Source organism: Arachis hypogaea, chromosome 4 (genome assembly GCF_003086295.3).
Source record: "Arachis hypogaea cultivar Tifrunner chromosome 4, arahy.Tifrunner.gnm2.J5K5, whole genome shotgun sequence".
NCBI classification, from domain to species: domain Eukaryota; kingdom Viridiplantae; phylum Streptophyta; class Magnoliopsida; order Fabales; family Fabaceae; genus Arachis; species Arachis hypogaea.
In genome coordinates this window covers 71,046,862-71,118,950 of record NC_092039.1, presented here as the reverse complement: position 1 = coordinate 71,118,950, position 72,089 = coordinate 71,046,862, and the positions used below count along the sequence as shown (strand labels likewise).

The 72,089-nt window shown below is 38.2% G+C and overlaps 1 protein-coding gene across 4 annotated transcripts; it reads right to left on the bottom strand.

Moving 5' to 3' along the window:
- Positions 1 to 28,336: 28,336 nt before the first annotated feature.
- On the bottom strand, positions 28,337 to 34,671 carry LOC112796823 (B3 domain-containing transcription factor ABI3). Of its 4 annotated transcripts, none has more exons than XM_025839458.3 (6): positions 31,640 to 34,640; positions 31,134 to 31,226; positions 30,389 to 30,489; positions 30,198 to 30,250; positions 29,137 to 29,213; positions 28,337 to 28,922 (listed from the first exon to the last, which is right to left on the bottom strand). In XM_025839458.3, the coding sequence occupies exons 1-6, from the start codon at positions 33,563 to 33,565 to the stop codon at positions 28,749 to 28,751; spliced, it is 2,424 nt and encodes an 807-aa protein (XP_025695243.1). In that variant the 5' UTR covers positions 33,566 to 34,640; the 3' UTR covers positions 28,337 to 28,748. The 4 variants fall into 4 exon arrangements, 2 of the variants coding, with proteins under 2 accessions (XP_025695243.1, XP_025695244.1); XM_025839459.3 differs by having other exon boundaries at positions 30,198 to 30,244; positions 31,640 to 34,633; XR_011881141.1 differs by having other exon boundaries at positions 28,899 to 28,922; positions 30,198 to 30,244; positions 31,134 to 31,248; positions 31,640 to 34,657.
- Between the last annotated feature and the right edge of the window lie 37,418 nt (positions 34,672 to 72,089).

The window sequence follows — 72,089 nt, the reverse complement described above, 5'->3', positions numbered from 1 at the left end:
CCAAACTTAGAATCTTGGTGTGTCACTTTTATTTTTTGATTTGATGCAATCATCCAAAAAGATTGAAAACAATTTGTTGCAAGGCAACACCAAACTTAAAATGTAACCATATGCCAATTTATTGAATTTAAATAAAACAAAGAACGAAAACAAAGCAGAGAAGAGAAATTATACCTATGGTTGACATGATGTTCACTTTCTTCCTCTTCTTCCAGTTTGTTAATAGGAATGACCTTAAGGAGAAAGGAGATTCAGCTAGTGTCCCCTGTCTTGGCCTCTCCTCAGCAAGCTTTCTTTTGTTAATGGCTTGATTGAGCTTGCTTGCTGGATCAGGGGGAGGATTGCTTGTGGTTGACCCATTTTTCTTCATGAATATTGTCCTTGATAGCTTGGTCACAATCCTCTTCTTGGTGCTTTTGTTAATTGCCTTCACTTCCTTGAATCCAAGTCTTGGTGGTTGTGTGATTGTTGGAGTCTTCTTTTCATCAAAAGCCTTTTGAATTTGTGGTTCTATGAGCCCTTCCTTTTTGCACTTCTCTGTTTCAGTTGAGTGTGATTTCTCTTGAGTGTCTTCCTCACGTTCTTGCTCTTCCACTTCTTCTTTTACACTCAACATTTGCTTTAATAGCTCAATCATAGAAGAGGTTTGTTGTTCTTCCCAAGATTTTTTCATCTCCTCTTCATATTTTTCGATCACAGATTCAAGGGAAGTTTGTGAGGGTTGTGAATGTTCATGTTCCTTTATCACCTCAAGTTCAATTTCATTCTCAACCACCTCATTCTTTATTGAAATTTCACTTGACACATGGACCTTTTGTTCTTCTTTTTCCACTTCCTCACCCACAAATTGGTCTTCATCCTCACTGCTTGGCAACCCGAAGTGTTTCCTTATTTGCTCTAAGTGCCCATATATTTTCTCAAAAAGGCTCTCTTGTTCCTCCCAATATTGTTCTTGTGTTTCCAAGAGTTCTCTAGACTTTTGAAGGAGGTCCTCAGCTACTAGCTTAAGAGATGAAGGTTGAGAGAAGTTTTGTTGATATGGATGTGTTGTGGTGAGGTTGTTTTGAGTGGTATAGAATGAATCTTGTGAATTGTGGAATAAGTTTTGTGGTTGGTGGAATGAATTTTGTGGATAATGAATTGAATTGTATGAATTTTGGAAGGAATTTTGTGTTGAGGCAAACTCAAGTGGTGAAGAATTTTGATATGAAAAATTTGGAGGTGAGGTTGGATAATTAAGAGGTGATGGCTCTTGATAAGTGGAATATGGGCTCTCAAATGCTTTCTGATTTTGCTCCTCCCAGGCACAACTTGAAGAATTGTTGAAATCATCATAGTATGGGCAATCTTGTAGTCCTTGGGAGGAATCTTGCATGAATTTATTGCAAGCATAATCAAGAGATGATGTCTCTTGATGAATAGCATTTGGAGAATTAAAATTTCCTTCCCAGCCATAGTTTTTGTCAATGTCATAACAGCATGGTTCACTTTGTGGCTCTGGGAGAAAATTCATTTCACTTGATTGTTCACACTCTTGTTGATATGCCCAAGCACCATGAGGGTAATGACATAAATCATTTTGTGGTTCTGAACAATATCTCATGTGATTAGTTTGATCAATTTGTGGCTCTGGAGCAAATCTCCATGGATTGGAGTGCTCAGAATTTGCAATTTCTTGGCGATACTCCCAGCCACAATTAGAATAATGACTTGAATCATTTTGTGGTGGTGAGAAATATCCCATATGATTCTCTTGCTCATCTTGTGGTTCTGAAGCATATCTCCATGAATTGGAGTGCTCAGGATCTGTAATTTCTTGGTGATATTCCCAACCACCATTAGAATAGTCAATTGGTGATGGTGGGTGATATCCCAGAAAATTTGTTTGATCACAAGATGAGTTGAACTCCATTTGAATTTTGTAAAACACCACACCAAATAAAATTAAAATTCATGTCAGAGAGAAGAATTTCTTAGTGAGGCAATAACTCAAACACCTTAGCGTCAAAAAGAAAATCAAAAAAAAAAATAAAAGAACTGTACAAAGCAAAAACAAAGAAAATGCTTAATCTAAACTACCATTCACTTAATCATTGTCAATCTTTTCCAATCCCCGGCAACGGCGCCAAAAACTTGATACGTAAAAATTAAGTATTCACGTAATTACCGGCAAGTATACCGGGTCGCATCAAGTAATAAAACTCACAAAGAGTGAGGTCGATCCCACGGAGATTGGTAGATTAAGCAACTTTAGTTAATGGTAAATTTAGTCAAGCAAACATAGTTTTGATTTCATGAGCATTTTGATTTTTGAACATAATTGCAGGAATTTAAATGGCAAAGAATGTAAAGAACTAGAAGAGAGAAATAAAATGAAAGTAAATAACGGAAACTTAAAGTGCAAGAAACTTAAATGGCATCAAAGATAAATTGCAAGGAATTAAAGATTGCAGAAATTTAAAGAACATAAGAGTAAATAGCAAGAACTAAAGGAACAGAAGAGTAAATTGACAGAATGTAGAAGGGAATTTGGGTTATGGGTAGTCAAATAACTAGAAGTAAAAGAAATAAGAATTAATGGTGGAGAGGATCATTAGGGATCAGAGATGCAAGTTTTCATGAATTGATGTTAGTCAAATCCTTCTCAATCATGGGTATAGATCCATGGCAAGTGGGTAATTGAATCCCAATCTCTTGGTGATTCAATTTCTCTCAACATAACCAATTGCCACTCTCGTGATCTAATTGTTCATGAGAAGAGTTGAGGCTCAATTCTAATCCAGCCACACAACTCCTATAATCTCAACCAAGGAAAGTTACATCTCACATACCAACCAAGGTGTATTGATTAAGAAAATCATGAAAGGATGAACTCTAAACTGAATTATGTGGCTCATTCTTCAAATTCACCACACAATTCTCATAGATTAACCCCTCTCTCGATGGTGGTTGAATCTTTGAAGAACAAGAGTTTCCTCTTTAGATTAACCACTAGAATTGAGGAGGAAAAGATGAGTTCATCAATGCATTCAAACAAGCAGAGCTCTTCCCCCTAATGAAAGTGGGATTTAGTGAGTCATAGCTCCAATTTCAACAACAATTGCCATAAACAAAAATTAAACTAAGTGTAAAGAAAAGAAGAAGGAGACTTCAAAACAGAAATTGAGAATTCAAGAATTCATAAATGAAAACTACAAATTAAACTACATTACTACTAAGAAAGAAGAGAAGGGGAAGTGAAGAAGAATGTATGAAGGGGAGGGGTCCGAAGACCCACTCTCAATGGAGTGTGCCAATTCACAGAATTTCAAATTGGTCTCCTCCGTATCCCTTCAATCCAACCCCCAATTCTATGAAACTATGGCCTTTATATAGGCTTTTCTAAATTACAAATTGAATTAAAATCAAATTACAATTAAATGAAAATCAACTATTCTAGATGATTCTTGTGGCCTTGATTGGTTGAGATTTGTGGGCTTTGCTTGCTTGAGGTTGGATTAGCTTCATGAAGGAATTCTTGTCAAGCAGGGCTCATTTTCACTGCTTTGGCCCAATGACTTGGCGTTGTTGCCAATAACTCCAAGCATAATGCACGTTGGCAACGTGCAAGTGGCTTTCCTGGAAGTGAGCTTTGAGACTTGGGCGTTGTTGGCCCAAGTTGTTGCTAACAACTTGCTCTTCTTCTTCTTGACTCTTCTCTCATGCCTAATGTTGCCCAGAATTTGAGCTTCAATCCTTTGCCTAAATATAAACTATGATATATCATTGGAAAGCTCTTGATGTCTACTTTCCAATGCCACTGGAATCACTTCATTTGGACTTTCCTAGCTCAAGTTATGCTCCATTGAAGAGGGCAAGGTCAGGCTGCCCTGGTTGGGCGTTTTTGTCAAACACGCCACCAATAACGTGCTCAACAACGCCCCTAGCCCAAATTTCTTGGCCTGGGCGTTGTTGCTGGAGTTGCCAAGGAACACGCCAGTTCATTTTGGCCCTGGCAACGTGTTCGACCCTCCTCTCTTGGCTCATTCATGCTGCCTTGAATTTCAACCTCATTTCCTTGTTTTTGGGCCTAAAGATGACTCTGATTCGAGCTTCTATTTCATGCTCCACTATAGACTATTATATATGGTTGGAAAGCTCTGAATGTCAGCTTTCCAACGCAACTGGAAGCACTCAATTTGGATCTCTATAACTCAAGTTATGCTCGTTTGAAGGAGACAGGGTCAGGCTGCCAAAATCGCACACGTTTTTGGTGAAAACGCCCTTGTTTCCAGCGTTGCCAACGTGCTCAGATTCTAAAGCTCTAAATGAAGCCATCTTTTGAAGCTTCAAATGAATGCCAATCCCATACTATGATATATGGTTGGAAAGCTCTGGATGTCTACTTTTCAATGCCGTTGAGAGTGCATCATTTGAAGGTCTACAACTCAAGATATACTCCATGGAAGAGAGCAAGGTCAAGCTGCCAGGGTTGCTGCGTTGTTGATGAACACTCCTTCTTTTCAGCACGTTGGCAACGTGCCAGCCCCTGCCCCCTTGCTCCATGCTTGCTTCCTAGCGTTGCCACTACACACGCAAATGAATCCCAAGTTAGCAATGTGCTCGAGCCTTCCTTAAGGCTCCATGTTTGTTGCTTGGCGTTGTCATTGAACACGCCTATTTTCCTGGCGTTGGCAACGCCAGCTTCCTCTCCTCCTGGCGTTGCCTCTAAACACTCCAATGAAGTAGCACGTTGGCAACGTGCTCAAGCTCCTCCCTGGCCCAAGTTCTTCTAGCTCAGCGTTGCCTTGAACAACGCCTATACTTCCCACGTTGGCAACGCCCTCGAAGCTCCTCAGGGCTGCTTGGCGTTGCCTTCAAACACTCACCCTTTCTCCAAGTTGGCAACGCCCAAATGTGCTTCTCCAGGGCTGCCTTACATTGTTGGGCGTTGTTGATGAACACTCTAGTTGAAGTGCAAGTTGGCAACGTGCAACTCCTCTTTGTTCACTCTCCAGGGCTGCTTGCTTCACCTATCATCAACCAAACACATGCATCAAAGCCTTGCTAAATCACAAGATTTTGCATCATTCATAACATCCAACAATTCTTGCATAAATCTCATGAAAATGCACATATTTAACAATGTTTGATTGAATCAAGGCATGCATATAATTCTCATCCAAATACTTGCTTATTGCCTAAGAAAATGCATGAAACCAACCTAAAGCATACAAAAAATGGCTAGTAAAACTAGCCAGGATGCCCTGGCATCAGGTACGCGGATGCACCGATGGTGGCACATGATCCACTTAATGCAACTCGTGGCCAACGATTTTAGAAGCCTTGTGGGCCCAATCCAACTCATTTCTAATGCTATTTAAGCCAAAGATTGAAGGAGAATCAACATACTTGTCACCATTAGTCATAGTTTAGTTTTATAAGTAGTTAGAAGTAGTTTTAGAGAGAGAAGCTCTCACTTCTCTCTAGAATTAGGATTAGGATTAGGTTTAGTTCTTAGATCTAGATTTAGAATCATCTTCTTCTACTTCTATCTTCTCAATTCCTTGTAGTTACATTCATTCTTCTTCCATTCTTTTGTTGTAATCTCGTTTATGTTGTTCTTATATTTTGTTGTAGATCTACTTTTGTTTCTTCTACTCTCTTTCAATTCAATCAAGGTAATTGATGCATGAAAACTTGTCTCTCAACAAATTTCCCTTCGGCAAGTATACCGAATTGTCATCAAGTAAAACTCACAATAGAGTGAGGTCGAGTCCCACAAGGATTGATTGGTCAAGCAACTTTAGTTAGAAGAATATGCTAGTTGAGCTAAACAAAATTTAGATTGAGAACTTGCAGAAATTTAAATGACTAGAAAGTAAATAATAGAAATTAAAGTGCAGAATCTTAAATGGGGATTTGGGGTAATGAGCATGAAAATAAATGACAGAAAGTAAAGAGAATGGGTAAGATCAGAAATGGGGTAACCATTGGGTTCAGGAGATGTTGCATTCTCCGGATCAAGTTCATTCTCATCTTTTCCTCAATCAATGCATTCATTGATCTCCTTGGCAATCTTAAGTGATTGGATCCCAATTCCTTGGCAATCCAATCTCTCTAAGCTTGAACAATTGCCCAATTCCTTGATTTAATTCCTCTTGATCTTCTAGTGAGTTCTTCAAGTCTTGGATGTGGGCTCTGGATCTTGAGTTGAAGCAGTTCTCATCTTTAGTGGGCCCAGCTTGCAGAGAAATATGAATTAGGCTTGGGTATTTAGTGAGATTAACGTTGAGTGCCATTGTGGGTTCGAGAACGTTAGTGGCATTCACTTTTTCTACTAACGTTCCACCCTTATGTACCCACGTTAACTCCAACGTTAGTGGTCTTAGCGTGACCACTAACATTGCCTTCTCAATTTTTGGCCAACATTATTGGGAATCACTTTTTCCATTAACGTTGCTTGGTGCCTTTTGTTCCTATGTTAGAGTTCACGTTAGTGTAGCTAACGTGACTCTTAACGTGGGTGTGTCTCACCTTCGAGAGCGTTAGTGACACTCACCTTTGTCACTAACGCTCCAAATGCCCAAATTCTCTACGTTAGAACTCACGTTAACTAAGTTAACGTGGCTCTTAACGTAGTAATGATGCCATCTTCCAACGTTAGTGACAAAAGTGAGCGTCACTAACGTTGGCTCTTTGATCTCAACTCCACGTTAACTTTCACGTTAATGGTCTTAACGTGAAAGTTAACGTAGGCAGTGCTAGTTGGTCCAACGTTAGTGACAAAAGTGAGTGTCACTAACGTTGGCTTTTGTTTTCCTCTTCCACGTTAGAGTTCACATTAACTAAGTTAATGTGACTCTTAACATGGATCATTGCCAAGTTCTCCAATGTTAGTGGTGTTCACTTTTACCACTAACGTTGGAGGAAAATGTTATTGGTGTTCACGTTTTCTCTTAACGTTGGAGTTCCCTTTTGCTTCTACGTTAACTACCACATTAACTTAGTTAACGTGGCAAGTAACGTGAGCTATGGATGGCTTCGCAGGCGTTATTGGTGATCACTTTTCTCATTAACGTTGTAAGCTTTTTACCATTCCACGTTAGTGTTCACGTTAAATAGGTTAACGTGAATACTAACGTGGTTCTTCCTTGCTTCCTTTGCCCTGAAATCAAGCAATTAAAGTGCATCAAAGCTCTAGCCAAAGTCATGAGATTATGGATCATCAATTTATCATGAAATTCTAGCAAAATTCTCATGAAATCATGCAAAGTTCACACTAGTTGCTTGAATCAAGGTGTGAGTGTATTTTCATCCGAAACTTGTCTTATTCACTAAGAAAATGCATGAAACTACCCTAAAACAGTAAAGAAAAGGTCAGTGAAACTGGCCTAGATGCCCTGGCATCACAACACCAAACTTAAAGCTTGCTTGTCCCTAAGCAATTACTGACGCATAAGAAGAATGAAATGAAAGAGCAAGAAGATAAAATAGAAGTAGAATTCCTTATTTATGGGGTTTCATGCATAGCAACTTAGGTTCCTCCCCTTTAGGTTTCAAGCCTTTATCAACTCCTTGGTCACTTTCTTGATTGCATCCTTTGAGACTTCTTTCTTATTGATCCTTCCTTCTTTTTTTCAAAGTTTATTTCTCTTTTTGCTAAGTGCTTTGTAAGAGGGCGACTCTTTATGATAAGCTTTCAGCCAACACTCCCAAACCAGTTGGTTTAAGGTGCTAGGTGTTAAGACACCCCTAAGGACTTACTTCCTCAAGTCTCTTTCCCTCATACATACACACCACAGGCACATGGTTTGTTATTTTTCCTTTCTTGAGACCTTGGTGTCCAGCACCTCTTTGGGTTACTAAGTGTTTTATAGCAAAGGTTACTCTTGATAGTAGACTTTCAGCTGATAATCCCGGATTAGTTAATCCAAGTTACCAAGTGATAAGTCACCCCTAAGAGCTTATTCATCCAAGTATATCCCTTGTACATAAACACCACAGACACATGCCTCAATTTTGAAACCCTTGGTGCCTAGCATTGTTTCTTATTGTTTTTCTTTCTTTTTCACTTTTATTGCTCTTCCTCTTTTCTTATTGTGATCTTATTGTTTAGTTAGTCTCAAAGGGTGTGTCTCAAACATAGGACTCAGGATAGATAGTTGCTTTCTTTCCTTATTTGGTGAACCAACTTAGCTTACTAATCATCCTACCACAAACATTCAGAATGCACTTCATAAAATAACTCCACTCTTGTTCTTTTCATAACATTTTCTTTTTGATTAACTTAAAGAGACAAGCATACAAGTAAGAAAGATGAAAGTTAACACTCAAGACATTAAGCTAGCACATTTAACCTAAGCAACGAAATTCAAATGCAGAATTGAAAATCCTAAACTACTCATGGAAGCATGTTCTATTTCATACATGATTTTCCTTATTTAAAGCTTTGAAAAAGGTAAACTAAGAAGGAACTTCACCACCTTTCACTTGTTGGCATGCTCATGTTCTTCTGCTTCCTTGTCCTCTTTAAGTTTACTTTGTCCGCTTGTGCTTCCTCTCATCCGATTCATTCTGGCTATCTTCCAATCCTCCAGTGCCTTCCTTACTAATTCATGACTTTGTTCTACCCTTTCGCGCTCCACTTGTGCTAACTCATCCTTTACATCTTCATATTTTGTTATCCCAGGATGCAAAACAGGTAGTTGTCTGACTAAGTACCCAAGCCTGGCTTGGGTATTCACATGATACCCAGTCTCACTCATGTAGACACCTTCCAAAAATGCTCTGTATTCATCGAAAAGATCTGCTTGTTCTCTCTGTTTCCGATGCATCTCATGGATGTGTGCACCTTGATGTGCTTGGATGTTGGTTAGCCTTTGAATGGCTTCTTGTTGTTGATCTTGCTTCTGATTCAGGTTATGGAATAATTCACTCTATTGTCTCCCTTGTTCTATTTGCTGGTCCATCAATTATTTTTGCCATTCCTCTTGCTGATTCATCCATCTAGAGAGTGATCCTTCTTGGCGGTCTATTAATTGCATTTGAAACTCCCTTTGTGCCCCCTTGATTTTTCATGCATTGCCTAGATAAGGTATCAATAGCCTCTTGCAATTGGTGCATGCTTAAGGTGGCTGGGGTTTGCTCCTGTGGATGTTGTTCTTCTTCAGCTTGATGGGATGGCCTTTTTCGTTCCCTTCGTGGAGGTAGTAGAGCTGCAGCAGCATGCATCCGATGATAAGTGATTGGAATACCCACCTTTATCCACTCGAGGTTTTTATCCTCAAATATCACCCTAGCCAGTTTGCACAGATGAAAAATAGTGCTGGGGTAACCCAACTTTCCTCCAGAATCGCTCTTCTCAGCAAGCTTCCGAATGCCTTGGGTTATGAGTTCATGAGCCTTGATCTCTCCTCCCTTCATTAGACATTGCACCATTGTTGCTCTCTTGAGGTTTACCTCTGAGTTGTTTCCGGCTGGGAGGATGGATCTCCTTACAATTTCGAACCAACCTTTAGCCTCAGGGAGGAGATCTCCTCTTTTTATAAATTTGAGCTTCCTCTTGGGGCCTCTTTCCCAATCTGCTCCTTGCACACATATTTCCTGTATAATATGGTCATAATTGGGGTTTTTGTCCATTCTCGAGTGATAGCTCTCCTCTTCAAAGGGTATGCTTCTCAATTTTAGCACTCTCATGATAGTCATGGGACTAAAATCCACCATGACCCCTCTCACAAAACTTGTGTATGAGTCATCCGCCTTGTCTTGTCTAACTGCATTTGCATAAAACTCTCTTACTAGAGTTGCATTCACTCTTATGATCGGATCGGTGAGGAGCTCCCATCGGCGTTGTTCCACCTTCTTTGTGATTTCTGGATACTCGGCTTTTATGACTTGAAAGCCTAGTTCATAAATGATTTCTTTCTCAGTCATCCACCCATACTGGAGTACATGATGAAAGGTTCTAAATCGCCCTTCATAAAAAGGAGGATGATCTATGGGTTCCTTTCCCTTTTGTCTCTTGGAGCTTGATGATGCCATGCAAGATTGTTGATGTGTTGGCTATTCTCAAGATGGCTAGGAGGGTGTATGTAAAGCCTTTGGTGGAGGATGATGTGTATATGCCCGAAAGAAGGGAGTGGGAAGGGTGAGAATTTGAAGTGTGTACGGAGAGGTTGTGTGAAGGGGTTTATATAGAAAGATGGCAATTTATTGAAGGGTGTGGATTGATGGTGTTGTTTGATAGTGGATGGTTGGGGTTTTAGGATTGAATGAGCACAAGGATCACCTCCTTTATAGGGGTCTTGGTTCGGTCTTCAAAATTTTCCACTCCCAATATTGCATGGCAATACTTCCAAGGACATTCCCCATGAAGACAAGTGTGAAATTCCCTTGGTGTAGTGGCCGAATCTCCCTTCCTCAATTGTCCTATCAAGTACCATCAATGTCCTTTTTTATTCCCTATACACGAAGAAAAAGTGCAATCCGTTATTTGAAATTTTTGGTGGGAAAAAGTGTGAACTAAAAAAATTTCTTTTTCTTTTGTTTTTACATGACTAAATGGTTTCCATGAATGCAGATCAATCAACCATTAAGCTTCCCATGCATGCACGTTGGTACACCAAACTTGTTTGTGATCACATGGTGCAACAAGTTTGGGGAATAAATTCTCCTCACAAGGTGTGTCCAAACCTCACTTGGTGTGCTTTGAACACCAAACTTATCATGTACTATACGTTGCATGCAGAGGGGCTTTCTATTAGTTGTCAAAATTGATTTAAAATTCCATGGAAATTGCCTTATTACTATTATTAGAGATTTAAGAGCGAGGGTATAGAACATGGGTTGCCTCCCATGAAGCGCTTCTTTAGCATCATTAGCTTGACGTTTGGTGCTTGTCAAGGTGGCTGATAGCGCTTGAAGTCTTCTCCTCTTGCAGTGAACCTATGTCCATTGGCTTTGTTGATAAGTTCCATATGCTCTAAGGACAAGATTTTGTTGATAGTGTACACAGGAGGCAGCTGAGATGGAATAGTAGGGAGGTGAGGTGGTATAGATGGAAAGTATGTAGAAATCACTTCATCACCTGGCGAGAAATTTTCTGTAGGAATTTTCTTATTTCTCCATCCCCTTGGAACTTTCTTCTTTGTATCTCTTGATGCTCGCTTGCTTTCTATAGATTCTTTCTCTAAGGAATCCTTGTTGTTGACTTTGCATGACTCTGGTGGTTCTGGTTCCCTTTGGATCACCCTTGAATGTGGTTCTTCCTGAATATGTGGCTTTCCAACCCATGGAATTTTCAGTTGTGTTGTTTGTGCTTCACTGCTTGTTTCTTGCATCAGTGCTTCATTCTGCTCTTCTCTTGATTCTTTGTTTTCTTGACTTGCTTCTTGTGAGAGGTTGAAAACATTGAAAGTGAGCTGCTCATCATGTATTCTCAGTACTAGCTCTCCTTGCTCTACATCTATGAGTGCTCTGGCTGTGGCTAGGAATGGTCTTCCCAGAATGATGGGGTAAATAGGATTCTCATCCATTTCCAGAACAACAAAATCTGTGGGAAGATAGTAGCTCCCAACCTTCACCAACACATTTTCAACCACTCCTATTGCTTATTTTTGAGTTTTGTCAGCCAATCTGATAATTACATCAGTAGGAGTTAGTTCATTGATTTGGAGCTTCTTCATGAGGGAAAGAGGCATTAAGTTGATGCTTGCTCCCAAGTCACAAAGCCCTTTTGTCAATCATTGTTTCTCCTATGGCACAAGGAATGTAGAAACTCCCTGGATCCTCCTTCTTTGTGGGTGGCCCTGGTTGACTGAGAGCACTGCAATCCCTGTTCATCTTTATTGTTTGTCCACCCTTCAATGGACTTTTTCTGGCTAGTAGCTCCTTTATATACTTGATGAAGAAAGGCATTTGCAGGAGGGCATTAATGAATGGTATATTTACATCAAGTGATGCAAACATATCAAGGAACCTTGAATACATTCTCCCTGCTACACCACCTTTAAGCCTGTGGGGAAAAGGTGCATATGAGTTCAATACCTCCTTCTTATTTAGCTCTTTATTGGATGTAGGTTGAGTTGTATAGCTTCCTTCCTCCTGGCTTTCCTTTTGATTATTTTGGAGGTGTTCTACTCCATTCATACTCCCCTCATCACTTGTGGTTATCATTTTGCATTCTTCCCATCTCACTTTCTTTGTTTCTCCTCTTGGATTCTTCTCTGTATCACTGGGGAATCCATCAGTGGGTTTGGGAATTTGTTGAGATAGATACCCTACTTGGGACTCCAATCTCTTGATGTTTTCTCCTTGGTTCTTGATATTGGCTCGCACTTCTTCCTTAAACACTTTGTTGTCTTGGACTTCTTTGCATAAGTTTTCAAGTAGAGCCTCAATCTTTGAGAGCCTATCATCTGTTAATGATGGTGGGTTAAGATTAGGTAGTTGAGAAGATTGGTTAGATGGATGTTGGTAAGATCTCTGTGAGGTGTGTTGATGAGTTGCATTGTTGTTGGAGTTGAGGTTGTGGCATCTCTGATCTTGCCCTTGGTCTTGTTGGTTTCCCCATCTAAAGTTAGGGTGATTTCTCCATCCAGAGTTGTAAGTTTTGGAGTATGGATCATGGACTTGTCTAGGTGAGTTTCCAACATAGTTGGCTTGCTCCCAGTCACCTTCTTCTCCTATGTTTACTCCTTCTTGAGCTGATGATGAGGTGATGGCTGCTGCAACTTGGTTTTCCTCCACTTTCTTGGTGAGATCTGCCAGCTGTTTGGTGATCATCTTATTTTGAGCTAACAATGCATCCATGTGGTTCAGCTCCATTACTCCTCTGGTGTTACTTCTTTCGGAGGCATAAAAGTAGTCATTTTCAGAAACTGTTTCAATGACATCTATGCCTTCTTCAATAGTTTTCTTCTTGTTTAGAGAGCCTCCTGATGAATGATCCACAACCTTCTTTGACTCATAGGAAAGACCTTCATAGAAGATATGAAGTTGAACCCATTCATTGAACATCTCTGGTGGGCATCTTCTTGTTAGGTCTTTGAACCTCTCCCACGCTTCATAAAGAGTCTCACCATCTTGTTGCCTGAAAGTTTGCACCTCAGCTCTCAGCCTGTTGATCCTTTGAAGAGGGTAAAATCTTGCCAAAAATTTGTTCACCACATCTTCCCAATTTGTTAAGCCCTCCTTTGGGAAGGATTCAAGCCATTTGGATGCCTTGTCCCTGAGTGAAAAAGGGAACAAGAGCAACCTATAGACATCTGAATGGACTCCATTTGACTTCATAGTGTCACAAATTCTCAGGAAGGTGGTTAGATGTTGATTGGGGTCTTCTTGAGCACTTCCTCCAAATGAACAATTATTCTGAACAAGAATGATGAGCTGGGGTTTTATTTCAAAATTGTTGGCATGTATGGTGGGCTTCTTAATCCTACTTCCACAGTTTCTTGGATTAAGATTGATATAGGAGCCTAGAACTCTCCCTTCTTGCCCAGCACGGTTTGCATGGCCTTCTCTAGCATGGTTGTGAGCTTCTTCTTCATGATTGTTCTCCAAATTCTCTTCCATGTTGGGTTCAAAGTACTCTTCCTCTTCTTCCTCACCACCAATAATTCTTTTCCCTCTTGCTTCCCTTTTTTGTCTCCAAAGGGTCCTTTCAGGTTCTGAATCGAAGGATATTGAAACTCTTTCTCTTCTCCCTGTCATACAACAGATAGATTGCACAACAAGAGATAAAATAAAGAAACTATTCTTGTTAGAGTAATTGTTAGTGTAAGTGATACAATTTATCAAACAGTTAGTGGGTTAGTGAGCAGAATTGTAATCAACAAAGAAAGAAAGAACGAAAAATTAAAAAGGGTGCAGGGGATAAGGAAGAAATTAAAACGAACTAAAGAAAATTGACAGAATCAAATAAACAAAAAGAAAAATGCTCAATCTAGTGATCTTCAAACTTAATCATTGTTGATTCAAAATTAATCCCCGGCAACAGCGCCATAAACTTGATGCATGAAAACTTGTCTCTCAACAAATTTCCTTTTGGCAAGTATACCGAATTGTCGTCAAGTAAAACTCACAATAGAGTGAGGTCGAATCCCACAAGGATTGATTGGTCAAGCAACTTTAGTTAGAAGAATATGCTAGTTGAGCTAAACAGAATTTAGATTGAGAACTTGCAAAAATTTAAATGACTGGAAAGTAAATAACAGAAATTAAAGTGCAGAATCTTAAATGGGGATTTGGGGTAATAAGCATGAAAATAAATGACAGAAAGTAAAGAGAATGGGTAAGATCAGAAATGGGGTAATCATTGGGTTCAAGAGATGTTGCATTCTCTAGATCAAGTTCATTCTCATCTCTTCCTCAATCATTGCATTCATTGATCTCCTTGGCAATCTTAAGTGATTGGATCCCAATTCCTTGGCAATCCAATCTCTCTAAGCTTGAACAATTGCCCAATTCCTTGATTTAATCGCTCATGGGAAGAGATGAAGTGTGGTCACTGATTATACCACATGTATTTCCAAATCAAAGTGTTGGGAGGATTACATGTCACTATATCCGCCCAAACCCCAATTTGGTCCAACATGAGAAAGCATTTCTAGCATGATCTCCTTATCCCTTTTCCAAGGCTCAAAGGAGATCTAATTATGGAGAGTTTCGTTTCCAAGACAACTAACCAATTGAATTAAGATCGAAAGCTTTCTAGTAAGATCAAGAGAAGAGAAAGAAGAAAAAGAATGAAAACTATAATTGATCTATCAAATTACAACAGAGCTCCCTAACCCAATGAAAGGGGTTTAGTTGTTCATAGCTCTAGAAATGAAAAATGGCAGAAAAGAAGAATCCATGCTAAAAGTGCAGAAAAGTAAATCTATAGAGAGTAGTTCCCGAAAGTGCCAAGCTCCTCTATAGTTCAAAACTACTCTTATATATACTACTCCTCTTGATCTTCTAGTGAGTTCTTCAAGTCTTGGATGTGGGCTCTAGATCTTGAGTTGAAGCAGTTCTCATCTTTAGTGGGCCCAGCTTGCAGAGAAATATGAATTAGGCTTGGGTATTTAGTGAGATTAACGTTGAGTGCCATTGTGGGTTCGAGAACGTTAGTGGCATTCACTTTTTCCACTAACGTTTCACCCTTATGTACCCACGTTAACTCCAACGTTAGTGGTCTTAACGTGACCACTAACGTTGCCTTCTCAATTTTTGGCCAACGTTATTGGGAATCACTTTTCCCATTAACGTTGCTTGGTGCCTTTTGTTCCTACGTTAGAGTTAATGTTAGTGTAGCTAACGTGACTCTTAATGTGGGTGTGTCTCACCTTCGAGAGCGTTAGTGACACTCACCTTTGTCACTAATGCTCCAAATGCCTGAATTCTCTACGTTAGAACTCATGTTAACTAAGTTAACGTGGCTCTTAACGTAGTAGTGATGCCATCTTCCAACGTTAGTGACAAAAGTGAGTGTCACTAACGTTGGCTCTTTGATCTCAACTCCACGTTAACTTTCACGTTAATGGTCTTAACATGAAAGTTAACGAAGGCAATGCTAGTTGGTCCAACGTTAGTGACAAAAGTGAGTGTCACTAACGTTGGCTTTTGTTTTCCTATTCCACGTTAGAGTTCACGTTAACTAAGTTAACGTGACTCTTAACGTGGATCATTGCCAAGTTCTCCAACGTTAGTGGTGTTCACTTTTACCACTAACGTTGGAGGAAAATGTTATTGGTATTCACGTTTTCTCTTAATGTTGGAGTTCCCTTTTGCTTCTACGTTAACTACCACGTTAACTTAGTTAACGTGGCAAGTAACGTGAGCTATGGATGGCTTCGCAGGCGTTATTGGTGATCACTTTTCTCATTAATGTTGTAAGCTTTTTACCATTCCACGTTAGTGTTCACGTTAACTAGGTTAATGTGAATACTAACGTGGTTCTTCCTTGCTTCCTTTGCCCTGAAATCAAGCAATTAAAGTGCATCAAAGCTCTAGCCAAAGTCATGAGATTATGCATCATCAATTTATCATGAAATTCTAGCAAAATTCTCATGAAATCATGCAAAGTTCACACTAGTTGCTTGAATCAAGGTGTGAGTGTATTTTCATCCAAAACTTGTCTTATTCACTAAGAAAATGCATGAAACTACCCTAAAATAGTAAAGAAAATGTCAGTGAAACTGGCCTAGAGGCCCTGGCATCAGTAATCCATAATAATTGTGTTTTTTTTTATTGTTGTTGTTAATTCTTTTCAATAATTATTGTTAGATTCTATTCTTGTTATCAATTTACTATGCCTTTCTTTTGTACCTTCCAAGTGTTTGATGAAATGCTTGGTTGGATTTTAGTATAGATTTTGTTCCTCTTGGCCTAGGTAGAGTAATTAGTGACTCTTGAGTTATCTAATTCCTTTGTTGATTGATAATTAGAAGTTGCTAATTGATTTGAATGCCTCTAAAGCTAGTCTCTCCTTTAGGAGTTGATTAGAACTTGAGGAATCAAATTGATTCATCCACTTGACTTTCCTCCATGGTTAGAGGTTAACTAAGTGGGAGTAATGGATAATTTGTTATCACAATTGAGGAGGATAACTAAGATAGGACTTCTAGTTCTCATATCTTGCTAAGAGCTTTGTTAGTTGTTAGTTTATTTTCTTTGCCATTTATATTTCTTGTCTAAAATCTCAAAAACCCCAAAATAACTCACAACCAATAACAAGACACTTTATTGTAATTCCTAGGGAGAACGACCCGAGGTTCTAATACTTCGGTTTATAAATTTAGGGGTTTGTTTTAGTGACAAACAACTTTTTGTATGAAAAGATTATTGTTTGGTTTAGGAACTATACTTGCAATGAGAATTCATTTGTGAAATTCTAAACCATCAAAAATCTAATCATCACTGCTGCTTCTATTAATATGTCTAGTTATTTTAGAGGAATATTATGTATGATGCATTCATCTTTGTCTCTCATTACATTCTCCTTTTAAATGCAGCTAATTTTTATAGATTTAGTATATAAGTTTTCTAATTTGCTAATTTAGTACTTCATTCTATTTAGGATCATGTTATTGTTTAATGTTTTCCATGTGAAATGTGTGTCTTGGTATCATCAACTTTATTCTTAGTACTTCAAATGAATGATATGCTATCCTATTCTTACTACTTCAAATGAATGCTATGTTGTAGATGTTTGGTGAAAAAGCTTTTGAGAAATATGGAAAAAGTTTAATTTCCATTACAATCAGGGCATGTCTTCTAGTTTAGGATGCTTTGGGTGGGAGTGATTGAAAAAGTTTATAGATAATTTCGACATTGTGAGAGTTAAATAATTTGCATCAGTTTGTAGATCATGTATTTTTTTATCATCTATAGTAAGTATCTATTTGAATGTTTTGAGTTATAAAATAGAATAAAACTAAGGAGCTTGCTATCTTCTGCGATGCAGAAATTGGTCTTGTTATATTCTCCAGCACTGCAAAACTTTATGAATATGCAAACACAAGGTTTCAACTTTCAATCATACTTCATCTAATTCATTTCCATCTTAATTAATAACCTTATATATATATACTTGATTTGTATGTGCTTATTGTTATATATATAGTCTTATTAAGCTGATAATTAGTGCATGATTTATCATAATAATAATATTATTGATGATTATGCATGACAAAAATTTTATATATCGATAGCCTTGTTACATTTCTAATTAACAACTTCTAACAAGCTTTATAAGCTTAATAAAGCTAAGCCCTATGCTGTATTCATCCGAAGATAGAGCTGCAAAGAGAAGAGATCTAATATCTTAATTAACTAGTATTTATCAGATACTCATTTTCTTTAATCAATAGTCTTAAATTTGACTTTTGAGAATGAAAAAAAGGGGTTAAAAGAACTAGCTATATCCCTTATTATAGGATCTTAAATACTCTAATAAAATTGTCTTTTCATATATAAATATGTTTTAAAACAGATAGCTTCTTTCATTTTACTTTTCATGCATTATTGTTACCTTCCATCTTAAGTAAGTATATATAAACTGCAGAACTAACATTGAGAAAACTTTTCCTAGTCATGAAAATCAATTATATGGTTTATTCTATAATGATGATATACATAATTTATTCAAAGAAGAAATATATTCATATATAGTGTTTGGGGGTATAGACCTTTTTTTTATCCTGCTCATATATAAGCTAAGGAGCAAGGATATCTCAACATATTAGCTATCAATTATTATAGTAAGATTATTTATATACTTCGATTTTGTTAACATAATAATTTCAGATTATTTAAGGATTTTTGTATCTAGTTTGTTTGATTTTTCAAATAGGTATGTGTTTCCCAAGATATTTTCTAATTATTGATATGTAAAATCTTCAATTGTTAAATTGCATATATTTTCCAGAACATGCTTGATTATGTCTCATTTTTAGACTGATTATTTTCAGGAAGTTTAAAATAAAAATTATCTTGTATTTTATATTAATTCAGGATTAATATTTATTAATTGATTATTTTGTTTACCTACTCTTGAATGTTCTTTACCTTCCTTTGTTTTTTATTTTATTTTGCATACAGGATTATTTGTTTTTTGGACTGGTAAAGACAAAAGGACTTGACTAGTTGTTGTGGCACAGTGTATAACAACTTCAAATGGCATCTCAAAATATAGGAACTAAACAGTAAGTTTATATCATTCTTGTCATATAAAATAATTTGATCTTCTATTTATTTAGGTAGTAAGTGTGTATATGGTAGCTAAATTGTCACTATAATTGACTTATTAGATCATATTTAGTAAGTTCAGATATTTGCATTATTAGGTTTAATCATGTTTTGTCAAAAGATTGGATGGATTCACCAAGATTTGAGAACGGGTACATAGACGGTGTAAATAGTTTTTTAGAGTTTGCCTTCGTAATTGAAAAACCAGTTGGAAAAGAAATCTAATGTCCGTATGCAAAGTATGGAAAGACTTATTGGCATGAACGAGATGACGTATATGAGCATCTTAATTGCTATGGGTTTGTCAAAGGTTATAAACGATGGATTAATCATGGGGAATCAGTAATCCCAACAGTTGTAGATAGTGACATGGATGATCGAGGCGGCCTTGATGATATTGACGGGTTGCTGCATGATGCATTTGGAAATATGGCAAATCTTGAAGAAGGGAACAGTAGGTTAAATGAAGATGTGAAGAGATTATATAAGCTAGTAGACGAAGCAGGTCTAGAATTATACCCGAATTGTACTACTAGATTTTTGAGATTATCATTTATCATTCATCTTTATCATTTGAAGTGTTTGCATGGTTGGAGTAACACATCTTTTACCTCCATCTTGGAGTTATTAAAAGAAGCTATACCTGATTTGATCATTCCCACTTCTTTTAATATAACTAAGAATATGGTTAAAGACTTAGGTCTTCACTATGAAAAGATTGATGCATGTCCTAATGACTGTATGCTGTATCGGAATGAGTACATAAATGACTCAATTTGCCATATCTGTGGAGAATCTCGATAAAATCAGACTCCGACTACGAACGGCAACGAAGATGACTTTGCGCTTCCGAATAAAGTTCATAAGGTTGCTACGAAAACCTTAAGATACTTTCCTTTAATACCAAGGCTTAAAAGGCTTTTTATGTGCCCAAACACAGCAGAGGCATTGAGGTGGCATGATGAGCAGCGTTTGAAAGATGGTTGCATAAGGCACCCTGTTGATGGACAAGTACGGAAGAACTTGGTTAGTTAGTACCCAAACTTTTCAAAAGAACTTCACAACTTGAGGCTTGGTTTGGCAAGTGACAGTTTTAATCCTTTTCGAACTATGAACGTGTCACATAGCACATGGCCAGTTGTCTTAATAGAGTACAACTTTCTCCCTTGGATGTCCATGAATTCAGAATATTTCATGCTCTCTTTACTCATACCTGGACCTTGTTTACCAAGAAATAATATTGATATTTTTTTGCAACCATTGATCTAAGAGCTGAAGGAGCTATGGGTGTCAGGGATAGATACATATGATTCTTTTAAGAATGAAACTTTTCAAATGCATGCTGCACTTCTTTGGACAATCAATGATTTTCCAGCGTATGCGATGTTGTCCGGTTGGAATACGAAAAGGAAGTTAGCTTGCCCTTGTTGTAATCATGATACTTCTTTTTGTTACTTGAAAAATAGCCAAAAGATAGTTTACATGGACCATAGGAGATTTTTTCTAGTTGATCATGCATGGAGGTCTAACAAGAGATCTTTTAATGGAAAAATAGAATTCAAGGGTCCACCACGAATGTTAACAGGTGAAAAGGTTCTAGATATGCTAAAGTCAGTAGATAATGCCTCTGGAAAGACACAAAGCAAAAGTAAAGGCCAATGGAAAAAAGATCAATCTTTTTTGAGTTACCATATTGGCAGCATTGTATGATCAAGCACAACCTTGATGTAATACAAATCGAAAAAAACATAGTCGACAGTATAATTAGTACCTTATTGGATGTTCCTGGAAAGACAAAAGATCATGCGAAAGCTTGTTAAGATCTTAAGGAGATGAGCATTCAAAAGAATCTCCACCCAATAAATACGAAGGATGGAAAAAGAACTAAACTTGCTAGAGCATGATTCTCCATGACCAAAGGGGAGAAATCCATTTTTGTGGTGTTTTGAAGAAAACAAAATTGCCTGATGGAAGTGCTTCAAACATTTCTCGTTGTGTACAACAAGAAGAGAGAAAGCTTTACGGTTACAAGACTCATGATGCTCACTTCATGTTGTATTACCTGTTGCAAATACCAATCAAGAGCATTCTTCTAGATCATGTTGTTGTTCCTCTAGTTCGCTTGTGTTCCTTTTTTCGTCGGCTATGTCAAAAGGAAATCTCTTTAGAAGAGATTAATGATTTGGAGTCAGAGATTGTAGAGACTTTGTGTCAGTTGGAGAGGATTTTTTCCCCTACCTTTCTTGATATAATGGTTCATTTGCCTATTCATTTAGCTAATGAATTAAGGTTAGGTGGTCCCGTCCAGTTTCGATGGATGTATCCGATTGAGAGATACATGTGCACACTAAAAAGGGTATGTACGTAATAGAAGTCATCCAGAAGGATAAATTGCGGAGGGTTATTTGGCTGAAGAGTGTTTAACTTTTTGTTCAAGATATTTGCATAAGGGAGTGAAAACAAAATTCAACAGAGTATCTCGGAATAATGATGAAGGCACTTCAACTAAAGATCCTGATTCAAATTTGTTCACAAACAAGGGAAGTCCAGTGGGTGGAAAAAAAGGGCAACTAATTATTTTGGACGAGAAGTCACTCCTTCAAGCTAATGCATATGTATTGAACAATTGCGTTAGCGTGGAGCCTTACATAAGGTAAATTTGCACTTCACAATAGTTCTATTCTTTAGACTAATTTTGGTAGTATTACATAATAATATACATCCCTTGTAGAGAACATGGTGAGCAACAAAAGCAAGACAATAGGAAGCAGAAGTGGAACATCGTTAAAGATCAGAATGAAGACTTTATAGAATGGTTTACAGGACGTGCCATGAAGGATGATGTTCCCGGTTAGATACGACAGTTGACTAAGGGTCCAAATAAAGTTGCAAAATCATTTTCTGCTTATGTCGTCAATGGGTACAGATTTCATACTAAGCGGCGAGAAGTGATGCGAAAAATGCAAAATAGTGGTGTCACTGTGGTGGCTAAAACTACCAGCTTTGCGAGTGTTAAGGACAAAAAACCAATCAAGGCCAATATAAGATATTATGGTAGAATCATGGATATTATTGAGTTAGACTATTATAGCCAATTTAAAGTTGTGTTATTTAAGTGTGAGTAGTTTATGGCTGAGGAAGATGATTATGGTTTAACATATGTTCATTTCAACAAAAGATGTTACTAAGACAAAGCATTTGTGTTGGCAAGCCAAGCACACCAGTGTTTTTATGTGAAAGATCCATATATTCTCCAAAAGCATTATGTGATAAAAATGGTTCCAAGAGACTTGTTTAACATTGGTGTCCAATTACAGTTTGACCCTAACATAAGAGAGCCACATGAATCGGCAAATAGTCTGATACCCTTAAGTGATATTGGTGAGGTAGACTTGGTTAGACAGGGTGTGCGACCTACTATTGTTGATGTGACACCGAACAAGATCAAACCCAAAGACAAAGAAATAGAGTCTGATGATTTTTCCAGTGATGCTGAAATTGAGGCAGTACACAAATTGTCCATGATGCTTTATTTTTTAACTTATTTTCAAATGCATTACCATAGCCCTCTACATAAAAAAAGCGTGGTGCTTATATATATATCATTAAATATTAATGCCTGATTACTTTATTATGTGCTTGCCGTATGATCATTGCATATGACCATGTCTTTATTAAAAAAATGATAACTAGGAATTAGATCAATGATAAATTGGGAAGCTGATCTGCTATTGCTGCATCACAGTTTCCTTCTTTTTTTTATGTTTGCTGTAAATGAATTATGTTGATGCTTTATTTGGCTTCTTTTTCTATATACAGGATGAACAATGAAGGAAATTCCAAAAGAAAAAGGTTAAGGACCCTATCACAAATAGAGTCATAAAGAAGTCCCTTGAAGATGAGGAGTCCAGTAAAAATTTCAGAAAAAATTCAGTTCACGAGTGCCTATGCATTTCTAAAACAATTTCAAATCAAAAGGGAACATGTTTTAGCTGCATGTGGGGATAGTAATGATAAACCTATTTTTAGGATTTATCTTGTATTGATTTTATGGGATTTTAACACCTTTTACTCACATTTATTCAATGAATTAGCATCATTTTGTGATTGTCTCCCAATTTCTGCTTAAGTGTGAAAACATGCTTTCTAGACCTTAAATTAGTTAATTTCAATTCACATTTGATTTCACTAGATGCCTTGATTTATTTGTTAAGTGATTTCAGGTTGGAAAGGCTAGGAATGAATCAAAGGAGTGAGAGAAAAGCATACAAAGTGGAGAAGATCATGAAAAAGCCAAAGAATTGAACTCGCCCATGGACGCGCGTGCACACCAGGCGCTTATGCGTCGATGCTGATACTTGATTTTTAAGTGAATTTGCACCCAAGAAATTCTCAAGGGTTGTGGGGCCCAATCCCAACCAACTTTGGCGCCTAGACTGCTATTTAAAGCCAAGGATTGAAGATCAAAGAGGGATTCCATCATTCACACTCATTAGGATTAGTTTAGAGTTAGTTTTAGAGAGAGACGCTCTCACTTCTCTCTAGGATTAGGATTAGGATTAGGTTTAGTTCTTAGATCTAGGTTTAATTCATGCTTTGATTTACTTTTCCTTTTGTAATCATTCTTCTCCTACATCTCTTCTCTCTAGTTTAGTATTTAATTCTTGTAATTCTCTACTTTTACGTTGATGCACTTTTGTTTCTTCTATTTTCCTTTTATGCAATTTGAGGTAATTCATGTAGATCTTGTTCATTTGATTTGTTGTTGTTTAATTCCTTGCAATTGAGTAGTGTAGATTTACTTTCCTTGTAATTTTACTATGCTTTCCTTTTATGCCTTCTAAGTGTTTGATGAAATGATTGGAAGGATGTTAGAGTAGAATTTTAGTGCTCTTGGCTTGGAGAGGTAACTTAGGAACTCTTGAGTTACTAATGTCCAAGTAATTGATGTTTGGGATCCATTGACTCTAGTTCTCACTAATTGAATTAGTGGAGAGTTAGGACTTATGGATTAGGATTGATCTAGCTCATTTGACTTTCCTTTACTACTAGTTAGATGATGACTTAATGGGATTGATCCTTGCCAATTCTCAAGTTGTGGTAAGTAATTAGGATAGAGATCCTTGACCACTAACCCTTGCCAAGACCTTTTTAGCCATTAGTTTACTTCCTTGCCATATACTTTTTCATGTCTCTTATCAAAAACCCCAAAAGATAACTCATAACCAATAACAATACACTTTATTGCAATTCCTAGGGAGAATGACCCGAGGTTCAATACTTCGGTTTATAATTTTAGGGGTTTATACTTGTGACAAACAATCTTTTGTATGAAAGGACTATTGTTTGGTTTAGAAACTATACTTCGATGAGATTTCATTTGTAAAATTCTAGACCGTCAAAAATTCAATCATCAAGTAGTAAACATGAGACAAGGGAAAAGAGCAAGATGCCAAAAAAGCAGTTGACAATAGTTGACGATGAAGGTCAAAGCAAAATGGCAACCAAGAAGATAACAAACATCAAAGACGGTGAGGATCAAATCAAGATGCTAACAAAGAATTCCAACGAAGAAAATCATCTAGTCAAGATGAAAGCCAATGAACATGAGGGTCAAAGTGGGAAGAAGCCGTCTAGGAAGAAGGTGCCAATGAAGAAATCAAAGGTGGAAGATAATAAAGCTAAAATGAATACCAATGATGCTGATGGTCAAAGCAAGAAGCCGACCAATAAGAAGATACAGACGAAGGAATCGAATCAAGAAGATACCAATGAAGAAGAACATAATATTGATTCTCTCGTTCCAGCTATGACTTTAGATGAATTCTTCAAAAAATATGGGATATCATTAGATGAAAATGATGAAGAATATGAATATGATTATGATTATCACAATCCAAGTGTTGGTGATAGTAGTGACAGTCAACTCGGTAATTCCTTTATCCCTTTTTTCAATAGCAAATAGTGAAAGATGCCAACCTAACTCTTGTATTTAGTAGATTACTCTTTTATGCACTAGATTAGTATTCTTGTTAATATTCTCTAGTAATAACATTGGAAATAGGTACCAAAAAGAAAAAAGTTCGTGGTCCCACCCAACTCAAGCATATTCATGCTATGGAAACACAGATAGAGTTAACATGGTACAACGGCAAACCCATAGGCCCAACAAAGACACAGGTTCAATTGTTTAGTCGGTTCTTGGGTACACTTGCAAGAAACTCTAATTTGGTCACGTTATTATATACTAATTGGCAAGCTGTGTCCAGTGAGACTAAAACTTCAATGTTGGATTATGCAAAGGTGAATTGATCATTCTCGTTTTTAAATTCTTTACAAATAGGCTTAGCATGTATGATAAAATAACATAATTCTTTTATTTATTCGTAGTCTAAATATAACATTCCTAGTGATGCTGAACCTTAGGTGATAGATACCATTGGAGAGGCATGGAAGCAATTTAAGAAATGCATAAAAAAATTTCACTATATACCGTACAGCTCATTTCAGAGAGATGATGAAAAATCGTCCAATGACTGTACCTGAACTGTATTTTCAAAAATTAGTTCAATTTTGGAGGCTCGATATCATCAAAGTAAGTTATTTTCACAACTCTCTTGGCTTTAGTGATGGTATCGTGTATTTAACTAACTCTATGTAATTTTATATTGCAACAAAATGTAGGTTATTTTTGAAAAAAATTGTGAAAAAAGATCCAAGCAAAAACGGAATCATCAAATGGGTCTAGTTAGTTTTGAATTAGTACGCACTGAATTGGTATTTTTTTGTGCTTTTTATTTAAGTATTTTTGCATCTTTCATGTTATATGTGTTTACTTAGTCACATGTTGGTGGTTTCTTTGTAGCGTGCAAAGAAGGAGGACAATGAAGATCCATCACAATCTGAGATGTTTGTTGTAACTCGCACGAACAAAAAGGGAGAAACTGATTCATGAACACAAGAGACGATTGTAAGTTGTCTAGTTTCTTAGAAAAGTACACCAAACAAGAAATGTGTTAGCTATTTTTTTATTCTGAAGCATTTGGGTGGATGCACTTATTTTGATCCTATTTGTGTGTAATAGGATCCTCTTCAAAATTTGAAATAATCAGGATACAATGATGATGAAATAGTTTAAACAGTTTTCGAAAAGGAGAGACATGGTAGACTTTGTTTCTATGGTCGATCAGTCACAAAATCCTCTCTTAAAAAGGATAAGGAAATCCGACAAATGCAACAACAACATAATGAAGTGGTTTCAACTATGGAGAAAAATCAAAATAGCTTAACTTCCAAGTTGGATGGTTTAACAAACTTGATTAAAACGGTGTTGCAACAAGTCAATCCTGGTATGAGTGCAGAACAAGTGCAAGTAATGATAGAAGCCACCCAACAATCTCCGCCTGACGTGAGTAGTGCACCAAATGATGTGTGGCGAAGCATTCCTCCTTCACTTGGATCGAACCATGTATCAAAGGATATGGAAGTAAGTACTGTTCAAAATTAGTAGTTAAATTAATAGTATGCTTTTGGTAAATGATATATCATGAATTTGAGTTAAAGTTAAGGTTTTAGGATTGTGAATAATTTATATTTATATATGAAAACTGGCTGCAAAACTGAAACAAACATATGCACAAGACAAGACTAGGCCTTTCATAGTGAAAACAATTGCTTGGCCTCTCAATTTGTGACGTACGTGGATGTCTCACAAGTGATGCATTTTTTTCTTGGAAAGTGCAGATGTTATGTTTAAGTGCTGAAAAAATTCATTCAAGAATTTTCATTCACCTTCTAATTTCTATGCTCTTCGATTCAAATCATATTGCTTATGTTTCTTAATTTGTTCATTTATACTACTAGTAACTTAGTTTCAATACACGAATTAGTCATATATGAAAACCTTATTTCAGCAGCTTACTTGCTAACTAAACGCAAAATCAAGTAAAAAAAGTTTAAAACTCCTTTTATTTTATCTTCCCCCAGTATTAATAATGAAAATGAGTTCTTTTTTATTATTTATTTATTTTGACCAATGAAGAAACTCGATGAATTACTGCAGCAAGTATAACTTGCAAAGTTCCAAAAGCAAGAAACTAAATAAGCATAGTTTATCTTATAGCCTTAGTTTTGCTCTATTCTAACATGTTTATTTATTTTGCTAGCAGAAAGACATGATGTGATGAAGAAAATATGTTCCATATATATATATGACATGGAATGAGTCTTACAATGACTTTAGTTATGTAAATGTAATATTTTGATGTGTTCTGTACTTTTTGAGGTATTACATGTAATTGGATAAATTACACTCTATTTTGATTTGTGTTGTTTAGAATAAAAATTAAACATATCTATCTTATAATGAAACTTTTACGATTTAGATTTCTTGAGTTTCTTATTTTTATATTTATTTTGTGATTATCATCGTCTTGGGATGTGATTATAATTTAAAAATAAATTAAATCACATAAACAACAACAGGCTATAGTCACCGTTTTTAAAATAGGGTGACCATAGATAACCTATGGTCACAATTTTTTACCGTGACCATAGATAAGGCTATGGTCACAATTTTAAAGATGGGTGACCATAGAAGTTATGGTCATGGTGGAAACTATGACCATAGATAAGGCTATGGTCACGGTTTTCACGCATGACCATAGATTAACCTATGGTTACGGTAAAAAAACGTGGCCTAAAGTGTCAGATTTTGAAAATTGAAACCATGACCATAGAAATCGTAACCATAGATCAAACAACCGTGACCATAAACCTATGACCACGAGAAAATAGGCCACGGTAAAAAATCTTGACCATAGATCCAAAACATGACCATAGATCTATGGTCACCATTTTTACTAGCTATGGTTACCATAGGCCTTTTTTTTTTGTAGTGAACATGAATTTGAGAGGATAAATTTAAAATTATAAGTAAGAGATAAAAGTGTAAAAAATTAATATCTCATAAATAACGTATGTGCCTCACTTATTTAATGGTACATATATTTAGTACATATATTTAGTGTCTCTATAGCCTGTATCGTGTGGCCATGTCCATCCATGTCTTAAAGGTAGCGTTTGGTGGAAAGACAGATATTGAAAGACTGAGATTGAGAGACAAAAATTGAAACAAGAATAAAACTCTAATTTAATTTGCACAAAAGATAAAATTGGAATTAATTAATTAAAATGAGAGCATTTTAAGTATAAAATATTATTAAAGTTTCAGTCTCTGTTTCTAAAAATATCAATCCCCTGTATCCCTATATTTTGAAAGTACTAAAATACTGAAATTTTAAAGATAGAGACAGAAATTTTAGTACCAGTCTCTGAACCAACAAACATGATACTATATTTCAGTCTCTCGGTCTCTGTCCCAGTATTACAAAACAAACGCTACCAAAGAGACACAACCAAACACAGCCTAAAGTAGAACACTGCCTGTATTATTCCACATAAAACCAAGAAGGGTAATTGCTTTGGTACCTAAGCTGTTTCAAAAAGTTAATATTAATATTTAATTTAAAAAATATATAAAAAAAATCTTATACAAATTTAATTTCCCCGTTTAAATGACACAATCATATACAAAAAGCACTATTCATTTTGTATGCAACTTAAATTGTAAATTATCCCAATAAAAGTTATAAATAAATGGAAGTCATACAATCTTCTCGAATTCGATACATATACATCACCATCACACCAAAACAAAATACAACTTCACATAGTAAATGGACACCACATAGCACATACATATATGCCCAAAATCCAGAACAAATCTGTGGGCACTGTGCAGCGGTTTTCATTTATGCACTCGAGAAATAGGACAGGAAAAAACTACTAGGGCCAGAGACATCTTAGGGTAAAAAATTCACAAAAATCAACCACAAAAGAATCTCAACCGTTGCTTTGGCTATCCAAGCTTCGTTCGTGCATGAAGGAAAACTGAACTGATGATGTGCATGGTATTCAGAGTAGTCGCTTTTATTCTACTACACTATAATTATAATATTATTATTATATTATTATTATTATATACTCTCTTTTTCATTTTCTTGCTGACTGGATGATGACGTGGCATTCGTATAAGGTGCACCAGCTGTAGGCACCGCATTGTTCCCATGCTGTTTTTTATGAGATTTTCCTGTTTTCTTGCCCTCTGCTTTCGCCCCTTCTTGTTGCCTTACTTTAACTCCTCTTATCATCTGTTAGCAAAACTTTTTATTATCATTGATATTCCCCATCAATTAAATTATATATCAGCTTTCTTCAAGAAAATAATTATTGGCACCATGATTCAATATATATATATATATATATATATATATATATATATATATATATATTTCAGACATCAATCTACGCAATTGGATTAGAAACAAAATCTATAAAAATTATTGACCAAGAGGAGGGTCTTACAAATTTTCCACACTTCACATCTGAATATATCACTATGAAATCTCCCTCTTGGAGTCCATTGGCTTTAACAAAGTCACCTGAAAAATTTAATGAATACATTAAAACCCTAATAGCTAGTAACGAGGACTTACTTTAAAGTGTGAAAATCGTGGGAACTATCCTGACAATGTGAAAACTAAGGGAAAACCAAGAAGGGAAAAGTAGAAAAAGAAAATGCTGCCAGACTTTCTTATTCCGTCAGTTACGTTAAATTCTAGACTCCAAAATATGAAGGTGAAAACTTATGTGAAATCGACTTCACCTGATATCTTCACAGGTTAATATCTGAGAATCGTTAGATAAAAATTTAATCAAATAAGTTAAATCATCTAATGGCTCTCAGGTATCAACTTCACGTGAATCCGACTACAGCTAAGTTTCTACCAAATATAAATCCTTAAACCTAAATCCTAATATTGACTAATTAAAAGTTGACTCGGAGAAAACATGTATATAAATCATTAGGACTGCCTTTGCTTGGGCGACACCACCATCAATGATAATGACGAAACAATTTAATTAGGGAGCTAAGTATTTATTGGTAGAAATTTCATTAACTCATCATATAAACATTCATATATACTATATATATACATTCGAAGCTACGTAACATCCAAGATCCTACGAAAAAAATTCGTCTAATACCATGTCATGATACCACTCATCCCAAAATCCTACGTTGATGGGAAAAGGTAACACTAATGGTTACATCTCTAATACTCCCTAAACCTCCATTGTACACATTGTACAAATATTCCATTTGTTCCCTCCCTATACTTTCTCGTTGTAAATTTACTTTATACTTGTTTAATATTCTGTTTTTTGAATTTTTTATTAAAAGTAAATTTTATTATTTTCACTATATTTGCCTTTTTTTTCTCTCTATAAATTCAAACACCCAGCAATGTTAAAAATAAATTAAAGTTTCTAATTACCAAACAAAAAGGATGACAACTGAAAGCCAATAAAAAAAAAAAAGAATATTAGCAAGTATAAGCCAAAATCATTGAAATGGAACCAACCTGTGTTCTCTAGCAAATACATCCTGCTTTTATTGTTTGGCCAGTATCTGATGCTCCAAGAAGAAACAATTCAAGAAAAGAGAAAATTTAGTTTCAATGAATCATAAAGATAAAAACAAGCAAGCAGAAAGGAAAATCCTTAAACCAAGACAAATGAAATGTCAAAATTAGACAATGAAGTCTCGGAATACCTATAGCGCATATTCCAAACACGAGAGGTGCCAATATCTTCCATTGTTATGGTGATTCCATCCCTTGCCTCTAGTTCTGGTAGATGTGTTTCTGCCTCTTTCTGATTACATTTTTCACACAACCAAATGAGAAATCAAATTATTACATCATACATATGGGATATTTAAATTTGTTTACACAATCAGATTGCACATGAAATTATTACATATGAATGGGATATTTCTTTAAGATAAACAGTATGTTTCTTCGATCCAATAATATAAATAACTTACCCAAAACTTTGTCCAATAATACAAGTCATTTGATTTGTTTAAGAATGTTTTAGTATTTTCTTTTAAGAATGCTAAATAAGGCATGTTCTTATTGATTTTGGCTAATTTTTTTGTTACGGAATATTTTCATCTAACAAAATCAAAGGCTAAATTAGTCTAAACAATTTATTTATTTGTATAATTATGGATTTCTCAATATTTGTATTTATTTTTAACAAAATACCTTGCACTATTTGTGAATTGGAGTATAATGATCAAAGAGCAAGGATTTAATAAAAGAAATCTAAAAGGATAAAAACAATAATGCTGGTGAGAAAAAAGAAACAATTCATCCAAACAGCCTAAAGTTACCTTATTTAACACTTATTTTTTGTAGAGTACATTAAATAAAACCAAAAGTAACAAAATTTATTACTAATAGTTCTCTCGTTACTAAACACTCCAGGGTAAAAAAAAAGGAATGAATGATTACTTTTGGTAGAACAATTCTTCCCAGACTTCCAACATCGCTTTGCTTCAACACCTTTTGTAAAAGGAATCGTAAGTTCTTCTCCGACTTCCAACCCTACGAATGAAACATGTAACATCTATAATCAATCAGCAATGCCTATATCATCTATAATTCAGACTTATTATATTTAATATTACTCATTTATTTCTGTGATAATTAATAAAGCAAAATATAGTAACTTTTAGCTGATTTCTATTCTTTCCCAGACATTTTGTAAATCAAAACACTAAATCCCCCTGGTCTTCTAAAAAATACACGGAAAATGATACAAAACCAAAACAAGCTACATCATCATTAATCACTCATTAACCAAATTGAAAAAACTAGTCAACATTAATATGATATATCATAGGCATCAAACGACATTCTTACACACACTCATAGGTCGTACATTAACCACACAACATATAAGATTAACTTACCAATGCAAATCAAAATATTAGTAAGGACTAATAAGATCCACCAACCTGTCTCCTATCAGATGAGAGCCGACCCTGATGATGATAATTCTGTGTCTGCATGGCAGGTTTATCCACCACAGCCGACGGTTCCGCGGGAGCCACGGGCGCAACGGAAGCAACAGCACCAGCCATAGTTGGCCAATACACCCAATTAGCCGGAGCTGCAGATACAACACCAGTGCAATTTTCACCACCAACACCCAATCTTGCATTTGGATCAGAACCCTGACTCTGTAGATTAATATGATGCCTAGAATGAGAGGAAAGCCTTCTCTGCCTCGCCATCCGCTTCTTCCTCGCTTCTTTTGTAGCTGAGGGTCCTAATCTCATCAATCCATCACCATGTCCATGGAAAAACTGATAAGGGTACTGGTTACCGAAGCCACCCGCCGCCGGAGGTTGAAAACAATGGTCCCCAAATGGCTGGGTATAGTAAGCAGTAACAGTGTATTGAGAAGGAGGCCATGAGTTCGCCGATTCCAGCATATGGTATTCATTACCAGCCTGAAAATTATTGCTGCCATTCATGGTGTTTGCAGAAGCAGCGTTTGTGTAAGGGTCGCCAACATACCCAACCATGGGTTGTTGAAATTGCGGCTGAGGCTGAAACTGAGGCGGAGGAGCGGCTGCCATTAGAGGTGCTTGATCCATCCATGGTTGCTGCTGGGTGAAACATGTGTTTGGTTCAATGACAAAAGAACTCGAAGCATTTGCGTTGTTCTGGTTTTGATGAATTGGATTTTGAAACTGTTCCGTGAAAGGGTTTGACACTGCGTTATCGTTATTATTTTCCTTGCGCCTTTTACTCTGAAGGTGGCTGGTTTGAACCCATTCAAGAATCAGCTTCAACAATTGCTTCATAGCTTCTTTTCCACCGCCCAATCGCTTAGCAGCACTCTCTATTGTGGATTTCTTAAGCTTCACGCTCCTCAAATCGCTCGCGGATACGCTATCCTTGTTCGACTTCAGCCATTCCAGGAACACCATACTCATTTCATCATCCGCAATTGCACCACCACCACCAGCATCTGCTTGGATCTCTACATCGTTATTGTTACTGGCTTCGCACAACCCAAGAAGCTGTTCATAATTATTGTTACTAACACCTTCCACTACTGCTTCTTGCTGTGGTCTAAGAACAACAAGATCATTTTGATTATGAACTACTGCAGGTTTTTCTTGCTTCTGTTGTTCTTCTTGCTGTGGCAAAACCTGATCCTCTTGTGTGAATTCCGCTAAGGGATTCTCTTCGCCTTGGAAGATAGACGAAGGGTCAAAGAACTCGTTGGCTTCTAGAAGCTCCATGTACCCAAAAGTGTCCATCACATCATCCATGCAATCAACCTCACCAACAACACCGTCAAATCCATCTTGATCCGGAAACTTTGGCTGTGAAATCTCCATGGAAGCTGTTGAGGACAACGCTCCCGTTGCGTCCAGTGGATCATGATGTTGCATGTAAAGTTGCTGTTTATTACTGCAGTTCCACTCTCCGTTGTTATTATCCTCCGCTTCTGGCTTCAGAACTGCCCAAGAAGAAGCAGACGACGAAGACGAAGAGGTTGCTGCGGTAGCCGTTGTGGTCGAGGTGGTTGAGCATGCTAGATTCTTCAATGGAAGTGTTGGAGTTGAAGACGAAGACGATGATGAAGACATGCATGGGAAATCAGGGAGAGGAGGGAATTGGTCGTAGAACATAGATGCATCTGTTTTCACATCCCCAACAAGTAAATCTTCTTGTTCTGTTGTTGTGTTGAGCCACAAATCTTTATCTGCATCATCAGCATCTGCATAAATCTCTGCATCATGATGATGATGATTGTTGTGGTGATGATGATTCATGGCTCCAAAACCAAGAATAGGGTCTACTGTTTCCGTTTTTGCCACCTTTGCATGCAGATCCAAACCTTGAACTCCCACTTCACACTCCATTTCATTAAAAGAGAGCACTTCAAGAAAACTAGATCTTTGTGAAGGAGAAAAAAAAGGGGGAAAAAAGAAAAGGACTAAGAAGAAATTTAAACTACACAAAAAAAGGTTAAACTTGAAGATCTTTGAGTTATGATGGCTTGTTATTGTGTGTTGTATGCTTAGGGTAAGGGAAATATAATATATATATATATATAGGGAGAGAGAAAGACAAAGAAAAAAATGGATAAAAAAGGTGTATGGTATGGTATGAAGGGAGGGAGAGAGATTGATATTTTTATTTAATTAATTCTTTCTCTTTTTTCTTTGCCTCTGTGTACGGATAAGTGCAAGACATGGGAAGAGATCTGGTGTAGTATAGTGTTGTTTCTAGTTAAGGAAGCAAAGAAGATAAGGGCCCGCTTTTGCTTTCAAAATCCTATGAAGAGAAGCAACATAAAGCATCTGGTTCTTCTATTTCTATACATCAACACAATCCACAAGGTGGGATATCAAGTTGGCTATATATAACATAAAAAGAAATAATATAGTAATTGAAGACCATCACAAAAACGAACCCTTTCTGTTACCTTCAAAGAAAGCGACTTTCTTTGTAAAAATATCTTCTTAATTAATATTTATTCTCAATTGTGTGTTTCGCTATCAGAACTCTTTAACAACTAAGTAAAATTCTTCTACAACAGCAGAAGAACACATACACATGCAACTCAAACTCACATCGCAGAGAAAATGAAGGAATAGTATAGCAGAAAACACAAAAAACTTGAAAAAGAACTTCTATATCTATTTATGGTGGATACAACTTATTACAAGATGAAAGAAAACACATTAAATTCAACAAAAAAAGAGACGTATGTGAGTGATGAATGTTACAAAAGAGTGAGAGAGAGAGAGTAGGAGAGTTTCTTCAACAAACCCAGGAAGCCAATCAAAAAAGGGTTAATAAGAACATGACCATTTTTTTCTGAGACAAGGCACATGCTTTAAATTGACTCTTGAAACCTTTAATAACCCTTATGATGATTCCACCACCGATGTGTGTATTCTGGTTTGTTCTGGGAAGTTTCACTTTTAATATTGTCCAAACCTTTTCTTTTTTATTTAAATTAAATTAAATTGAATTAAATTTATCTGACTTTTCTCTTTCTTAGATAAGTTCAAATGATGGTTTTCCGTTTTCTCCCTAAGCTAAAAACAAATGAAGTGAAGAGAGAGACAGAGACAGAGGTTGGTTTGGTGGTTTTTAGAGAGAGAGAAAGGCAGTTTTGGGTTTTAGAGTTGCCGCTTGTTTTGTTGAGGCGCTCTCCCTCCGGAATTTGTGCCTGCAGCCATACATACGTTCCTATACCTGAATGGTGAGTCCAAACGGTGCCACAGTCTTTATTAGAAAGGAAACCCTTACTAGAGAATAGAGATCGCACACCATCACTCGTGGGAATTTTGTTTCATTTTTTATTATTTTTAAAATTGCAATTCAAGAAAAATTTCATTTTAAGTATTACACATACAAGATATTTGATTTACAAATCATATAAGTTGGAAGAAACTTAACAAAAAATACGGTGGCTTATATACGATTTTCACGGTGTGTTTCGTGTTCTTCCTTTTCCTCCTCCACTTCCTTCTTCTTCTCCTTCTTCTTCTCCTATTCTTTTTCTTCTTCCTCCATGAAAACGAGTTTCTTGTCAAATTTGTTTGATCTCCTTCGTACGTTCTCTTTTTACCTTTTCATTCGTTGTTTTATCTGCGTTTATCATTGGTATTCTTGCTTCTTTTTTTTTATTTTCATGGTTTTTGAAATCAAGCTTTGAAATCGTTTTAAAAATAATGGAACTTCAGAAATACACCCAAACGATTACAGAAATACACCCAAACGGTTACATGAATTCACTCAAACTATTATAGAAATACACCCAAAGGATTACAGAAATACACCCAAAAGATTACAAAAATACACCCAAATGATTTAAAAAATATACCCAAAATTTGTTGAAGTACACCTTATGCATAATTCAGAACTCTTCCTATTTCTCCTCCTCATCTTATGCTTCTTCTTCTTCTTCATTTTCTTATTTCATATTCTTATAATTCTTTTTGGGAGGAAAAAATCAAATAAAGAAGAAAAAAATACATAATGTTACAAAATCAAAAGAATAACGAGAAGAAACACGACGGTGAAGATAAAACACTTCAAAAATGAAGAAGAAGAAGAAAAAGAGGAGGAGCCACGAAAAAAGAAAAAGAAGGGGAAGAAAAAGAGGAGGCATGAAGAAAGAAAAAGAAGAAGAAATAAATGACTTGTATGACTTGTATAAAAAAACGCTTGTATATGAAGAATTCCTCTTAAGAAAAATATGCTCATATTTGTTATCTTGGCATCAACATATTCTTGCTGTCCAAGGAAATAACAATAATAATAATCTATATATTTATATTATGGGTTAATCACCAAAAAACACTTCCGAATTTTACTATTAACAAAAATATTTTTAAATAATTTAAAAACACCATAATAATACCCAACAGAAAATATATATTTTCAAAAAATACCTTAGAAATTGAATTTTGATACAATTTTTTACAAGCATAATTATAAAAATAATATATTATTATACACAAAAATTGGTGATTTTTTGTTAAGTGTATAACTTTTTTAAAATTGTTTTTGTTAACAACCAATAATACTTTTAAAAAATCACAAAAAAATATATACTTAACAAAAAATCACCAAATTTTAAGAATAATAATATCTTATTTCTAATTATGCTTGCAAAAAATTGCATCAAAATTCAATCTCTAATGTATTTTTTGAGAAATACATATTTAACATTAGTTTTTTTGTAAGATTATCTAACATTAAATATGTATTTCTCAAAAAATATATTAGAGATTGAATTTTGATGCAAATTTTTGCAGGCATGATTAAAAAAATGAGATATTATTATCCTTAAAATTTGGTAATTTTCCGTTGAGTATATATATTTTTTTGTATTTTTTTTGTTAACAACTAATAATACTTTTAAAAAATCACAAAAAAATATACTTAGAAAAAAATATTAAATTTTAAGAATAATAATATCTCTTTTTTTAATTATTTTTGTAAAAGATTACATCAAAATTCAATCTCTAAAGTATTTTTTTAAAATATATATATTTACTGTTGGGTATTGTTGTTATGTTTTTAAATTATTTAAAGGTATTTTTATCGATAGTAAAATTCGGATGCATTTCTGTCCGCGTTTGAATAATTCAGGAGCATTTTTTGTGGTTAACCCTTATAATATTGTTCCAAGTTATTATCTAACATTAGATTTGAGTCTTGCTTCGAAGGTTACCTGAAACTGTAGGTCGATCTCAGATGAGATCTTCTGTGCTGGTCGGAACGGTTGTATCCGATTTGTTGGACTTGTTGGTGGTGCTGATTTCTTCGTCCCCGGAGGGTGGGGGGTACCTGCAAGGGACTCCGAGATGCTTAAGTTAGCAAGGGTATTAAGTAGGTATTGAGTAGAATCAGAGTATAAGTTATACCTGTGTGCTCTAGTGTATTTATAATGGCATAGAGTGACCTTCTTTGGAGATAAGATAGTTATCTTATCTTATCTTATTTTATCTTTGAGTGAGGTCATCTTATCTTCAAGGGAACCACCTTTATCTCTACAGGTTTGGGTTGCCCTTGGATTCGGGACGTGTTCCTCTGTTTGGGCCCCTTATTGGGCTTTCCTGTGACTTGGCCGAGCTCTTTGAGAAGAGGTCAGGTCGTCCTGACCTGAAGAGGTCGGTCGCTTTGTCCGTAGAACATCCCGGGTCGGACAGCTCGACCCAAGGTATGAACAGTGTCCCTGCTCGAGCTCGGTCTTCTTTTGGAGGTAGAGTCTTAGTTTTTAGGACTTCGAACCTTCTCGGGTGGAGCCGAACTCGAGCATTTTGTCGACTTTATCTTTGTAGAGTTCCTTTTTGAATGCGGAACGTTTTGCTTCCTCTGAGAGCGCGTGCTTTTGTATTAGCGTCCTAGCCTTGGGAATGTGCGAGGGTTTTAATGCATTCATTAATTGTTTTTAATGCCCCATTTTCTCTTGGTTTCCTTTATTCAAATTTTGTATCCAAGAGACGGTTTTCTTTTTCCTGTAACTTCCCTTCTTTCTCGCCGTTTCCTGTCCTGCATTTCTCGTTTTCTTTTTGTGATGTTTTGGCATTCGCTTGGTACTTCCGCTTCGTGGTCGATTCTTCGCTGCTCCTTTTCTTTCAAAGCTTTTCTTCTTTCTTCCAGGTTGGTCTTTGCTTTCTCTTCACTGTTTATTTCTGGTGCTTTGTTTTTTATTTTTGACGATGCTCTGATTTTGTATGTTAGAAAGCTTGAACCTTTTTTCTTGTTTTTCTGCTTGGTTTACTGCTGTGACGCCTGCTTCTTGGTCTTCTTTCGTCCTTATGTATGCTTTGAGTGATTTTCCTGGTTTTGGCTTCTTTTGGGGTTTCGTGTGTCTGTCGTTGGTTTCCGTACTGCTGTTTTGAAAAAGGTTGCTCCTTTGATAACTTTGTTTGCTCCATTAATGATTTTGTTTTTGTTTGATGACTTTTCCTTGACTTTCGCCTTTTTCTCCTCGGGATGTTGTTTGCTTGGGAGAGAGTTTTGTCTTTGTAGTGTTTTTCTGAAACCTTACTCTGTCATTGCCTCGAAAGGATGCCCCTGGACCTTGGGTTGTGTCCAGGGGTTTTCCTTTTTATCTGTTATACTGGCGCTGGATTGTGTTGTCCGAGTGGTTTTGATTTGATCTGGGATGTTTCTACCTTTTTTAGTAATCCAATATTTTTCTTGTTTGTAGGACTTGTTGGCCATGTCTTCCTAAAAAAACATTGTCGAGGCATCTCCTGTGGTTCCTAAAGGGATGTCCGATTGGCTGGACTCTCTTGTCTTGCTGTGTGTTTCTTTAGCCGATTCTGAATTTTGTGTGACGCTTAGAAGGCATCATCATGTCTGTAGCAGTGAGGATCAGGAGAGCAATTACGAGTTAGTAGCACCCGATTCTGGTGATAGAGTTTGCTTCCCGGTCCTGACCCAAGGGGAACGTCCCTTCTTCTATGCTTATGATTTCTTTTTTGGCCAAATGAACATCAACTTTCATTTTACCTCTTTTGAGACTGACCTACTATGGTCTTGTAACGTAGCCCCTTCGTAGCTCCATCTGAATTCGTGGGGTTTCATCAAGATTTTTCAGCTTGTTTGCCTTTGGGGTTAAGAATGAGGTTTTTTCTTGGTCGGGTGGGTATATTGGGATTTGGTTATATCCTGAGTATGCATCCATGAAGGAGAGGTATTTATATCCGGAGGAGGCATCTACCAGAGTGTCGATGTTTGGGAGCGGATAAGGATCTTTCAGGCAGGCTTTGTTGAGATCTGTATAATCAGTGCACATTCTCCATTTTCCGTTTAACTTTTTTACAAATACGACATTAGCAGGCCATAGCAGGTATTTGACTTCTCTTATGAAACCTGCCTCCAGTAGAGCTCGTACCTGTTCTTCCACAGCTTGAGAGCGTTCTGGTCCTAGGTTTCTACGCCTTTATTGTACCGGCCGAGATCCTGGGTAGACTGCTAGCTTGTGGCACATTAATTTGGGATCTATGCCTGGCATGTCTGCGGCTTTCCACGCAAAGAGGTCGGCGTTGTCTCGTAAAAACTGTATGAGTGATTCTTTTATGTCTCCTTTTAGGAGTGTGTCGATATTGGTTGTTTGGTCCGGAGTATCCCCGATCTGGATTTTCTCTATTTCTCCTTCAGGTTGTGGGCGGAGCTCTTCCCACCTCTGAACTCCACCGAGCTCAATTGTGTGGAATTCTTCTCCTCTGCCTCTGAGGTTTAGACTTTCGTTGTAATAGCGGCGCGCCATCTTCTGATATGCCTTTATCGTGGCTATTCCTCCTGCAGTTGGGAACTTTATGCATAGATGCAGAGTCGAGACTATTGCGCTGAGCTGATTTAATGTTGTCTGACCTATTAGGGCATTATAGGCTGAACTTACATCGACTACGATATAATCTATTTTGAGTGTTCTTGACTGACTTCCTTTTCCGAAAGTTGTGTGGAGCGAGATGTATCCCATCAGTTGAACTGGGGTATCTCCTAGCCCGAACAGGCTGTCCGGATATGCTCTGAGTTCTTTTTCTTCCAGGCCGAGTTTGTCGAAAGCAGTTTTGAATAAGATATCGGCAGAGCTCCCTTGGTCTATCAACGTGCGGTGAAGATTTGCGTTTGCCAGTATAATAGTGATGACCATGGGATAGTCATCCCCTGATGTGACGCCGGATGCATCTTCCTTGGTAAAAGTGATCATCGGGATGTCGGGTGCTTCCTCCTTTCTTGCGACGTGATAAACGCCTTTGAGATGTCTTTTGCGAGATGATTTGGAGATCCCCCTCGGCAAATCCGCCATGTATCATGTGGACATGTCTTTCTGGCATTCGAGATGATCGCGCGGTTGGTTCGACATCTTCTGCTCTTCTTCTTTTTCTTTGTTCATCATCATGGGTGGATAGATATCGATCTAGGTTTCCTTCTCGTATGAGCTTTTCTATGACATTTTTTAAGTCGAAACACTCATTGGTGGAGTGCCTGCAGATCCGATGGTATTCGCAATATTCAGCCCAGTTTCTTCCTCCTGTTTTGCCTTTGAGTGGTCGAGCTGGTGGTATTTTTTTCTTGTTGCAAACCTCTCTGTATACATCCACAAGAGACACCCGAAGAGGGGTGTAATTGTGATATTTTTTTATTTTCTCTCCATGTCGATCTTCCTTCTTTCTAGAATCTTTATCTTTATCCCGGGGGGTGAACCCGACTTTCGAGGTCTCTCCTAATCGGGAGTTTTCCTCCATGTTGATGTATTTTTTCGCTCGTTCCTGCACCTCATTCAGAGATGTGGGGTACTTCTTTGATATAGATTGACTAAAGAGCCCTTCTCGTAAGCCATTAATGAGGCCCATGATAGCGGCTTCTATTGGCAGGTTCTGTATATCCATGCATGTCTTGTTGAATCTTTCCATGTAGTTATGCAGGGTTTCCCGTTCTCCTTGCCTAATTCCCAGTAAGCTCGGAGCATGTTTAGCTTTGTCTTTTTGGATGGAGAATCTGGCCAGGAATTTCTTAGCCATGTTGTCAAAACTTGAGATGGACCTAGCAGGGAGGTTGTTGAACCATCTAATTTCTGTTTTTGTTAAAGTAGTTGGAAATGATTTGCAACGAACTGCATCTGAGGCGTCGGTGAGATACATTCTGCTTCTGAAGTTGCTAAGATGATGGCTGGGATCTGTAGTGCTGTCGTATAAGGTCATGTCTGGGAGTTTAAAGTCCTTTGGGATTTTCGTCTTCCTGATCTCCTTGCCGAATGGATCTTGCTCCTTGCGATTGCTACGTTTAGGAGTGGATCGGCTGGCTTTCGTCTTGACACCGGCCTCAAGTTTTAGGAGTTTATTCTCCAATTCCCGGTGTCGCCTTAATTCCCTTTGTAGGTCCTTCTCGACCTCTCATTGGCGTAGGGCTTCTTCCTCGAGTTGTTTCAACCGGTCTTGAAATGCATCCATGGCTCCCTCGTTTGGGGAGTTCTTCTTGTTGTTGTTTTAGGAAGTATCTTTTGAGGTAGTGTCTGCGTTTTTATGTGTCATTTTTTCTTCTAGATCTGAGGTGTGGTCGTTGTCATGGTCATCCGCCATGGTGGTGGGATGACTTTCAGGTTCTCCGCCAACAGCGCCAATGTTCCGAGGGTTACCTGAAACTGTAGGTTGATCTCAGATGAGATCTTTTGTACTGATAGAAGATTACGTGTCCGGCTTGTGCATGGCGGCCAGAGCTATCGTGTCCGACTGGTTGGAACGGCAATGTTGCTGATCCTTCATCACCGGAGGGTGGTCGTACCTGCAAGGGACTCCGATGCTTAAGTTTGCAAGGGTATTAAGCAGGTTTTTGGTAGAATCAGAGTATGAGTTATACCTGGGTGCTCCAGTGTATTTATAATGGTATAGAGCGACCTTCTTAGATAAGATAAGTTAGTTATCTTTATCTTATCTTATCTTATCTTTGAGTGAGGTCATCTTGTGTTCAAGGGAACCGCCATTATCTCTATAGGCTTGAGCTGCCTTTGGATTTAGGTCGTGTTCCTCTATTTGGGCCCTTTTTGGGTTTTTCCTGGTGATTTGGCCGAGCTCTTTGAGGAGAGGTCGGATTGTCCTGACCTGAAGAGGTCGGTCGTCTCATCAGTAGAACATTCCGGATCGGACTGTTCGACCCAGGGTATGAACAATGACCAAGAACAAAGATAAATAGTCTCTCTTTAAACCTGATCCTTAACCTGAGAAAACTCTAAGGAGGTATTTACAACAAGTTAAAGTAGAACACTCCGGATGAAACCTCAAAAATTCTCGAACAAGAAGCTGAAGAAATGGCAGACAATGCTAATAATAGAGGAGATGCAAGAAAGGTTCTCGGTGACTACACCATACCTACCTCTGATTTCTATGGAAGAAGTATCTCCATACCTTCCATTAGAGCTAACAACTTTGAGCTTAACCCTCAGTTAGTGTCTCTTCTGCAACAGAATTGCAAGTTCCATGGACTTTCACTGGAAGATCCACACCAATTCCTGTCGAAATTCTCGCAAATTTGTGACACTGTTAAGACCAATAGAGTGGATCCTGAGATCTACAGACTTATGCTCTTTCCCTTTGCTGTTAGAGACAAAGCTAAAATATCTTTGGATTTTCAACCTAAAGAAAGCTTAGACTCTTGGAAAAAATTGGTCAATGCTTTCTTGGCCAAATTCTTTCCTACTCAGAAATTGAGAAAAATCAGAGTGGAAGTTCAAACCTTCAGACAAAAAGAAAGTGAATCCCTCTATGAAACTTAGGAAAGATACAAGCAACTGATCAGGAGAATGGTCTATCCTAGGTATCTTCTATGATGGTCTATCTGAGATGTCTAAAATATCATTGGACAACTCTGTAGGTGGATCACTCCACTTGAAGAAAATGCCTGCAGAAGTAAGAGAACTCAATGAGATGGTTGCAAACAACCAATTCATGTACACTTCTAAGAGAAACCCTGTGAATAATGGGGTAGCTCAGAAGAAAAGAGTTCTTGAAGTTGACACTCTGAATGCCATACTAGCTCAGAACAAGATCTTGACTGAGTAGGTCAATATAATCTCTTAGCATTTAATTGGAATACAAGCTGCAGCTTGCAACGCTCAAGAAGCTTCCTCTGAAGAAAAAGCTTATGATCTTGACCAACTGGTGCACGAAATTGCAATCACACTTTTGCAATCCCGCACAACTAACTAGCAAGTGTACTGGGTCGTCCAAGTAATACCTTGCATGAGCAAGGGTCGATCCCACAGAGATTGTCGGCTTGAAGCAAGCTATGGTTATCTTGTAAATCTTAGTCAGGATATCAGAAATTATCAGGATTGATTGTGAAAAGCAAGAGAACATGAAATGATTACTTGTTTTGCAGTAATGGAGAATAGGTTGAGGTTTGGAGATGCTCCATCTTCTGAATCTCTGCTTTCCTACTGTCTTCTTCTTCAAACACGCAAGTCTCCTTCCATGGCAAGCTGTATGTAGGGTTTCACCGTTGTCAATGGCTACCTCCCATCCTCTCAGTGAAAGCGATTGCATATGCTCTGTCACAGCATAGCGGAATTCATCTGTCGGTTCTCAATCAGGCTGGAATTGAATCCAGTGATTCTTTTGCGTCTGTCACTAACGCCCCGCCTTCAGGAGATTGAAGCACGTCACAGTCATTCAATCATCGAATCCTACTCAGAATACCACAGACAAGGTTTAGACCTTCCGGATTCTCTTGAATGCCGCCATCAGTCCTAGCTTATACCACGAAGATTCCGATTAAAGAATCCAAGAGATAACTACTTAATCTAAGGTAGAACGGAGGTGGTTGTCAGTCACACGTTCATGATTGAGAATGATGATGATTGTCACAGATCATCACATTCATCCGGATTAAGAACAAGTATTATCTTAGAATGGAAGCAAGCATGATTGAATGAGAAACAGTAGTAATTGCATTAATCCATCAAGACACAGCAGAGCTCCTCACCCCCAACCATGGGGTTTAGAGACTCATGCCGTGGAAAGTACACAAAGAAAGGTGTAAAAGTGTCATGAGGTCATAAGGTTTCGATACAATGTCAAATGATCCTATTAATAGTAAACTAGTAGCCTAGGGTGTACAGAAATGAGTAAATGACGTAAAAATCCACTTCTGGGTCCACTTGGTGTGTGCTTGGGCTGAGCATTGAAGCTTTTATGTGTAGAGACGTTTTCTGGAGTTAAACGCCAGTTCTCATGCCAGTTTGGGCGTTTAACTCCAAGTTTCATGCCAGTTCCGGCGTTTAACGCTGGAATTTCTGAGGCTGATTTGCCACGCCGGTTTGGGCCATCAAATCTTGGGCAAAGTATGGACTATCATATATTGCTGGAAATCCCAGGATGTCTACTTTCCAATGCCGTTGAGAGCGCGCCAATTGGGCTTCTGTAGCTCTAGAAAATCCACTTCGAGTGCAGGGAGGTCAGAATCCAATAGCATCTGCAGTCCTTTTTGGTCTCAGAATCAGATTTTTGCTCAGGACCCTCAATTTCAGCCAGAAAATACCTGAAATCACAGAAAAACACACAAACTCATAGTAAAGTCCAGAAAAGTGAATTTTAGCTAAAAACTAATAAAAATATACTAAAAACTAACTAGATCATACTAAAAACATACTAAAAACAATGCCAAAAAGCATACAAATTATCCGCTCATCACAACACCAAACTTAAATTGTTGCTTGTCCCCAAGCAACTAAAAATCAAAATAGGATAAAAAGAAGAGAATATACTATAGACTCCAAAATATCAAGGAAACATAGTTCCAATTAGATGAGCGGGACTAGTAGCTTTTTGCCTCCGAACAGTTTTGGCATCTCACTCTATCCCTTGAAGTTCAGAATGATTGGCATCTATAAGAACTCAGAACTCAGATAGTGTTATTGATTCTCTTAGTTGAGCATAATGATTCTTGAACATAGCTAGTGTATGAGTCTTGGCTGTGGCCCAAAGCACTCTGTCTTCCAGTATTACCACCGGATACATACATGCCACAGACACATAATTGGGTGAACCTTTTCAGATTGTGACTCAGCTTTGCTAAAGTCCCCAATTAGAGGTGTCCAGGGTTCTTAAGCACACTCTTGTTGCCTTGGATCACAACTTTATTTCTTTTCTTTTTCTTTTTCTTTTCTTCTTCTCTTTTCTTTTTTTTTTTCGAAATTTTTTTTTGTATCCACTGCTTTTTCTTGCTTCAAGAATCAGTCTAATGATTTTAGATCCTCAATAACAGTTCTCTTTTTCCTCATTCTTTCAAGAGCCAACAATTTTAACATTCTCAAAACAACAAATTCAAGAGACATATGCACTGTTCAAGCATTCATTCAGAAAACAAAAAGTATTGTCACCACATCAAACTAATTCAACTAGTTTCAATGATAAATTTTGAAATCCTGTACTTCTTGTTCTTTTGTGATTAAAGCATTTTTCATTTAAGAGAGGTGATGGATTCATAGGACATTCATATCTTCAAGGCATAAAAATTCAATTTTATTAATTATGAATTAAAACAAGACTCAAAAATAGATATAGAATGAGACTAGAGAAAAAAATAAAGCAAAACAGAAGAAGATAAAAACGCAAAACATAGGCTCCTAATGATAGAGGTTTTCACAGAGTTAGGACTCAACAACCTTGATTTTGAGAAGTGGATGCTCCCTCAACTTGAGATGAGAGCTTTTGGCGTTTCTTGGAGTTCACGCCCCTTGTCCTTCCATTGACTTCTTGGTGATTGGATGTTCAATAGGTATGAATTCATCTGCTTCCATCTTCACTCCAGCCTCTTTACAGAGCAAGGAGATCAGGCTTGGATAAGCCAATTTGGTTACAGTGGAATTCTTATTTGCAATTGTGTAGATCTCACAAGCAATCACATGATGGACTTCCACTTCTTTTCCAAGCATAATGCAATGAATCATCACTGCTCTCTTGATGGTGACCTCAGAACGGTTGCTAGTGGGCAATATGGAACTCCCAATAAAGTCTAGCCACCCTCTTGCAATTGGCTTGAGGTCTCCCCTCTTGAGTTGGTTTGGGACACCCTTTGAATTGGTTATCCACTTAGTCCCAGGGAGGCATATGTCCTCTAGAACTTGATCCAACCCTTTATCTACTCTCACCATCCTCCTATTGAAGGAGTCAGGATCATCTTGCAGTTGAGGTAGTTTGAAGATTTCTCTTATTTTGTCCAGATGGAAGTACATAACTTTCCCTCTGACCATGGTTCTGTAGGTATGGTAAGCAGTTCCAGTCATTCTCTGCTTATCTGTTAGCCACAGATTAGAGTAGAATTCCTGAACCATGTTCCTTCCAACCTTTATTTCAGGATTGGTCAGAACTTTCCATCCTCTGTTTCGAATTTGCTCTTGGATCTCCGGATATTCATTTTCTTTCAGATCAAATTTAACTTCCGGGATCACTGACCTCAGACCCATTATTTTGTGATAATGGTCTTCATGTTCTTTGGTTAAGAACTTCTCTTGATTCCAAAGATTCTTTGGATTAGTCTCTTTCTTTCCTCTTGAGTTGGTTTGTTTTCCTTTAGGAGCCATGATCTTGATGAATCTTGGCTTAGTGATCACGGAAAAGCACACCAAACTTAGAGGTTTTGCTTGTCCTCAAGCAAAAAGAGAAGAAAGAAGATAAGAGAGAGAGAGAGGAAGAGGAAATTCGAATGGTATGGTGGAAAGAGGAAGCCAAACACGAATTTATAAGGTGAGGGGGAGAGTTTTTTCGAAAAAAAAAGAGAGATTTGAAAGGAGATTTGAGAAGATATGGAAAGAAATTGAGAAAAGGGTGAGTTTTTGAAGAAGATTTGGGATTAATTTGAAATAGATTTGAAGAATGGTTTTGATTTGTGAAGATTTGAAAGTGAATGATGAAAGGTTGAAGTGTATTTATGTAGAAGAGTATGGGTAAAAAGAGGAAAGTTTGAAAAAAATTTGAGTTGAGAACAAAAATGTGGTCCCCCCACCTTTCTGGCCTTAAACGCCCAGAATGGCACCCATTCTGGCGTTTAACGCCCAATTGCTACCCCTTTTGGGCGTTTAACGCCCAGCCAGATGCCCTGGCTGGCGTTAAACGCCAGAAAGCCTTTATCACTGGGCGTTTTTTCAAAACGCCCAGGATGCTGCACACCTGGCATTAAACGCCCAGAATGGTGCCCATTCTGGCGTTTAACGCCCAAAATGGCACCATTCCTGGCGTTAAACGCCCAGAATGGTACCCATTCTGGCGTTTAACGCCCAAAATGCCCCTTACTGGCGTTTTTTCGCCAGTAAGCTCATTTTCTCTGCTTTTTGAGCTGAATCCTTCTGTAACTCTGTGAATTCCTTCATTTTTGATATTTGCCTCTGTAAGAACTAATCATACAACCTACTAATGACTGGGTTGCCTCCCAGCAAGCGCTTCTTTACTGTCTTTAGCTGGACCTTCACTGAGAATCACTCAAGTCTCAGTTTTGAGCATTCCTGCTCAAAATTTCCTTCAAGATAGTGCTTGATTCTCTGTCCATTAACAATGAACTTCTTGTCAGAATCAATATCCTGAAGCTCAACATATCCATATGGTGACACTCCTGTAATCACATACGGACCCCTCCAACGGGATTTGAGTTTTCCTGGAAACAGTCTGAGCCTAGAGTTGAAGAGCAGAACTTTTTGTCCTGGCTCAAAGACTCTGGTTGACAACTTCTTGTCATGCCATTTCTTTGCCTTTTCCTTATAAATTTTTGCATTTTCAAAGGCATTGAGTCTGAACTCCTCTAGCTCATTTAGCTGGAGCAGTCTTTTTTCACCAGCTAACTGTGCATCCATGTTTAGGAATCTGGTTGCCCAGTAGGCTTTATGTTCCAGTTCCACAGGCAAATGACAGGCCTTCCCATACACCAGTTGGTATGGAGAGGTTCCTATAGGAGTCTTGAATGCTGTTCTATATGCCCATAGAGCATCATCCAAGCTCTTTGCCCAATCCTTTCTTCGGGCCATCACAGTCCGTTCCAGGATTCTCTTTAGCTCTCTGTTAGAGACCTCAGCTTGCCTATTTGTCTGTGGATGATACGGAGTTGCCACTTTGTGGCTAATTCCATATCTAACCATAGCAAGGTGTAGCTGTTTATTGCAGAAATGAGTGCCCCCGTCACTGATTAGCACTCTGGGAACGCCAAATCTGCTGAAAATGTTTTTCTGGAGGAATTTCAGTACGGTCTTGGTATCATTAGTGGGTGTAGCAATTGCTTCTACCCACTTAGATACATAGTCCACTGCCACCAGAATGTAAGTGTTTGAGTATGATGGTGGGAATGGCCCCATGAAGTCAATTCCCCATACATCAAACAATTCTATCTCTAATATCCCTTGTTGAGGCATGGCATATCCATGAGGCAGGTTACCAGCTCTTTGGCAACTGTCACAGTTACGCACAAACTCTCGGGAATCTTTATAGAGAGTAGGCCAGTAGAAGCCACATTGGAGGACTTTAGTGGCTGTTCGCTCACTTCCAAAATGTCCTCCATACTGTGATCCATGGCAGTGCCATAGGATCCTTTGTGCTTCTTCTCTGGGTACACACCTGCGGATCACTCCGTCAGCACATCTCTTAAAGAGATATGGTTCATCCCAGAGGTAGTACTTGGCATCTGAAATTAATTTCTTTCTCTGCACGTAGCTGTACTCTTTGGGAATGAACCTCACAGCTTTAAAATTTGCAATATCTGCAAACCATGGAGCTTCCTGAATGGCAAATAATTGCTCATCTGGAAAAGTCTCAGAAATCTCAGTAGAAGGGAAGGACGCCCCAGCTACTGGTTCTATTCGGGACAGATGATCAGCTACTTGGTTCTCTGTCCCTTTTCTGTCTCTTATTTCTATATCAAACTCTTGCAGAAGCAACACCCATCTGATGAGCCTGGGTTTTGAATCCTGCTTTGTGAGTAGATATTTAAGAGCAGCATGGTCAGTGTACACAACCACTTTGGATCCCACTAGATAGGATCTAAACTTGTCAATGGCATAGACCACTGCAAGTAACTCTTTTTCTGTGGTTGTGTAGTTCTTCTGTGCGTCATTTAGAACACGGCTGGCATAGTAAATGACGTGCAGAAGCTTGTTATGCCTCTGTCCCAACACTGCACCAATGGCATGGTCACTGGCATCACACATTAGTTCAAATGGCAATGTCCAATCTGGTGCAGAGATGACTGGTGCTGTGACCAGCTTAGCTTTCAGGGTCTCAAACGCCTGCAGACACTGTGTATCAAACACAAATGGTGTGTCGGCAGCTAACAGGTTACTCAGAGGTTTTGCAATTTTCGAAAAATCCTTTATAAACCTTCTGTAGAATCCTGCATGCCCCAGAAAGCTTCTGATTGCCTTAACATTGGCAGGTGGTGGTAATTTTTCAATTACCTCTACCTTTGCCTTATCCACCTCTATTCCCCTGCTTGAAATTTTGTGCCCAAGGACAATTCCTTCAGTCACCATAAAGTGACATTTCTCCCAGTTTGAAACCAGGTTAGTCTCTTGGCACCTTTTCAGGACAAGTGCTAGGTGATTAAGACAGGAGCTAAATGAGTCTCCATATACTGAAAAGTCATCCATGAAGACTTCCAGAAATTTCTCTACCATATCTGAGAATATAGAGAGCATGCACCTCTGAAAGGTTGCAGGTGCATTGCACAGACCGAAAGGCATCCTCCTATAGGCAAACACGCCAGAAGGGCAGGTGAATGCTGTTTTCTCTTGGTCCTGAGGATCTACTGCAATTTGGTTGTAGCCTGAATAGCCATCCAAAAAGCAGTAATAATCATGGCCAGCTAGTCTTTCTAGCATTTGGTCTATGAATGGTAAAGGAAAATGATCCTTTCTGGTGGCTGTATTGAGCCTTTTGTAGTCAATACACATGCGCCACCCTGTGACTGTCCTTGTAGGAACCAGTTCATTTTTTTCATTATGAACCACTGTCATGCCTCCCTTTTTGGGAACAACTTGGACAGGGCTCACCCAGGGGCTATCAGAAATAGGATAAATAATCCCAGCCTCTAGTAACTTAGTGACCTCTTTCTGCACCACCTCCTTCATGGCAGGATTTAGCCTCCTCTGTGGTTGGACCACTGGTTTGGAATTATCCTCCAGTAGGATCTTGTGCATGCATCTAGCTGGGCTAATGCCCTTAAGATCACTTATGGACCACCCAAGAGCTGTCTTGTGTGTCCTTAGCACTTGAATCAGTGCTTCCTCTTCCTGTGAGTTTAAAGCAGAGCTTATAATCACTGGAAGAGTGTCACCCTCTCCCAGAAATGCATATTTCAGGGATGGTGGTAGTGGTTTGAGTTTAGGCTTGGGAGGCTTATCCTCCTCCTGAGGAATTTTCGAAAATTCCTTTACCTCCTCTAGTTCTTCTTGATCAGTTTGAGCATCCTTGAAGATGTCCTCAAGCTCTGATTCTAGGCTTTCAGCCATATTGATCTCTTCTACCAGAGAGTCAATAATGTCAGCGCCCATGCAGTCATTGGGTGTGTCTGGATGCTGCATGGCTTTTACAGCATAAAACTTGAACTCATCCTCATTGACTCTCAAGGTGACTTCCCCTTTTTGCACATCAATGAGAGTTCATCCAGTTGCTAAGAAGGGTCTTCCTAGAATGAGAGTTGCACTCTTGTGCTCCTCCATTTCCAGCACCACAAAGTCAGTGGGAAAGGCAAATGGCCCAACCTTGACAATCATGTCCTCAATTATGCCTGATGGGTGTTTAATGGAGCCATCAGCAAGTTGGAGGCATATCCGGGTTGGTTTGACTTCTCCAGTCAACCCAAGCTTTCTGATAGTGGATGCAGGTATTAGATTGATGCTTGCTCCAAGATCACATAGAGCTGTCTTGGTGCAAGCACCTTCTAATGTACATGGTATCATAAAGCTCCCTGGATCTTGAAGCTTTTCTGGTAAGCTCTTTAATATGACTGCACTGCATTCTTCAGTGAGAAACACTTTTTCAGTTTCTCTCCAATCCTTCATATGACTTAAGATTTCTTTCATGAACTTAGCATAAGAAGGTATTTGCTCAAGTGCCTCTGCAAACGGAATCTTTATTTCAAGAGTCCTTAGATAGTCTGCAAAGCGGGCAAATTGCTTATCCTGTTCCGCTTGGCGGAGTTTTTGAGGATAAGGCATCTTGGCTTTATATTCTTCAACCTTAGATGCTGCAGGTTTATTCCTTACAGAAGTGGTTGAAGAAGCCTTGTTAGAGGGATTACTGTCAGCACTTTCAGGTGTCTGATTCTCCCCAGGCGTCTGAACGCTAGGAATGGGTGAAGTTTGGGCGTTAAACGCCAACTTTTCCCCCTTTTCTGGCGTTTGAACGCCAGAACTGGGCAAGGAATGGGCGTTTAACGCCAGCTTTCCTTCCCTTTCTGGCGTTTGAACGCCAATAGCATTCCTCTCTGGGCTCTTACTGTCCTCAGAGGGATTTTGAACAGTGGTTTGGTCGTCCTCTGTCAATTGTTCCTTGTTTGGCTTTTTACTCTTTTGAGTAGTGTTATTCAGGGTCTTCCCACTCCTCAATTGAACTGCTTGACATTCCTCTGTTATTTGTTTAGATATTTGCTGTTTTGCTTGATTCAACTGCAGTTCTATGCTCTTGTTAGCAACTTTAGTTTCATAGAGCATCTCTTTAAGGTCTGCTAACTGTTCTGTCATCAGGAGCAATTGTTGATTAAGCTTATTTATCTGTTCTTGAGGATTAGGGTCAGTGACTACTGTCATGACTTCCTCTTTTGGAGAGAACTCATTGCTAGAATACAAATATTGGTTTCTAGCAACAGTGTCTATAAGCTCTTGAGCTTCTTCAATTGTCTTCCTCATGTGTATAGATCCACCAGCTGAGTGGTCTAAAGACATCTGAGCTTTTTCTGTAAGTCCATAATAGAAAATGTCTAACTGTACCCACTCTGAAAACATTTCAGAGGGACATTTCCTTAGCATACCTCTATACCTCTCCCAGGAATTATAAAGGGATTCATTATCCTCTTGTTTAAAGCCTTGGATGTCCAGCCTTAACTGTGTCATCCTTTTTGGAGGGTAAAAATGACTCAGGAATTTGTCTGACAACTGTTTCCATGTCTTTATGCTTGCTGTAGGTTGGTTATTCAACCACCTTTTAGCTTGATCTTTTACAGCAAATGGAAACAGTAATAGTCTGTAGACATCCTGATCCACCTCTTTATCATGTACTGTGTCAGCAATTTGTAAAAACTGTGCCAGAAACTCAGTAGGTTCTTCCTGTGGAAGACCGGAATACTGGCAGTTTTGCTGCACTATGATAATGAGTTGAGGATTTAGTTCAAAGCTGCTTGCTTTGATGGGAGGTGTGCAAATGCTACTCCCATATGCAGCTGTAATGGGGTTAGCATATGACCCCAGAGTCCTTTTGGACTGATTAATCCCACTTAAGTCCATAATGGACAAGAGGGAAATGATAATGATTGCAAAGAGATAAATTTTGTTTTTTTTGTTGTTTTTTTTTTTGAATAAACGAAAAACTAAAATAAAACAAAGGAAAATTAAAATAAAAATTCGAAAATCAAAAAGAAAATAAGATCTAAGTAAATTGAAAACTGAATCAATTAGTTAATCAAAAAGATTTTGAAAACAGCAATTAAAAAGATATGATTTGAAAAATTTTTATGAAAAAGATTTGATTTTGAAAAGAGGAAAGAGAAAAACACAAAAAGACACCAAACTTAAAATTTTAGAAAATCAAACACACAGTTTTCGAAAATTTTTAAGGGAAAAACACAAAGAGGACACCAAACTTAGAATTTGGAACTAGACTCAACTAAAAGACTCTAAACCAACAAAAATAAAACAGTCCTAATCTAAGCAACAAGATAAGCCGTCAGTTGTCCAAACTCAACAATCCCCGGCAACGGCGCCAAAAACTTGGTGCACGAAATTGCAATCACACTTTTGCAATCCCGCACAACTAACCAGCAAGTGTACTGGGTCGTCCAAGTAATTCCTTGCGTGAGCAAGGGTCGATCCCACAGAGATTGTCGGCTTGAAGCAAGCTATGGTTATCTTGTAAATCTTAGTCAGGATATCAGAAATTATCAGGATTGATTGTGAAAAGCAAGAGAACATGAAATGATTACTTGTTTTGCAGTAATGGAGAATAGGTTGAGGTTTGGAGATGCTCCATCTTCTGAATCTCTGCTTTCCTACTGTCTTCTTCTTCAAACACGCAAGTCTCCTTCCATGGCAAGCTGTATGTAGGGTTTCACCGTTGTCAATGGCTACCTCCCATCCTCTCAGTGAAAGCAATTGCATATGCTCTGTCACAGCATAGTGGAATTCATCTGTCGGTTCTCAATCAGGCCGGAATAGAATCCAGTGATTCTTTTGCGTCTGTCACTAACGCCCCGCCTTCAGGAGATTGAAGCACGTCACAGTCATTCAATCATCGAATCCTACTCAGAATACCACAGACAAGGTTTAGACCTTCCGGATTCTCTTGAATGCCGCCATTAGTCCTAGCTTATACCACGAAGATTCCGATTAAAGAATCCAAGAGATAACTACTTAATCTAAGGTAGAACGGAGGTGGTTGTCAGTCACACATTCATGATTGAGAATGATGATGATTGTCACAGATCATCACATTCATCCGGATTAAGAACAAGTATTATCTTAGAATGGAAGCAAGCATGATTGAATGAGAAACAGTAGTAATTGCATTAATCCATCAAGACACAGCAGAGCTCCTCACCCCCAACCATGGGGTTTAGAGACTCATGCCGTGGAAAGTACACAAAGAAAGGTGTAAAAGTGTCATGAGGTCATAAGGTTCCGATACAATGTCAAATGATCCTATTAATAGTAAACTAGTAGCCTAGGGTGTACAGAAATGAGTAAATGACGTAAAAATCCACTTCTGGGTCCACTTGGTGTGTGCTTGGGCTGAGCATTGAAGCTTTTATGTGTAGAGACGTTTTCTGGAGTTAAACGCCAGTTCTCATGCCAGTTTGGGCGTTTAACTCCAAGTTTCATGCCAGTTCCGGCGTTTAACGCTGGAATTTCTGAGGCTGATTTGCCACGCCGGTTTGGGCCATCAAATCTTGGGCAAAGTATGAACTATCATATATTGCTGGAAAGCCCAGGATGTCTACTTTCCAATGCCGTTGAGAGCGCGCCAATTGGGCTTCTGTAGCTCTAGAAAATCCACTTCGAGTGCAGGGAGGTCAGAATCCAATAGCATCTGCAGTCCTTTTTGGTCTCAGAATCAGATTTTTGCTCAGGACCCTCAATTTCAGCCAGAAAATACCTGAAATCACAGAAAAACACACAAACTCATAGTAAAGTCCAGAAAAGTGAATTTTAGCTAAAAACTAATAAAAATATACTAAAAACTAACTAGATCATACTAAAAACATACTAAAAACAATGCCAAAAAGCATACAAATTATCCGCTCATCTCCAACCCATGATAGAGGAGGTGAATTGATGACAAGTCATCATATACCCATTTTTCAAGCTAATTTCACTTGTTTTGTTAGCATTTATGCACTTTCTTGCATCCTAAGTAAGTGATTTGGAGTGAAAATGCATAACTTCTCTAAATCAAGCAACCACCATGAAATTAATGTTAAATCATGAGGTTTAAGCTAATTTTGATTGAATTTTAATTGATTTATAAGCCTCTTGAATTTAGTGATACTTTGAGTGGTTGTTTGGTTTATTGTAGGTGAAGAAAAGAAAAGAAAATGAAAAGCATGGCCTAAGAAGCGTAACACAAGAAAAGGAAAGCGTGGCCAAAGAGGAGAGAAGCGTGCCGCAACTAATGGGGGAAGCAACATTGCCCTCCACAAGGGCAGAATGCCCTTTAGGAGAGCAACATTAGGTGACCAAGCCAAGGAAGGCAACTCTGCCATGCCCACTACAAGGGCAGAGCACAAAATGGTGCCTTGGAGCCAAGAGAAGGAGAACATTGCCCTGCCCTTGTGGAGGGCAGAATCGGGCTCTACAAGGAAGAAATTCAACAAAAAAATATATCCCATGCATGCCACAAGGTTCGAACAAAGAACCATGAGGAAGCCAAGCTCTAAGACCCATTGCCGTGCCAAGAAATCAAGAAAATTAATGAAGCGTGTGTATCCGCCCAGGTTCGAACACGGGCGTGCAATATGGCAACTCTGCCCTGCCCTTGGCGCGGGCAGGGCAGCATTTGAAGTGGCGCACCAAGAAGCAAAACGCACGCACCAAATTTTGTTCCTGGCAGCACCAACCGCGCGCACCAACGTCCCTGGCGCATCAAACTCTTCCTGCCCTGCCCTTGGCGTGGGCAGGGCAGCGTCCCACGCACCAACGCGCATCCTGGCGCACCAATTTTCTTCCTGGCGCACCAATTTTCAACCTTGGCAGCACCAACGCGCGCACTCCTCAACCCTGGCAGCACCAACTTTTCTGCCCTGCCCTTGGCGCGGGCAGGGCAGCCTCTGGCGCACCAAGGGCGCACCAAACTCGCGCCAGAATCGCACCACATGCACTAAGGCCGCACCAACTCGCACCACCATGCATCAATTTTCTGCCCTGCCCTCCACAAGGGCAGGGCAGCCTCCTGGGAGCAACATGGGCCAAAATCAACCAAAATTCACATTAATTCAATTCTTCAACAAATTGAATCAATGCCAACCAAACCCATTTCTCCTCAAATCCAAAGCAAGCAAAGCCCACTCAACATGACTCAAAGGCACATGAATCAATTAAATTAGGATTTTTTATTTTTAATTTGTTTTAGATTCATTTTCATTTTTCACTTTGTAAAGCCTATATAAAGGCATCATTTTCATCTTTGTAGGACAGCTCTTTCCTTTATTTTTTTTTCTCTGTCTTAAATCTGGGATTGAGAGTGAAGGAATTCTATTTCCCTCTTGGTCTAAGATTTCTCTTGTTATTCTTCTGCAAAATTTCAGTGAATTAAGGATTTCTCTTGTTTTGAACCAAAACTCTTTTTACTGCTTTCATCTTCTTTCCATCTGCAATTGTTCTTGGTTGGATCAAGGAAGGGAGTGAGATCTAGACTTGTTTTCTAGTCTCTTTGATTCCCTGAGATCTTAAATTTTATTTTGCAATTGAGTTGAGTTCTTAGCTGCTCTTCTATTTTTACTGTTCCATTGGCTTTCAATTTACTTTCAAGCAATTTAATTCTTCTGCACTTGTTCTTCATTTTACATTTCTGTTCATGATCCTAATTTACTTTCCTACAAGTTAAGCTTTCTGCAATTATTCTAAGTGCTGCTCTCATTTAATTTCCAGCACCCAGCCCCCTTTACATTTGATGCAATTTAGAATTCTTGCAATTTAAGTTTCAGCTATTTTACTTTCTTGTTCTTTAAGTTTCCTGCCATTTACATTCTGCAACTTTATCATTCCTGCAATTTACTTTCTGCTGCAACAATTCTCACTCACCAATGTTAGCTTGACTAAACTAATCACCCACTAAAATTGCTTGATCCATCAATCCCTGTGGGATCGACCTCACTCTTGTGAGTTATTATTACTTGATGCGACCCGGTACACTTGCCGGTTGAATTTGTGTGTTGGAAAATTTGTTTTCCGCAAAACACCATCAAGTTTTTGGCGCCGTTGCCGGGGATTGATTAGATCAACAATGATTAAGTGGGTGAGAAGTCTAGATCAAGCATTTTCTTTGTTTTTGTTCTCTGTTCTAAGTTGAAACCAAGGTGTTTGTGTTTTTGCCTCACTAAGCAAAACTCATATCTGATATGAGTAATTTCAATTTTCATTGGTGTTGTGTTCTACAAAATTCAAATGGAGTTCACCTCATCTTTTAATCAACCAAACTTCATAGGATATTGCCCACCATCACAATATGATTCAAGTCATTATTCTAATGATGGTTGGGAATATCACCAAGAAGATACAGATTCTGAGCACTCCAATTCATGGAGATTTGCTTCAGAGACACAAGATGAGCAAGAAAATCATATGTGATACCAACCACCACCACAAAATGATTCATATCATTATCCTCATGGTGGATGGAAGTATCACCAAAGAATGGAAGAGCATCCACCCTCACATCCCAGTTTCTCATTTGAAAGTTCTTCATCACTTGATTATTATTACTCTCAACCTTCATCTCTTGAACCACCTGATGAGGATTACCTTCAAGCCATTGAAATACATAAAAAACTCGTGGAAAGATACACACAACCCCAATCCTGGAAAGAAATCATCTTCAAGAAGATGAATGGCCCCTTAGAGCAAACAAGGAGGAGCGTAGAACCACTGAGCAAGGAAAATGAAGGCCAATTGATGGATGTGAAGGAGAAAGTGGAAGAGCAAGATAAGGAGGCCACTGCATCAAGTGAACTTTCAATGAAGAATGAGGTGGTTGAAAATGAAACTGCACTTGAGGTGACAAGGGAAGAAGTGGAGGATCAAGAAAGTGAGGAAGACACTCAAGAGAAGTCACACTCAATTGAAGCAGAGAGTTGCATAGAAGAAGGATTCATGGAACCACCAATTGAAGAGGCTCTTAATGAAGAAATCACTCCAATAATCACACAACAACCATGTCTTGACATCCAAGAAGTGAAGGCAATTAACAAAAGCACCAAGAAGAGGATTGTAACCAAGATACCAAGGACAACATTCAAGAGAAGGTCAACTGCAAACAATCCTCCCCCTGATCCAGCAAGCAAGATTAATCAAGCCAATTTCACAAGGAAGCTTGCTGAGAGGAAACCAAGAAAGGGGACAAGAGCTGAAACTTCCCCCCCTTGAAGTCATTCCTCTTAACCAATTGGAAGAAGAGGAAGAAAGTGAAGAACAACATGTCAAGCTAATGACACTAAAAGAGCACTTGTTGGGAGGTAACCTAACCGTAGGTATAATTTCTTCTCTGCTTTGTTTTTGTTTTTTTACTTTGTTTAAATTCAATAAATGGGCATATGGTTACATTCTAAGTTTGGTGTTGCCATGCAACACATTTTCAATCTTTTTGGATGATTGCATCAAATCAAAAATGAAAGTGACGCACCAAGATTCTAAGTTTGGTGTGCCATTTATTTTTCTATGCAATTCATTCAAGCAACACCACTTGTTTACATAACCATAATGCCGCTGCAGTGTTATTTTTTTTAGTTAGACAATTTTAGTTTTCTTGATTGTTTTAGTCATTTCCTTGTTTTTAATGCTTTCTTTTATTAACTGTGTTTGTTAATACATCACCCAAACATCATTACTCATGATAGATTCTTCACTTGGTGATTGTGTTCAACAAAATAACAGTTTCTTTTGTTTAGTTTTAGTTCAAATAAATTGACATATGGTTGCATTCTAAGTTTGGTGTTGTTATGCAACAAAATTTGGTTCCAATGCTTACTAGATACTTGCATTAATTTCAAGTGAAAGTGTCACACTAAGTTTGGTGTGCCACTTATTTTTTTTTGCAATGTATCATGCACACCCTCTTATGTTTGCAATCAAAATGTCTTTGTCTCTTGTGCCTTGATTGTTATCTTTAATTTTGCTTGCTTAAAACACATGTGCTACTAACATTTCATTGTGTAAGACATTCATGATCCATCTTAGCCCCATAGCCATTGTTCTAATTGTTGCTTGAGGATGAGCAAGCACTCTAAGTTGGCAAGGGAAAGGGAAGAATTGGAGAAAAAAGACAACAATAATGAAGATGAACTACAAGGTTGTAAAGTTCCTTTTCCTCTCTTTTGTTTCCAGCACTTTAAATTGCATGATTGTCTTTATATTCTCTGTATGCATGTGTGGTATGACTAAGCATAGCTTGAATTTTGATTGAAACATGGTGTTGTGACATTATAACTACCAACTTGAATCCTGTGAATTCAAAAGCAGTAAAGCATCATGATCATAAACAAACAAGGCAGTAAAGAAGATTTTAGCATGTGCATACAAGTATTGGAAAGCTAGTATGATTAATTGTTGCTCAATTGCATTGGATTTTATTTAATTGAAGTCTTTCATCTAGTACATTTTGTGAAATCTTTTAAAATCATGAAAACCTTGAAGAAGTAAATATAATTAAAGCAAGAAAAGAAAAAGGGAAGGAATGAGAAAGCTGAAGGCTCTGAGTACCAATGGCAATTTATTTGCTAAGTGCTTGTGGTGTTTATGTATCAAGCCAAATGCTTGAAAACAAAACACTTAGAAGTCAAGGCTAGGCTCAAGTGCAAAAGCACTCCCTCAAAGCTCAAGGCTCTGAGCATCAATGATTAGAGAGTCAAGAAAAGAAAAGAAAAAATGAGCTTAATGAAGTCCTCTAATTAAATGCTTGTGGTGCTTATGTATCAAGTGGTAATACTTGAAAACAAAGCATTTAGAAGTCGTAGCTTTGTTATTTACTCATGGGGCAAAGCACCCAAAAGGAGAAGCTAAAAAAAAAAAAAGAAAAAAAAATTAAAAGCTTGTTTCAAGGAAGAATTATAAGAAAAAGATTTCATAAAATAAGCTAGATAGAAGCATCAATCATTTACATCTCTTTTGTAATTGTAGCATGCATAGAAAACTAGCTTGCCATGAACATTAACTTGCTACTCTTCTTACCTTGGATTGTCAATTTCTATTGCATGATTCTTTTCTTGCTTGGGGACAAGCAAGGTTTAAGTTTGGTGTTGTGATGACAAGTCATCATATACCCATTTTTCAAGCTAATTTCACTTGTTTTGTTAGCATTTATGCACTTTCTTGCATCCTAAGTAAGTAATTTGGAGTGAAAATGCATAACTTCTCTAAATCAAGCAACCACCATGAAATTAATGTTAAATCATGAGGTTTAAGCTAATTTTGATTGAATTTTAATTGATTTATAAGCCTCTTGAATTTAGTGATACTTTGAGTGGTTGTTTGGTTTATTGTAGGTGAAGAAAAGAAAAGAAAATGAAAAGCGTGGCCTAAGAAGCGTAACACAAGAAAAGGAAAGCGTGGCCAAAGAGGAGAGAAGCGTGCCGCAACTAATGGGGGAAGCAACATTGCCCTCCACAAGGGCAGAATGCCCTCTAGGAGAGCAACATTAGGTGACCAAGCCAAGGAAGGCAACTCTGCCATGCCCACTACAAGGGCAGAGCACAAAATGGTGCCTTGGAGCCAAGAGAAGGAGAACATTGCCCTGCCCTTGTGGAGGGCAGAATCGGGCTCTACAAGGAAGAAATTCAACAAAAAAATATATCCCATGCATGCCACAAGGTTCGAACAAAGAACCATGAGGAAGCCAAGCTCTAAGACCCATTGCCGTGCCAAGAAATCAAGAAAATTAATGAAGCGTGTGTATCCGCCCAGGTTCGAACACGGGTGGTGGACGAAATTGTGATCACATCAATGTAGTATTCCTTATTGTTGTATGGAATTATTATTATGGCTCTTTGCTATGTGTGGACACAACTCCGTTCAACTAGCCAGCAAGTGTACTGGGTCGTCCAAGTAATAAACCTTACGCGAGTAAGGGTCGATCCCACAGAGATTGTTGGTATGAAGCAAGCTATGGTCACCTTGTAAATCTCAGTTAGGCAGATTAAATAGTTTTGGGTTTCGAAAATTAATAATAAAAAGAAAATAAAAGGGGATAGAAATACTTATGTAAATCAATAGTGGAAATTTCAGATAGGCGTATGGAGGTGCTGTGCTCCTCTTGAATCTCTACTTTCTTATTACATTCATCCAATCCTTCTTACTCCTTTCCATGGCAAGCTGTATGTAGGGCATCACCGTTGTCAATGGCTACATCCCATCCTCTCAGTGAAAACGTTCCTATGCTCTGTCACAGCACGGCTAATCATCTGTCGGTTCTCAATCAGGTTGGAATAGAATCCCTTGATTCTTTTGCGCTTGTCATCACGCCCAGCCTTCAGGAGTTTGAAGCTCGTCACAGTCATTCAATCCCAGAATCCTACTCGGAATACCACAGACAAGGTTTAGACTTTCCGGATCCTCATGAATGCCGCCATCTATCTAGCTTATACCACGAAGATTCTGTTGGGGAATCTAAGAGATATGCGTCCGGCCTAAGGTAGAACGGAAGTGGTTGTCAGTCACGCGCATTCATGGGTGAGAATGATGATGAGTGTCACGGATCATCACATTCATCAAGTTGAAGTGCAACGTATATCTTGGAATAAGAATAAAAGAGAATTGAATAGAAAGTAATAGTAATTGTATTGAAACTTGAGGTACAGCAGAGCTCCACACCCTTAATCTATGGTGTGCAGAAACTCCACCGTTGAAAATACATAAGTGAAAGGTTCAGGCATGGCCGAATGGCCAGCCCCCAAAACGTGATCACAGGATTCAAAATACAATCCAGGATGTCTAATACAATAGATAAATGTCCTATATATACTAGACTAGCTACTAGGGTTTACATGAGTAAGTAATTGATGCATAAATCCACTTCCGGGGCCCACTTGGTGTATGCTTGGGCTGAGCTTGATCATTCCACGAGCTAAGGCATTTCTTGGCGTCAAACTCCAGGTTATGACGTGTTTTGGGCGTTCAACTCCGGATCATGACGTTTTTCTGGCGTTTAACTCCAGACAGCAGCATGAACTTGGCGTTCAACGCCAAGTTACGTCGTCATTCTTCGAATAAAGTATAGACTATTATATATTGCTGGAAAGCCCTGGATGTCTACTTTCCAACGCCATTGAGAGCGCGCCAATTGGAGTTCTGTAGCTCCAGAAAATCCATTTCGAGTGCAGGGAGGTCAGATTCCAACAGCATCAGCAGTCCTTTTGTCAGCCTTTTTCAGAGTTTTGCTCAAGTCCCTCAATTTCAGCCAGAATTTACCTGAAATCACAGAAAAACACACAAACTCATAGTAAAGTCCAGAAATGTGAATTTAACATAAAAACTAATGAAAACATCCCTAAAAGTAGCTCAAACTTACTAAAAACTATATAAAAACAATGCCAAAAAGCGTATAAATTATCCGCTCATCAACGGGCGTGCAATATGGCAACTCTGCCCTGCCCTTGGCGCAGGCAGGGCAGCATTTGAAGTGGCGCACCAAGAAGCAAAACGCACGCACCAAATTTTGTTCCTGGCAGCACCAACCGCGCGCACCAACGTCCCTGGCGCATCAAACTCTTCCTGCCCTGCCCTTGGCGCGGGCAGGGCAGTGTCCCACGCACCAACGCGCATCCTGGCGCACCAATTTTCTTCCTGGCGCACCAATTTTCAACCTTGGCAGCACCAACGCGCGCACTCCTCAACCTTGGCAGCACCAACTTTTCTGCCCTGCCCTTGGCGCGGGCAGGGCAGCCTCTGGCGCACCAAGGGCGCACCAAACTCGCGCCAGACTCGCACCACATGCACCAAGGCCGCACCAACTCGCACCACCATGCATCAATTTTCTGCCCTGCCCTCCACAAGGGCAGGGCAGCCTCCTGGGAGCAACATGGGCCAAAATCAACCAAAATTCACATTAATTCAATTCTTCAACAAATTGAATCAAGGCCAACCAAACCCATTTCTCCTCAAATCCAAAGCAAGCAAAGCCCACTCAACATGACTCAAAGGCACATGAATCAATTAAATTAGGATTTTTTATTTTTAATTTGTTTTAGATTCATTTTCATTTTTCACTTTGTAAAGCCTATATAAAGGCATCATTTTCATCTTTGTAGGACAGCTCTTTCCTTTATTTTTTTTTTTCTCTGTCTTAAATCTGGGATTGAGAGTGAAGGAATTCTGTTTCCCTCTTGGTCTAAGATTTCTCTTGTTATTCTTCTGCAAAATTTCAGTGAATTAAGGATTTCTCTTGTTTTGAACCAAAACTCTTTTTACTGCTTTCATCTTCTTTCCATCTGCAATTGTTCTTGGTTAGATCAAGGAAGGGAGTGAGATCTAGACTTGTTTTCTAGTCTCTTTGATTCCCTGAGATCTTAAATTTTATTTTGCAATTGAGTTGAGTTCTTAGCTGCTCTTCTATTTTTACTGTTCCATTGGCTTTCAATTTACTTTCAAGCAATTTAATTCTTCTGCACTTGTTCTTCATTTTACATTTCTGTTCATGATCCTAATTTACTTTCCTGCAAGTTAAGCTTTCTGCAATTATTCTAAGTGCTGCTCTCATTTAATTTCCAGCACCCCAGCCCCCTTTACATTTGATGCAATTTAGAATTCTTGCAATTTAAGTTTCAGCTATTTTACTTTCTTGTTCTTTAAGTTTCCTGCCATTTACATTCTGCAACTTTATCATTCCTGCAATTTACTTTCTGCTGCAACAATTCTCACTCACCAATGTTAGCTTGACTAAACTAATCACCCACTAAAATTGCTTGATCCATCAATCCCTGTGGGATCGACCTCACTCTTGTGAGTTATTATTACTTGATGCGACCCGGTACACTTGCCGGTTGAATTTGTGTGTTGGAAAATTTGTTTTCCGCAAAACACCATCATGAATTACATGGGAGAACCCTATGTAAACATCTACAACCCCTCATAGAAGAATCATCCTAACCTTTCATGGAAGGATCAACAGAAGCCTCAGAAGGGCTTCAATAATAATCAAGGTGGAAGAACTCATAATAGGTTCAATAACAAGCCACCATTCCCATCTTCTCAAGGACACGTGGAAACCCCTAAGCAGAGCCTTTCTAACTTAGTCACTATAGTCTCCAACCTCTCTAAGACCACTCATAGTTTCATAATTGAAATAAGATCCTCCATTAGAAATTTGGAGGTACAAGTTGGTCAACTGAGCAAGAGAATCCCTGAGACCCCTCTTGACACTTTTTCTAGTAACACTGAAGTAAACCCAAGAAAAGAGTACAAGGCCGTCACCACTGAGGATAAGGCCAAATCTGGAGAAACTGAGATGGCATTGAATGCCAATGAGAAAGTCCTCACTCGGCGTTTAACGCCCAAGCTGGCGCAGAAGTTGGCGTTGAACGCCAGTGAGGAAGCCTTCACTGGGCGTTCAACGCCCAAACTGGCAGGGAATCTGGCATTGAACTCCAATAATTAAGGTCTTACTGGCATTCAACACCTAACTTGGCAAAGGAACTGGCGTTGAATGCCATTGAAGGGATGCATGATGGGCGTTCAACGCCCAAAGAACCACCAGAACTGGCATTAAATGCCAATAATGACATACCTACTGAGTGTTCAACACCCACTGAAGAAATTCCTATCTAAGAATTAAAGAAAGCCCAGGCTCATGTAGAGACCATAGAGGTTTTCTTGCATGCACTCCTGCAGTGCATGAGTTCTGATGAATACTCATCCTCTGATGAGGATGAGGACACTAGAAAAGAGCAAGTTGCTCGGTACCAAGGAGCTCTGATAAAGTTGAATGCTAAATTAATTGGTATAAAACCTTTGGAGGAAGAACCTCCATTGCTTACCAAAGAACTCAATGCTTTGGTATAGCAAAAGCTACCTCAGATGCTTCTGGATCCTGGATGCTTCCTAATTCCTTGTAGTATAGGCACCATGACCTTTGGGAAGGCTCTGTGTGACCTAGGGTCAAGTAGAAATCTCATGCCACTCTCTGTAATGGAGAAGTGATGAAAAGTCATCTTATGCTAGTTTTACTAGCATTTTTACTTTCTTTTATTAGGTTTTATGCACTTTCTTGCACAATTAGTAAGTGATTAGAGTAGAATTTCATGTTTATCTTGACTCAATCAAACATGGTTGATTTTATAGAAAATCATGGGATTTATGCACAATTTAGTTGATTATTATGAATGATGCAAAATCTTGTGATTTTGGTGAGACTTTAATTGCTTGTTTGGTTGATGACAGGTGAAAATATGAAGATTTAAGAACAGAGAAACACAAGGTGCAGACGAACGCAGCGTTCATTTGATGAACACAGTGTTCACAAGTGATGCATACGCGTGCATGGCGTGCACGCGTGGATGGAGGATCAGCATTCTCAAGCCAAGAATGCAACGTTCACTCTGAATAAACGCCTGCGATACTTTCAGAATTGGAATTTGAAATTGGTCACCGACACGCACGCGTGCATGACGCACATGCGTCGATTTGACAAAAGTGGAGGTTGGCGCGAACGCACACATGAAGCTGGAACGCAGAAGTGATGTTTTACCATCCACGCGCACGCGCACAGGACGTGCACGCGTGAGGAGCGTTCATGGTGCGAACGTAGCGTTCATTCAATGATCGCTGGCAAGTGACGCGCACGCACACATGGTACGCGCAAGCATGGTTGAAGCTGAGGATCGTATCGACGTGCACGCATGCAGTACACGTACGCGTCGATGGTGCAACAACGCAAGGGACGCGCATGCACATAGGACGCGCACGCATTGGTGAATGAATGCAGTGTTCACTTTGAGATCACTACGTTCTCCTGAAGCAAGCTTCCAACCACACCAACAGAGGACCCATTCTGATCTGTTTTATCAAAGGCCAAAAAGCCCACTCCAAGTACTTGGATGACCAAATTAGAAAGTGTATAAATAGAAGCTCTATCCTTCACTACTCTCTTGATCAACACCATTCGGGAGGAATTGAGATCTTGAGAGTTAGTGTGGCTTATGGATGAGAAAAATGTTCTCTAACTCTTCTTATGACAATTACATCAAGAAATTGGCAAGATTGATTGTGATTAAAGAGATTGGATTGCCAAGGAATTGGGATCCAATCAATTTCAATCCGCCATAGATCTATGCATATAATTGAGAAAGGAGTTGAGACTCAATTGATTCATGAAGGATTATTGTATCTCCAATCCCTGATGATTCATTTTCTTTGAATTTCTTTCACTGTGAATTTTCTGCACTTGCTCCAATTTACAATTGTTTAGTTCTGTTGTAAATCCCACAACCCAATTCCTTTTAATTTTCATGCAGTTTAATTTCCCTTGAAAGTTAAGTTCTGACATTTGAATTTCCTGCACTTTACGATTCAGCTATTTACATTACTTGCAATTTAAGATTCAGTTTTTACTTTCTTGCAATTTAAGTTTCAGAAATTTACCTTACTTGCCATTTAAGTTTTTGCTATTTTACTTCCAGTATTCAAATTTCTTGCACTTTACTTTCGGTCAATCACAAATCACTCAAATTATTACTTGTTAGCTTAACTAAATTCATCACCCAACTAAAGTTGCTTAATCCAATCAATCCTCATGGGATCGACCTCACTTTTGTGAGTTTTACTACTTGATGCGACCCGGTATACTTGCCGGTGAGTTTGTGTGGAATCATTTTTCCCTCATCAAGTTTTTGGCACCATTGCCGGGGATTGATTTAGATTAACAATGATTAAGTAAGGTGACAATCTAGATTAAGTATTTTGTTTTGTTTTTTTAAGCACACTAACTATTTGAATTTTTGTTTCTATTAACCATAACCCCACTCTAGTAATAGAATGCCCTGTGATGAGCAGATATTTTATATGCTTTTGGGGGTAATTTCATGTAGTTTTTAGTATGTTTTAGTTAGTTTTTAGTATATTTTTATTAGTTTTTAGGCAAAATTCATATTTCTGGACTTTATTATGAGTTTGTGTGTTTTTCTGTGATTTCAGGTATTTTCTGGCTGAAATTGAGGGACCTGAGCAAAAATCTGATTCAGGCTGAAAAAGGGCTGCTGATGTTGTTGGATTCTGACCGCCCTACACTTGGAATGGATTTTTTGGAGCTACAGGAGTCCAATTGGTGCTCTCTCAATTGGGTTGGAAAGTAGACATCCAGGGCTTTCCAGCAACATATAATAGTTTATACTTTGCTCGAAGATAAATGACGTAAACTGGCATTTAACGCGAGTTTCATGTTCCATTCTGGCGTTAAATGCTAGAAACAGGTTACCAGTTGGAGTTCAACGCCCAATACAGATTACAACCTGTTGTTTAACTCCAAAAATAGCCCAGGCACGTGAAAATCTCAAGTCTCAGCCCCAGCACATACCAAGTGGGCCCCAGAAGTAGATTTCTGCACTATCTATCTTAGTTTACTCATTTTCTGTAAACCTAGGTTACTAGTTTAGTATTTAAACAACTTTTAGAGATTTATTTTGTATCTCATGACATTTTTGTACTCTTTGATGGCATGAGTCTCTAAACTCCATTGTTGGGGGTAAGGAGCTTTGCAACGTCTCGATGAATTAATGCAATTATTTCTGTTTTCTATTCAAACACGCTTGTTTTTATCTAAGATGTTCATTCGCACTTCAATATGATGAATGTGATGATCCATGACACTCATCACTATTCACAATCTATGAACACGTGCTTGACAACCACCTCCGTTCTACCTTCGATTGAATGAGTATCTCTTGAATTCCTTAATCAGAATCTTCGTGGTATAAGCTAGAATCCATTGGCAGCATTCTTGAGAATCCAGAAAGTCTAAACCTTGTCTGTGGTATTCCGAGTAGGATTCAGGGATTGAATGACTGTGACGAGCTTCAAACTCACAAGGGTTTGGCATAGTGATAGACGCAAAAGGATCAATGGATCCTATTCCAGCATGAGTGAGAACCGACAGATGATTAGCCGTACGGTGACAGCGCACCTGGACCATTTTCACTGAGAGAACGGATGGTAACCATTGACAACGGTGATCCACCAACACACAGCTTGTCATAGGAGGAACCTTGCGTGCGTGAAGAAGAAGACAGGGGGAAAGCAGAGATTCAGAAGACAAAGCATCTCTAAAACTCCAACACATTCTCCATCACTGCATAATAAGTATTATTGAATTCATGCTTTCTTGTTCATTTGTAAGTCAACTGATAATTATAATTGATATCGTGACTAAAAGTTATAAGATAACCAAAGCTTGCTTCAAGCCAACAATCTCTGTGGGATCGACCCTTACTCACGTAAGGTATTACTTGGACGACCCAGTGCACTTGCTAGTTAGTTGTGCAGAATTACATAGTGTGAGTGTAATTTTCGTGCACCAAGTTTTTAGCGCTGTTGCCGGGGATTGTTTGAGTTTGAACAACTGACGGTGAATCTTGTTGGTTAGATTAGGAAAATTTTGTCTTTTGAGTCAGAGTCTTTTATTTTCTTTTCAAAAATTTTTCAAAAATTTTTCAAAAATATTATTTTTCTTTATTAATTTTTAGTTTTTATGTGAGTTTAGTGTCATGTTTTAAGTTTGGTGTCAATTGCATACTTTTCTTTGTCTTTCAATTTTCGAATTGCATGTTCTTTGTTCATCTTTGACCTTCAAGTTGTTGTTGTCTATTTTCCTTATTTGATCTTTAGTTTGTCTTGTTTTGTGTCTTTTCTTGTTTTTCTTGTGCTTTTTCAAAATTTTAGTTTTCAAAAAAAAAAAATTATTTATTAAAAATACCTCTTTAAAACACGTTATATTTATAGCTCAATTGGCTAGAGCATTGTGTTTGTGTTCTTGGTAATTGGGCATCTTCCTTTTAAAACTTTTTCAAAAATAATTTTTCTTTGATTAAATCTTATGCCAAACTTTAAGTTTGGTGTTCTCTTGTTAATTTTCCTTTAATTTTCGAAAATTTTATTGTGGTTTTCTAAAAAATTTAAGTTTGGTGTTCTATCTTTTGTTCTTGTTGTTCTTGTGAGTCTCCAAGGTGTTCTTGAGTCTTCTTTGTGTTTTGATCTTAAAATTTTTAAGTTTGGTGTACCTTGGTGTTTTTCCTCCAAAATTTTCGAAAACAAGGAGCATTGGATTTAAAAATTTTAAGTCTTGTGTCTTTTGTGTGTTTTTCTCTTTCATAATAAAATTCAAAAATCAAAAAATTTTCTTTTCTAACTATTTTAAAGCAATTATTTTGAATTTTTTTTTATAAAAATTCAGATTTCAATTTTAAAATTTTTCAAATTCTATCTTTTTAAGATTTTTAAACATCATATCTTTTTCAAAAATATCCTAACCACTTTCTCTCTCCTCACTTTTTCAAAAATCTTCATAAAATATTTTTAAATTTTTTATTTTAGTTTTTATTTTATTTTATTTTATTTTATTATTTAGAAATTTTTTTATAATAAAATAAATAAAATAAATCCACGTCATCTCCCTTTCTTGATCATGGACCTAAGTGGAAATGAACAGTCCAGAAGGACTCTAGGGTTATATGCTAACCCCACTACTGCTTCATATGGGAGTAGTATCTGTGTATCCTCCATCGGAGTCAGTAGTTTTGAGTTGAATCCTCAGCTCATTATCATGGTGCAGCAAAGTTGCTAGTATTTCGGTCTTCCACAGGAAGAACCTACAGAGTTTCTGGCACAGTTTTTACAAATTTCTGACATAGTACATGATAAGGAAGTAGATCAAGATGTCTATAGATTATTACTGTTTCCATTTGCTGTAAAAGACTAAGCTAAGAGGTGGTTAAATAACCAACCTAAGGCTAGCATAAGGACATGGAAACATCTGTCAGAAAAATTTTTGAATCAATATTTCCCTCCAAAACAGATGACACAGCTAAGGCTGAACATCTAAGGCTTTAAACAAGGAGATAATAAATCTCTTTATGATGCTTGGGAGAGATACAGAGAGATGCTAAGAAAATGCCCCTCTAAAATATTTTCAGAGTGGGTGCAGTTAGACATCTTCTATTATGAGCTTACAGAGAAAGCTCATATGTCTTTGGACCACTCAGCTGGTGGATCTATACACATGAGAAAGATAATTGAAGAAGCTCAAGAGCTCATTGATACAGTTGCCAGAAATTACCATCTGTACCTAAGTAGTAAACCCTCCATGAAAGAAGAGGCTAAAACAGTAACTGCTGAACTCAGTCCTACTGAACAACTTACCAAATTCAATTAGCAATTAGATTTTCTGACAAAACAGCTAGCTGAATTCAAGGAGATACTACAAGACACAAGAATAGCTAACATGAATATGGAAGTATAATTGAAGCAAACAGAACAGTAGTTATCAAAACAAATAACAGAAAAGTGCCAAGCAGTTCAATTAAGAAGTGGAAAAACATTAAATACATCACTTCAAGGCAGAAGGAAGCCAAGAAATGAACAAACTGCTACCCAAAATCCCTCTGAGGACAGTAAAATCCCAGAGAGGAATAATTCTGGTGCTCAAATGCCAGAAAAGGGTGGAGAGCTGGCGTTAAACGCCCAACCCATGCTCAGTTCTGGCATTCAAACGCCACAAACAGGCAAGGAGTTGGCGTTAAACGCCCAAAGAAAGCTCAGTTCTGGCGTTCAAACACCAGAAACAGGTAATGAGTTGGCGTCCAACGCCAATCCAGCTTCCAACCCTGGCATTCAAATGCCAGTGAGGGATCGGACACATACAAGTGCTGATAGCAACCCCTCTAAAAAGGCTTCTCCAACCACATCTGTAGGAAATAAACCCGCAGCAACTAAGGTTGAGGAATACAAAGCCAAAATGCCTTATCCTTAGAAACTCCACCAAGTAGAATAGGATAAGCAATTTGCCCGCTTTGCAGACTATCTCAGGACTCTTGAAATAAAGATTTCGTTTGCAGAGGCACTTGAGCAAATACCCTCTTATGCTAAGTTCATAAAAGAGATCTTAAGTCATAAGAAGGATTGGAGAGAAACTGAAAAAGTTTACCTCACTGAAGAATGTAGTGCAGACATTCTGAAAAGCTTACCAGAGAAGCTTAAAGATCCCGGAAGCTTTATGATAGCATGCACATTAGAGGGTACTTGTACCAAGAAAGCTCTATGTGATCTTGGAGCAAGTATCAACCTAATACCTGCATCCACTATCGAAAAGTTTGGTTTGACTGAAGAAGTCAAACCAACCCAGATATATCTCCAACTTGCTGATGGCTCCATTAAATACCCATCAGGCGTGATTGAAGACATGATTGTCAAGGTTGGGCCATTTGCCTTTTTCACTGACTTTGTGGTGCTGGAAATGGAGGAGCACAAGAGTGCAACTCTCATTCTAGGAAGACCTTTCCTAGCAATTGGACGAACCCTCATTGACGTTCAAAAAGGGGAACTAACCCTGAGAGTCAATGAGGACGAGTTTAAGTTGAATGTTGTCAAAGATATGCAGCATCCAGACACCCCAAACGACTGCATGAGCATTGATATTATTGACTCTCTGGTGAAAGAGGTCAATATGACTGAGAGTCTCAAATCAGAGCTAGAGGATATCTTTAAAGATGTTCAGCTTGATCTGAAGGAACCAGAGAGAATAATAAAACCTCTGAAAATCCCTCAAGAAGAGGAGAAACCTCCTAAACCCGAGCTCAAACCATTACCACCATCTCTGAAATATGCATTTTTGGGAGAAGATGACACTTTCCCTGTAATCATAAGCTCTAACTTAGAGCCACAGGAAGAGGAAGTACTAATTCAAGTGCTGAGGACACACAAAACAACCCTTGGGTGGTCTATCAGTGATCTTAAGGGCATTAGCCCAGCCAGATGCATGCACAAGATCCTATTGGATGATGAGGCTAAGCCAGTGGTTTAACCACAGAGGCGACTGAATCCAGCGATGAAGGAAGTGGTGCAGAAAGAGGACACTAAATTACTAGAGGCTGGGATTATTTATCCTATTTCTGATAGCCCCTAGGTGAGCCCTATCCAAGTCTTCCCTAAGAAGGGTGGCATGACAGTGGTTCATAATAAAAAAAATAAACTGGTTCCTACAAGAAAAGTTACAGGGTGGCATATGTGTATTGATTACAGAAGGCTCAATACAGCTACCAGAAAGGATCATTTTCCTTTACCATTCATAGACCAGATGCTAGAAAGACTAGCAATTCATGATTACTACTACTTTTTGGATGGATATTCTGGTTATAATTAAATTGCAGTAGATTCCCAGGATCAAGAGAAAATAGCAATCACATGTCCATCTAGAGTATTTGCATACAGAAGGATGTCATTTGGTCTGTGCAATGCACCTGCAACCTTTCAAAGGTGCATGCTCTCTATTTTCTCTGATGTGGTGGAAAAATTTCTGGAAGTCTTCATGGATGACTTTTCAGTATTTGGAGACTCATTCAGCTCTTGTCTTGACCATCTAGCACTTGTTCTAAAGAGGTGCCAAGAGACTAACCTGGTTTTAAACTGGGAGAAATGTCACTTTATGGTGACTGAAGGAATTGTCCTTGGGCACAAAATTTCGAACAAGGAAATAGAGGTGGATCAAGCTAAGGTAGAGGTAATTGAAAAATTACCACCACCTGCCAATGTTAAGGCAATCAGAAGCTTTCTGGGGCATGCAGGATTCTATAGGAGGTTTATAAAAGATTTTTCAAAAATTGCAAAACCTCTGAGTAATCTGCTAGCTGCAGACATGCTATTTATCTTTGATAAGGAGTGTCTACAGGCGTTTGAGACTCTGAAAGCTGAGCTGGTCACAGCACCAATCATTTCTACACCAGACTGGACATTACCATTTGAACTATTGTGTGATA

Coding starts and splice junctions, on each gene's coding strand:
- LOC112796823 (XM_025839458.3), bottom strand. CDS start 33,565: ATGGAGTGTGAAGTGGGAGTTCAAGGTTTGGATCTGCATGCAAAGGTG. Junction 31,227..31,639: donor TCTCATCTGATAGGAGACAG/GTTGGTGGATCT, acceptor TTTCATTCGTAG/GGTTGGAAGTCGGAGAAGAA. Junction 30,490..31,133: donor GAAGAATTGTTCTACCAAAA/GTAATCATTCAT, acceptor AAATGTAATCAG/AAAGAGGCAGAAACACATCT.